At 39.3% G+C, this 71,665-nt stretch overlaps 5 protein-coding genes across 6 annotated transcripts; all 5 read right to left on the minus strand.

Annotated features, from left to right (window-relative positions):
• Positions 1 to 2,444: 2,444 nt before the first annotated feature.
• On the minus strand, positions 2,445 to 6,253 carry LOC131472745 (probable pancreatic secretory proteinase inhibitor). Its single transcript, XM_058650180.1, has 4 exons — positions 6,128 to 6,253; positions 5,813 to 5,844; positions 2,759 to 2,883; positions 2,445 to 2,640 (listed from the first exon to the last, which is right to left on the minus strand). Exons 1-4 carry the CDS (start codon positions 6,177 to 6,179, stop codon positions 2,568 to 2,570), a joined length of 282 nt encoding a protein of 93 aa, XP_058506163.1. The 5' UTR covers positions 6,180 to 6,253; the 3' UTR covers positions 2,445 to 2,567.
• Positions 6,254 to 23,729: 17,476 nt separating this feature from the next.
• LOC131472868 (probable pancreatic secretory proteinase inhibitor) lies at positions 23,730 to 25,994 on the minus strand. The gene is made up of 4 exons (XM_058650342.1): positions 25,858 to 25,994; positions 25,543 to 25,574; positions 24,055 to 24,167; positions 23,730 to 23,937 (listed from the first exon to the last, which is right to left on the minus strand). Exons 1-4 carry the CDS (start codon positions 25,907 to 25,909, stop codon positions 23,865 to 23,867), a joined length of 270 nt encoding a protein of 89 aa, XP_058506325.1. The 5' UTR covers positions 25,910 to 25,994; the 3' UTR covers positions 23,730 to 23,864.
• Positions 25,995 to 26,778: 784 nt separating this feature from the next.
• LOC131472791 (probable pancreatic secretory proteinase inhibitor) lies at positions 26,779 to 29,044 on the minus strand. The gene is made up of 4 exons (XM_058650243.1): positions 28,907 to 29,044; positions 28,592 to 28,623; positions 27,101 to 27,213; positions 26,779 to 26,982 (listed from the first exon to the last, which is right to left on the minus strand). Exons 1-4 carry the CDS (start codon positions 28,956 to 28,958, stop codon positions 26,910 to 26,912), a joined length of 270 nt encoding a protein of 89 aa, XP_058506226.1. The 5' UTR covers positions 28,959 to 29,044; the 3' UTR covers positions 26,779 to 26,909.
• A 4,189-nt stretch (positions 29,045 to 33,233) lies between these two features.
• Positions 33,234 to 39,584, minus strand: LOC131472747 (probable pancreatic secretory proteinase inhibitor). 2 transcript variants are annotated; one of them, XM_058650183.1, is made up of 4 exons: positions 39,439 to 39,584; positions 39,128 to 39,159; positions 33,548 to 33,672; positions 33,234 to 33,429 (listed from the first exon to the last, which is right to left on the minus strand). In XM_058650183.1, exons 1-4 carry the CDS (start codon positions 39,488 to 39,490, stop codon positions 33,387 to 33,389), a joined length of 252 nt encoding a protein of 83 aa, XP_058506166.1. In that variant the 5' UTR covers positions 39,491 to 39,584; the 3' UTR covers positions 33,234 to 33,386. The 2 variants fall into 2 exon arrangements, with proteins under 2 accessions (XP_058506166.1, XP_058506165.1); XM_058650182.1 differs by lacking the exons at positions 33,234 to 33,429; positions 33,548 to 33,672 and adding exons at positions 37,322 to 37,525; positions 37,644 to 37,756.
• Positions 35,205 to 36,650, minus strand: LOC131472748 (probable pancreatic secretory proteinase inhibitor). The gene is made up of 4 exons (XM_058650185.1): positions 36,499 to 36,650; positions 36,184 to 36,215; positions 35,527 to 35,639; positions 35,205 to 35,408 (listed from the first exon to the last, which is right to left on the minus strand). Exons 1-4 carry the CDS (start codon positions 36,548 to 36,550, stop codon positions 35,336 to 35,338), a joined length of 270 nt encoding a protein of 89 aa, XP_058506168.1. The 5' UTR covers positions 36,551 to 36,650; the 3' UTR covers positions 35,205 to 35,335.
• Positions 39,585 to 71,665: the final 32,081 nt, after the last annotated feature.

Consider the following 71,665-nt stretch of genomic DNA (forward strand, 5'->3'; position numbering starts at 1 on the left):
CGTCTCCTCTCCAGGAGAGACTGACTTCGACTATGGGCCGCCGGCCAATTCGGCACTAGAGTATGAAAGTGATGAAACACACACGGGAGTTCATTTTCTCTAATCTTTTTTCCTGAGTTCCAGTTGGCTGATGTGATCCGTCAAGGGAGACACACACACACACACACACACAATTTCTAAACTCATAACAAAGCTGTACTTATTCTAAGCAGTGATAGATTTCTGCAAGAACACACAGCAGACGACCATAATTTTAGTCATGACAGTAAAAAAGACAACTCCTAATTCTCATACATCCTCTGTTGTCTTTGTGTGACTCGATAATGGCTGACGGAGGAGACTGCAATTTATGAATCTACTCCAAGAGAAAATGCTAAACATGGATTTTCATATTGATCTATTTTTCACGTACATACTTCGGCAAAAAAAGGAAATGTCTTGATGTCCATTTTTGAGCTCCTGCTCTTCTGTTAGACAAATGAAAGTGTTTTTTTTTTTTTTCGTTTGCGGTGCAATTTGGATTTCTTATCACATTCAATTATATGAGCGCCTGCGTCCCTGTGATGTATGCTTGCAGAGAGACTATGGGGGTAAGAAAGTGAGGTGAGAATAAGTGAGGGACGAACGAGGGGGAGAAACCAACAAGAATGGGCTCTGTATCCTTACGACGAGGCTACTTATTATTAAAGTCAATTTATAAGCTTTCATGAATCGGCTCTTCAGTGGGGAATTACTCTGGCATGAAGGGTGATTTCTGTGATGAATTCCACGGCTCTGCAGAATGACCGTCGCTAATACACAGTTCACCTATTTTCGCAGTCTGGGTAAATAATGTGTGCGGGGGAAAAGTCTCTAAAGTAAACACATCCACTTTCACAATACACTGACAAATAATAACCACAGCAGCCTAATATGAAATGAGTTTGCGAAAATGGCCGCAAAAGCAGGCAATTGCCCAGAGCCCCAGACCTAAAACTACTCGGCTTTACTGAATGTTCAGTGGTTGATGGCAGGTGAGAAGTCCCACTGAAGCCATAAACACTGGAAAAAACCCTTCATTAGCCTGTGTGCTGTTCTGGAAAAGTTAGTAAACTTAGGGCAGTGTTACTCTTTTGCACCAAATTACATAGAGAAAATCAGCATTTTTAGCTCACAGGCACGTGGAGCTGCTGGTGTACTGCTGCCTCGTATCCATTTACTACATTTACTAATACTTACACACTGGAACCTTTAAATAGAATATTGTGCCCAGTAGTCTTTAAAAAAAAAAAATTGGGCTAATGGGGGAGATATCAGAGCTGAGCGCTTCTCCTTCTGAGCTGAAACTAGAATACTAAAGAGGCAGTTGGTTCCCACAGGGTCTAACTCACCAACACCAACAACAAAATAATGACTGAACAAACTGGTAGATGAAGGAAAACATTTATTAATGAGGTGTTTCTAAATGTCCTTACAAAGATATGACAATACAGATTACAATTATGTGTAACGATGCTGCATATTCTGGAGACCAAGACCAGGCTACCATAACTCACTTGTAGTCTTTACCCTAATGTCACCAGGCGAGATGAAATCTAAACAGCAGTGGCAGATGTTACATCACTAATACGTGGCTCAGACAAGGAGCTGAACGCACATTTTTTTTTAGATGTTTCTATTTGTTCTTACAGATATATGACAGCATGTTTAATACGTGTAACAGTGCTACTAAAACATGATTCCAACACTTTTTATGATGAGATTTTATGATCGTGTATGACAGGGGTGTCCAACATTTTTTAACGAGGGCCGTCTTTGATAATGTGAAGATTTCTGGGGGCCAATAGTCCTTTTTTTGAACAGTAACAAAATAATAATTCATTTTTAAATGGGATTGTAGATGAGATGAGTGCATATAGCTGTACGTCAAATGTGGGTTTTGAAACCAGGACTCCAGTTTTTATACATGGCACCTTTTAAGCAGCTGTTCTGATCCAGTCTTACTTGCACAGATGAAAGTAGCCATACACAGTATAAGCAGCAGAATCCTGCAAAGCATTGTGGGTTAAAAAAAAAATCATATATGGCAATTTATCTCAGAGGAGCTCGACTGCTGATGAGTCTGTGCAGGTTCTGTGTTGTAGACATATGTCTTAGACAATCTTAAAGGGACAGTTGTTGTTTTTTTGGTTTGTTTTTTGGTTGGGACCAAAGTGTCCACTGACTGTCATTATGATGAGGCCACAAATTGTTATTTAAAAGTAATCTGCTTTGAATCGTAAGACTGACGTCCACCTTAAAGTCGTAGTGTGTAACTAACCCACCTTTTTTTTGATGTCGATTTTTCTGCCTTTGTTCGGTTTTGATGAACATAAACCATTAAACATTATTCTTATGCTACACCCTTCATCTGAAAACATGACTGACATTTGTCTGTATACAAAATAATGATACTGAACAAGAGGGATGAAGGAAACATTTATTCATGAGATGTTTTTAAATGTCCTTACAAACATATGACACTATGGACTACTAATTATTATGTGTAACAGTGCTACATGCTAAAAGCTAAGTCAAGATGACACATTTTATCTCAACAGGAAGGACATGTTAGGATTGTAGTCTGTCTCACCAACAATGGTAATGTCAGCATTGTTCACCCTAAAGAGAAACAATTAATGATCAGAGAAATATGGAAACAATTGTATTTCAAGTATAAGGATTGAGAGATTGTGATGGGTAATGGGTATTAATGTGTGTGTAACGCTTATTGACTCACAGTCTGCTTACACACAGCATACATTCGTTCAAGTAGACGAGGCCGTCACTGCCCCACACGGGAAAAAGTAACAGAGGACAATGCTTTCTTGTTTCTTGATTTCTTGTTATCCCGTCGCAGGAGGGCTGCAGGGACAAAAAAAAGAATAAGTAAATATATATATAAAAAAACAGCATAACACAAACTGTTAAGAACACTTGTTACACCTGCATAAAACTATAATATATTTTTATTGGATTATTCAATTATTTCAACGGCCTTAAAGCTGCAGTTGAAGCTTTACAAACTTCAGTTTCTAGTCAAAGGTTGTTTAACCACACTGTTCACGTAGTGATGACGGCGTAATATTATTACAAAGAGGAAAAACCATAACACAATTAAACTCACATGTCCACTTCAAAGTCAACAGTTTTATGTTAATTTGAAATTTCAAAAATAAAAGTTAAAATAAAAAGTGAAGTAAATTTCAGTTCAACGACATCTAAGTCTCGACTCATTCTTTATGACAAAAGGCTGCTGTGTTTGTGTGTATGTGCTGGTCTGGACCACATAATGAACAGTTAAGTCTCTCTTTAAAGGGGACATATTACGCAAAATCAACTTTTTAACCATTTTAATACTTATATTTGGGACTCTGGGGGCCCTACCAGTCACCAAAGTGTGGAAAAAGAATACTCCGTCATGTTTTCGTGGTTCCCCTAAGTGTAAGTATAGGCGATAAAACACTCGATGTTGAATTCCCTGCGCTTATGACGTCAGCATGCGCATTTCACCGCGAATGTTACCGCCCCACCAGTAAGTTTACTTCGAGAGCTCCACCTTAGCTCCACCTTGTCCCTGCGAGAGTGCAGGCGAGGGAGGAAGAGCGGTATTATGTCAACGCGGAGGGACAAGTGTGCTGTTCGTGGCTGCACAGTGGAGCACAGTGTTTTACACAAACTTCCACAGAGGATTTGATATATGAAGCTAATGTGCCGGATAAAGTCAGCAAACGTGTGTTCGTGTGTTCGCACTAGACTGCGGCCAGCGGTCGCCGTATTTAGTCAGGGGACGTATTTCACCGACGTACAAACACACACACATTGTTAAAATATTTGTTCAGTACGTCCTCCATGACCGGAGCACAGACTCTGTCTGATACAATCACATATACAGTGGCGAGCGGCAGTTTATGCCGCTCGCCACTGGCGATCAGCGGTGCTGCACTCTCTGTGCAGAGGTGCTGCACTCTCTGTGAAAATCAGCTGATCGCCACCGCTGATCGCCAGCGGCGAGCCGCCAAAACGGCCGCTGTATGCGACTGATCGCCAGCTCCGGTGCAGACCGGTGACTATGCTCCGGAGACCTCGCCACCGCGGCACCGCTGATCGCCAGCGGCGAGCCGCCTAAACGGCCACTGTATGCGTTTAGGCAGCTCGCCGCTCGCCGCTGGCGATCAGCGGTGCCGCGGTGGCGATCAGCGGTGCCGCGGTGGCGATCAGCGGTGCCGCGGTGACGAGGTCCCCGGAGCATAGTCACCGGTCTGATACAGTAACATACAGCGCCAGCTTATGCAGCTCGCCGCACGCCGCTGGCGATCAGTGGTGCTGTTCCTAAGTGTTTTTAACTGATTAACAGTTCGGCACTGTTCGGCTCGATCCTTATGTAGAACGTCTCTTCCTGTGACGGCACTCTGGCTGTTTTCTGCGCACGCTGCCATGTTGATATTGTCAGAGAACTAGTGGAGGGAGGGGGAGACGAATAGAGCTGTAAAGCGCTGTAACGAGGACAAATCAGAAACCCCCTGGAAGAAGTGGGTGTGTGTTTGCCTGTGTCTCATTTGCATGTAAAGGGACCAAGCACGAAAACCGAGCGTTCTGAAAGGGGCGGGCTTAGCAGGGTTATTGAACTGCTATGATGCTTCATCCTTATGGTATTTTGACCAAGGCATGTCACTGACATGTTCATTAGGACACCAGGGAACTATTTTAATGGGGGAAATAGGGTATAATATGTCCCCTTTAATCTATTATAAAGTCTGGATGTGCACCATCATATCTTCGATTTAATTCACAATTAAACGATTATTAAGAAAAACAATTTGTTAATTAGTTAATTGGTCAAGTGCTGTTGTGAGGTTATTGCACACAATGCCCTTTTGTCAAAGTGTGTGGTCATTTCAGCACCACTGACATTAAACAGCTCCTGACCTGATCTCAAGTGCTGGTGCACTTTGACTGAGCACTGCGCTGTCCGTGGTTCTGATCGCTTCTTCTTTGCTTCCTTTCCAATACAATTCAAATAGTTGGTTGAATATATACTGTATGCTGTGTGTGTGTGTGTGTTGGACAACATGCTCTGTCTCCCTGTATTCCCGCTTTACGAAATTACATCTTTAGTCAATTTTAATCTGGACGTGTCGAGATTTAAGTCTATATATTATTCCGAAACATTGACTGTCAAGTGTTTATCAGAAAACTTGACAACAAGATCAAATTAACACTGAATTTTCTTCTATTTTTAATTTTACTCGTATGAAAAGTGATGTTGAATTCAAGTCAAGAACACAGACTGTTTCATAGAATAAAGAGGCACCAGGTGATAATCTCACTGGTCATTTTTATTTCTTGACACTTTAATTTATCATCGGAAATTGAGGCTTGTCAAATTTTGATATAATAACTCTCTAAAAAAACAGTGGAGTTTTACGTGATACTCTAGCTCTTTCAAATACATCATAATTTACTTACTTTTTACTTTAAGTATTGATTTTGTAAGATAATTACACTTTATGAATGATGATTAATAAAGATAAAAAAGTACAGACAAGAAACTTGAAATAAATTATATTTCATTTCACAGGACATTTGATTAGACCAAATAAAATTAGTGAATGCTTGTTGACACATAATTAGACTGTAAGAAGTTCCCATAATACCATTATCATCTAATTAAGCAGAAACAGGTTTTTATGTTAGTTCACTCTCAGGTTTAGATATTTATTACAAAGTTCAAAGAGAAGTTCAGGCTGTAAAAGAGATTGAAGGGTGTTTGTGTTTTTTTTCTTTGTCTTACCGCTCTGTTGAGTCCTGAATTGTGTTCAGCATCTAAAAGATTATATAATACAATAACAAAATATGAGATACATACTGTTCATACAGACATGCGACACAAATGAAGAATTTAAATATAGTTTACATAAATCTTCGGGCCTTTCGCTCTGTTAAAATGTCCAACACTGGCTTTTTAAGTGGTTTCCAGTGACATGGAGTGATGGTCAATGCAGAGTCCTTTCACTCACACATACACACAAAGACTGAGACATGGTCCCAATATAAAAATCTCTTTATTTATGATGCTTTTTAAGCAGGTGTTCAGGTCAATTCTTACCTGCACAGATGAAAACAGCCATACAGATGAGCAACAGGTTCTTGCAAAGCATTCTTGGTAAAAAACTCACAAAATTCAAATGAAATGTTGTGAATTTATCTGAGAGGAGCTCGACTGCTGAGGAGTCTGTGCAGGTTCTCTGTGGTTGTGATGTTTGGTGCTGACGTGTTATAGTCATATAAAAGGCAGATGAGGCTCCGCAGGGCAGGTGTTAATCTTAAAGGGATAGTTAACATTTTCTTGTTTTGTGGTTGTATGAGGTACTTATACATAGTCAGGGCTGACTGCGCTGTCTGAACCACCTGCACAGAGAACCAGCTTGAGACAAGGATGGTGTCTCGCACTTAGCAACATGGCTGCCAGTGAAGGACACAAGGAAAATTGTATTTTAGACCCATAACAAAAGGCTCACCTTAGAAAACTCTTGCCAAAGTCTGAAATATCTCTTTCTATAACAGAGTCAGCATCTTAGTTTATTATGTTTTATCAAATTTTGGATGCTATACTAAACTATGACATTTTTGTACATAGTTAGACAAGAGCTACTAACCACTAGGCCACCATACCACTCAGGTCTGTCATAGTATGTCATCCAAAATGTGACAAAAATGTCTTAGTTTATAATGTTGTCCAAAATTTGAGAAAAATGTCATAGTTGAGTATGTTGTCGAAAATGTGACAAAAATGTCAGAAATTTGTATATCGTCCAAAATGTGACAAAAATGTCTCAGTTTAGTATGTCTTCCAGAATTACACACATATATGGATTACACAGCGCTGTCATGAACTATGGCTGAGCAGAACAAGGGACTCAAAGGCAGGACTCAGAACACAAATCAGTCAGTAACAGAGTTTAATACCAGGCAGAGGTTCGGTACACAGGAGGTCAAAGAGATCAGGCAGAGGTACAAAAACGTCAGGCAAAACGGCATGGTCAAAAATAGCAGGCAAGGTTCAAAAACACGAGAAAACAAGACTGTGGCTGTGAAAGAGAGTGCTGGGGCGTGAGCTATGAACTACAACAAACTGGCGACGAGACAAGACACAGAGGGGAATATAAGCAGTGCTTGATTAGGGAGTGATAGGAGGTGTGGTAGACACAATCAGGGATCAGGTGCACGCCAACAAGGAAGGGGGCGGGGTAGACAGGAACCTGAAACAGAGACAAGGGTGAGTGATTTCCAAAATAAAACAGGAAGACAAGACATGGAACATGAAGGGAGAAACAAAACAAGATACTTATCGGAGGTGACAGATCATGACAAGCGCACCCGTTCCAACCTGGGCTTGAATTCAGGTCTTTATTTTTAAAGGTGAGAGTGCTAACCACTGCACTAACCTTGGAGTCCCTTATTTGGCAGGTTGTCCCAAAAGACCTAAAATGTATGTCATTCAAAATCACTCAAAAAAGTTACAGTATGTCATCAAACAAGAAAGTCATAGTATAGTATGACGTCCAAATTCACCCAAACAAAGTAACAGTATAGTATGTTGTCCAAAATAAGTAAAAAATGTCATAGTATAAAATATGTTGTCCAAAATAAGTCACAAAAGTCCTAGTTTAGTATGTCTTTCAAAATCTACACAAATAAATGGATTACAAAGGGCACCTGTTACAACCAGGATGTGAACCCAGGTCTTTTTTCTTAAAGGTAAGACTCCGAACCACTACACTAATGTATGTCAGCCACAGGCAGTCAAAAAAGTCATAGTATAGTATGTCATCAAAAATCAGTCAAAAAAGTCATAGGTTAGTATGTACTCCAAAATAGTCAAACAAGTCATAGTATAACCTGTCGTCCAAAATCAGTCAGAAAAGTCATAGTATAGTATGTCCTCCAAAATCAGTCAAAAAAGTCATAGTATAGTATGTCGTCCAAAATCAGTCAAAAAAGTCATAGTATAGTATGTCGTCTAAAATCAGTCAATAAGTCATAGTATAGTGTGTCATCCAAAATCAGTCGGAAATGTAATTGGTTAGTACGTCGTCCAAAATCAGTCAAAATAGTAAGTCGGCCGAAATCAGTCGAAAAAGTCATAGTTATAGTATGTCGTCCAAAATCAGTCAAAAAAGTATGTCGTCCGAAATCAGTCAAAAAAGTCATAGGTTAGTATGTCGTCCATAATCAGTCAGAAATGTTATTGGTTAGTATGTCGTCCAAAATCAGTCAAAAAAGTCACAGATTAGAATGTACTTCAAAATAGTCAAAAAAGTCATGGTTAGTATGTTGTCCAAAATCAGCCAAAAAAGTCACAGATTAGAATGTACTTCAAAATAGTAAAAAAATTCATAGGCTAGTATGTTGTCCAAAATCAGCCAAAAAAGTCATAGGTTAGTATGTCGTCCAAAATCAGTCAAAAAAGTCATAGTATAGTATGTCGTACGAAATCAGTCAAAAAAAGTCACAAGTTAGGGCAGGAGACTAAATTTGTGTTACTCTTTTGCACCAAATTACATAGAGAAACGAGCCGACCCACGCGGGTCGCCGTGTGCCACGGCTCCCCGCGTGCCTCGCGCTCTCACCCGTTCATTCACCGCGCGCGGTACTAGTTATTTTCAGTACTAGTTATTTTCAGCGGCGTCCCCACGCATGTCGATCCAAATTTCGGGGGGGATCGGGCAACGTATGGCAAAGTTATAGGGCACTTCCTGTTTAAAATGGCAGACTTCCTGTTCGGTCAAGTGCGTGTCCGTAAACGTGTTCAGGGAACTTCCCTTGTCTTACATATCAAGTTTTGTGCAGATCGGATAATCTTAGAGTTTACTTCCTGTTTCGGACATTCCACTTCCTGTTAGGAGGTCATCTCTTGCAGACATGCTCAGGACAGGTCCCTGGTGTCACATAAAAGGTTTCGTGCAAATTGGACAACGTACGGCAAAGTTAGAGGGCACTTCCTGTTTAAAATGGCCGACTTCCTGTTTGTCTCCGGAAACATGTTCAGGGAAGGTCCCGTAACTCACATATCTAGTTCCGTGTCAATCGGACAATGTAAGACTTTACTTCCTGTTTCGGGCGTTCCACTTCCTGTAGGGAGGTGACCTTTTACGGACATGCTCAGGACAGGTCCCTGGTGTCACATATAAGGTTTTGTGCAGATCGGACAACGTACGGCAAAGTTAGAAGGCACTTCCTGTTTAAAATGGCCGACTTCCTGTTCGGTCAACGGCGTCTCCGTAAACATGTTCAGGGAAGGTCCGGTAACTCACATATCTAGTTTCGTGTCAATCGGACAATGTAAGACTTTACTTCCTGTTTCGGGCGTTCCACTTCCTGTAGGGAGGTGACCTTTTACGGACATGTTGAGGAAGGGTCTGGGGTCCCACATACTAAGTTTCAAGTGGATACAACAATCCCTGTTGGAGCAGCATCAAAAACTATAAATGTAATTCTGTCTGCTGTCACCAGGGGGCGCTGTATTTGAAAATGAATATTTTCATATAGACGTGTTCAGGGCCGGACTGTCATCAATCCTTGCAAGTTTGGTTCAGATCGGACCAGGATTGGCAAAGTTGTAACAGTTTGTTTTTTTAGAATTTTCTACCACCACCAGGAGGCGCTGTTTTCAAAATGTACCGTTTCAGCAACATAGTCGTCTTCAGCAACTAACCATCATCAACAATAGCAAGTTTGGTTGGGATCAGACCTTCCATCGCGAAGTTATAAGAGTTTCATTGTCTGTTATGAAAAATTATTATTATCTCCAATTTTGGCGCCCCCTATCTCGTACGCCATACAATATTTTAAAAAGCTTTTGATAACTTTTGATGCTCAACTCGTCCACATTGATCTCCCCAAGTTTGAAGGTGATCGCACAAAAGCTCTAGGAGGAGATAATTGAAATACAAGCTGTCATATTGTATACTGTCACCAGGGGGCGCTGTTTTCGAAATTGAATATTTTCATATAGACGTCTTTAGGGCCGGACTATCATCAATCCTAGCAAGTTTGGTTCAGATCGGACCAGGATTCACGAAGTTGTAGCAGTTTGATTTTTTGTCCCAAAAATCCGACTTTGCGTCGTTGCCATGGCAACACCGTTAAACGATTTGTCGTCATATTGATCACGCATCATCTACCATGTGTTTTGACTGTTGTCACCAATTTTGAGTGCGGTACGATTATCTGTGTAAAAGTTATTCCCGAAATCGTAAAAAAACTTTTTTTTGGTGTATTTTCTTTCACCACAAGGAGGCGCTGTTTTCAAACTTCACCGTTTTTTCATAGACGTCTTCAGCCATGGCCCATCATCAATGGTAGCAAGTTTGGTTCGGATCGGACCTTCCATCGCAAAGTTATAAGAGTTTTGTTTTTCTGATGCGAAACATCAGAAACATCACGAACTTTGCTGCCCCCTATCTCGTGCGCCGTGCGACATTTGAAAAAACTTTTGATACGGTGAGCTCCTCAACTGGTCCACAGGGACCTCACCAAGTTTGAAGGTGATCGCACGAAAACTCTAGGAGGAGTTAGTTCAAATACCATTGCTGCGAATTCGCCAAAATCGCCCAAAAATCGCCAATCAACCCAAGATGGCGGATTTCCTGTAGGTTTCACGGGAAAGTCGTCATCGACTTTTTTGACCGTCCCCACCTAATGAACGTGTGTACCAAGTTTCGTTCACATACGTTAAACCCGACATGAGTTGACCTAATAGAAGTTTTTTGCGTGACTTTTTAGCCCCTCCCACTTCCAATTTTCCACGCATTTTCCCCGAACGACTTTCAGACGTAAATTTACACCAGGATTGATGCGGTCACAAAAATCTGTGAGTTTTGGGGTATGGGAAAGGCCTCAAAAATGCGATTTACTTTTAGGAATAATAATAATAATAATAATAATAATAAAAATAACTAGTACCGCGCGCGGTTCTGAACGGGTTCGAGCCGACCCACGCGGGTCGCCGTGTGCCACGGCTCCCCGCGTGCCTCGCGCTCTCACCCGTTCATTCACCGCGCGCGGTACTAGTTATTTTCAGTACTAGTTATTTTCAGTACTAGTTATTTTCAGCGGCGTCCCTGCGCATGTCGTTCCAAATTTCGAGGGGAATCGGGCAACGTATGACAAAGTTATAGGGCACTTCCTGTTTAAAATGGCAGACTTCCTGTTCGGTCAAGTGCGTGTCCGTAAACGTGTTCAGTGAACTTCCCTTGTCTTACATATCAAGTTTTGTGCAGATCGGACAATCTTAGAGTTTACTTCCTGTTTCGGGCATTCCACTTCCTGTTGGGAGGTCACCTTTTGCAGACATGCTCAGGACAGGTCCCTGGTGTCACATATAAGGTTTTGTGCAAATCGGACAATGTACTGCAAAGTTAGAGGGCACTTCCTGTTTAAAATGGCCAACTTCCTGTTCATCTCTGGAAACATGTTCAGGGAAGGTCCCGTAACTCACATATCTAGTTTTGTGTCAATCGGACAATGTAAGACTTTACTTCCTGTTTCGGGCGTTCCACTTCCGACCTTTTACGGACATGCTCAGGACAGGTCCCTGGTGTCACATATAAGATTTTGTGCAAATCGGACAACGTACGGCAAAGTTAGAGGGCACTTCCTGTTTAAAATGGCCGACTTCCTGTTCGTCTCCGGAAACATGTTCAGGGAAGGTCCAGTAACTCACATATCTAGTTTCATGTCAATCGGACAATGTAAGACTTTACTTCCTGTTTCGGGCGTTCCACTTCCTGTAGGGAGGTGACCTTTTACGGACATGCTCAGGACAGGTCCCTGGTGTCACATATAAGGTTTTGTGCAGATCGGACAACGTACGGCAAGGTTAGAGGGCACTTCCTGTTTAAAATGGCCGACTTCCTGTTCGGTCAACGGCGTCTCCGTAAACAGGTTCAGGGAAGGTCCAGTAACTCACATATCTAGTTTCGTGTCAATCGGACAATGTAAGACTTTACTTCCTGTTTCGGGCGTTCCACTTCCTGTAGGGAGGTGACCTTTTACGGACATGTTGAGGAAGGGTCTGGGGTCCCACATACTAAGTTTCAAGTGGATACAACAATCCCTGTTGGAGCAGCATCAAAAACTATAAATGTAATTCTGTCTGCTGTCACCAGGGGGCGCTGTATTTGAAAATGAATATTTTCATATAGACGTGTTCAGGGCCGGACTGTCATCAATCCTTGCAAGTTTGGTTCAGATCGGACCAGGATTGGCAAAGTTGTAACAGTTTGTTTTTTTAGAATTTTCTACCACCACCAGGAGGCGCTGTTTTCAAAATGTACCGTTTCAGCAACATGGTCGTCTTCAGCAACTAACCATCATCAACTGTAGCAAGTTTGGTTGGGATCAGACCTTCCATCGCGAAGTTATAAGAGTTTCATTGTCTGTTATGAAAAATTATTATTATCTCCAATTTTGGCGCCCCCTATCTCGTACGCCATACAATATTTTAAAAAGCTTTTGATAACTTTTGATGCTCAACTCGTCCACATTGATCTCACCAAGTTTGAAGGTGATCGCACAAAAGCTCTAGGAGGAGATAATTGAAATACAAGCTGTCATATTGTCTGCTGTCACCAGGGGGCGCTGTTTTCGAAATTAAATATTTTCATATAGACGTCTTTAGGGCCGGACTATCATCAATCCTAGCAAGTTTGGTTCAGATCGGACCAGGATTCACGAAGTTGTAGCAGTTTGATTTTTTGTCCCAAAAATCAGACTTTGCGTCGTTGCCATGGCAACACCGTTAAACGATTTGTCATCATATTGATCACGCATCGTCTACCATGTGTTTTGACTGTTGTCACCAATTTTGAGTGCGTTACGATTATCTGTGTAAAAGTTATTCCCGAAATCGTAAAAAAACTTTTTTTTTGTGTATTTTCTTTCACCACAAGGAGGCGCTGTTTTCAAACTTCACCGTTTTTTCATAGACGTCTTCAGCCATGGCCCATCATCAATCATAGCAAGTTTGGTTCGGATCGGACCTTCCATCGCAAAGTTATAAGAGTTTTGTTTTTCTGATGCGAAACATCAGAATCATCACGAACTTTGCTGCCCCCTATCTCGTGCGCCATGCGACATTTGAAAAAACTTTTGATACCGTAAGCTCCTCAACTGGTCCACAGGGACCTCACCAAGTTTGAAGGTGATCGCACGAAAACTCTAGGAGGAGTTAGTTCAAATACCATTGCTGCGAATTCGCCAAAATCGCCAAAAAATGGCCAATCAACCCAAGATGGCGGATTTCCTGTTGGGTTTGGATCATGGTCATAATGTAATTTTTTCTTCATCCTGACCCACTACACATGTGTACCGAATTTCGGGCATGTGCGATAATTGTGTTGGTCATGGTGAATTTGGACAGGTGGCGCCGCACTTATTGGCCCCTCCCACATTCAATTTTCGACGCACATTCCCCGAACCTTTTTCAGACGTAAATTTACACCACGATTAATGCGGTCACAAAAATCTGTGAGTTTTGGGGTATGGGAAAGGCCTCAAAAAGGCAATTTACTTTAAGGAATAATAAGAATAATAATAATAATGAAAATGAAAATAACTAGTACTGAAAATAACTAGTACCGCGCGCGGTTCTGAACGGGTTCGAGCCGACCCACGCGGGTCGCCGTGTGCCACGGCTCCCCGCGTGCCTCGCGCTCTCACCCGTTCATTCACCGCGCGCGGTACTAGTTATTTTCAGTACTAGTTATTTTCAGCGGCGTCCCCGCACATGTCGATCCAAATTTCGGGGGGGATCGGCAACGTATGGCAAAGTCATAGGGCACTTCCTGTTTAAAATGGCCAACTTCCTGTTCGTCTCTGGAAACATGTTCAGGGAAGGTCCCGTAACTCACATATCTAGTTTTGTGTCAATCGGACAATGTAAGACTTTACTTCCTGTTTCGGGTGTTACACTTCCTGTAGGGAGGTGACCTTTTACGGACATGCTCAGGACAGGTCCCTGGTGTCACATATAAGGTTTTGTGCAAATCGGACAACGTACGGCAAAGTTAGAGGGCACTTCCTGTTTAAAATGGCCGACTTCCTGTTCGTCTCCGTAAACATGTTCAGGGAAGGTCCCGTAGCTCACATATCTAGTTTCGTGTCAATCGGACAACGTAAGACTTTACTTCCTGTTACGGGCGTTCCACTTCCTGTAGGGAGGTGACCTTTTACGGACATGTTGAGGAAGGGTCTGGGGTCCCACATACTAAGTTTCAAGTGGATACAACAATCCCTGTTGGAGCAGCATCAAAAACTATAAATGTAATTCTGTCTGCTGTCACCAGGGGGCGCTGTATTTGAAAATGAATATTTTCATATAGACGTGTTCAGGGCCGGACTGTCAGCAATCCTTGCAAGTTTGGTTCAGATCGGACCAGGATTGGCAAAGTTGTAACAGTTTGTTTTTTTAGAATTTTAGAATTTTCTAGCACCACCAGGGCCCCTATCTCGTGCGCCGTGCGACATTTGAAAAAACTTTTGATACCGTGAGCTCCTCAACTGGTCCACAGGGACCTCACCAAGTTTGAAGGTGATCGCACGAAAACTCTAGGAGGAGTTAGTTCAAATACCATTGCTGCGAATTCGCCAAAATCGCCCAAAAATGGCCAATCAACCCAAGATGGCGGATTTCCTGTTGGGTTTGGATCATGGTCATAATGTAATTTTTTCTTCATCCTGACCCACTACACATGTGTACCGAATTTCGTGCATGTGCGATAATTGTGTTGGTCATGGTGAATTTGGACAGGTGGCGCCGCACTTATTGGCCCCTCCCACATTCAATTTTCGACGCACATTCCCCGAACCTTTTTCAGACGTAAATTTACACCAGGATTGATGCGGTCACAAATCTGTGAGTTTTGGGGTATGGGAAAGGCCTCAAAAAGGCAATTTACTTTAAGGAATAATAAGAATAATAATAAAAATAACTAGTACCGCGCGCGGTTCTGAACGGGTTCGAGCCGACCCACGCGGGTCGCCGTGTGCCACGGCTCCCCGCGTGCCTCGCGCTCTCACCCGTTCATTCACCGCGCGCGGTACTAGTTATTTTCAGTACTAGTTATTTTCAGCGGCGTCCCCACGCATGTCGATCCAAATTTCTGGGGGAGATCGGGCAACGTATGGCAAAGTTATAGGGCACTTCCTGTTTAAAATGGCAGACTTCCTGTTCAGTCAAGTGCGTGTCCGTAAAGGTGTTCAGGGAACTTCCCTTGTCTTACATATCAAGTTTTGTGCAGATCGGATAATCTTAGAGTTTACTTCCTGTTTCGGACATTCCACTTCCTGTTAGGAGGTCATCTCTTGCAGACATGCTCAGGACAGGTCCCTGGTTTCACATAAAAGGTTTCGTGCAAATCGGACAACGTACGGCAAAGTTAGAGGGCACTTCCTGTTTAAAATGGCCGACTTCCTGTTTGTCTCCGGAAACATGTTCAGGGAAGGTCCCGTAACTCACATATCTAGTTTCGTGTCAATCGGACAATGTAAGACTTTACTTCCTGTTTCGGGCGTTCCACTTCCTGTAGGGAGGTGACCTTTTACGGAAATGCTCAGGACAGGTCCCTGGTGTCACATATAAGGTTTTGTGCAGATCGGACAACGTACGGCAAAGTTAGAAGGCACTTCCTGTTTAAAATGGCCGACTTCCTGTTCGGTCAACGGCGTCTCCGTAAACATATTCAGGGAAGGTCCCGTAACTCACATATAAGGTTTTGTGCAAATCGGACAATGTACGGAAAAGTTAGAGGGCACTTCCTGTTTAAAATGGCCGACTTCCTGTTCGTCTCCGGAAACATGTTCAGGGAAGGTCCCGTAACTCACATATCCAGTTTCGTGTCAATCGGACAATGTAAGACTTTACTTCCTGTTTCGGGCGTTCCACTTCCTGTAGGGAGGTGACCTTTTACGGACATGTTGAGGAAGGGTCTGGGGTCCCACATACAAAGTTTCAAGTGGATACAACAATCCCTGTTGGAGCAGCATCAAAAACTATAAATGTAATTATGTCTGCTGTCACCAGGGGGCGCTGTATTTGAAAATGAATATTTTCATATAGACGTGTTCAGGGCAGGACTATCATTATTCCCAGCAAGTTTGGTTCAGATCGGACCAGGATTGGCAAAGTTGTAACAGTTTGTTTTTTTAGAATTTTCTACCACCACCAGGAGGCGCTGTTTTCAAAATGTACCGTTTCAGCAACATAGTCGTCTTCAGCAACTAACCATCAACAACTATAGCAAGTTTGGTTGGGATCAGATCTTCCATCGCGAAGTTATAAGAGTTTCATTGTCTGTTATGAAAAATTATTATTATCTCCAATTTTGGCGCCCCCTATCTCGTACGCCATACAATATTTTAAAAAGCTTTTGATAACTTTTGATGCTCAACTCGTCCACATTGATCTCACCAAGTTTGAAGGTGATCGCACAAAAGCTCTAGGAGGAGATAATTGAAATACAAGCTGTCATATTGTCTGCTGTCACCAGGGGGCGCTGTTTTCGAAATTTAATATTTTCATATAGACGTCTTTAGGGCCGGACTATCATCAATCCTAGCAAGTTTGGTTCAGATCGGACCAGGATTCGCGAAGTTGTAGCAGTTTGATTTTTTGTCCCAAAAATCCGACTTTGCGTCGTTGCCATGGCAACACCGTTAAACGATTTGTCGTCATATTGATCACGCATCATCTACCATGTGTTTTGACTGTTGTCACCAATTTTGAGTGCGGTACGATTATCTGTGTAAAAGTTATTCCCGAAATCGTAAAAAAACTTTTTTTTTGTGTATTTTCTTTCACCACAAGGAGGCGCTGTTTTCAAACTTCACCGTTTTTTCATAGACGTCTTCAGCCATGGCCCATCATCAATCATAGCAAGTTTGGTTCGGATCGGACCTTCCATCGCAAAGTTATAAGAGGTTTTTTTTTCTGATGCGAAACATCAGAATCATCACGAACTTTGCCGCCCCCTATCTCGTGCGCCGTGCGACATTTGAAAAAACTTTTGATACCGTGAGCTCCTCAACTGGTCCACAGGGACCTCACCAAGTTTGAAGGTGATCGCACGAAAACTCTAGGAGGAGTTAGTTCAAATACCATTGCTGCGAATTCGCCAAAATCGCCCAAAAATGGCCAATCAACCCAAGATGGCGGATTTCCTGTTGGGTTTGGATCATGGTCATAATGTAATTTTTTCTTCATCCTGACCCACTACACATGTGTACCGAATTTCGTGCATGTGCGATATTTGTGTTGGTCATGGTGAATTTGGACAGGTGGCGCCGCACTTATTGGCCCCTCCCACATTCAATTTTCGACGCACATTCCCCGAACCTTTTTCAGACGTAAATTTACACCAGGATTGATGCGGTCACAAAAATTGGTGAGTTTTGGGGTATGGGAAAGGCCTCAAAAAGGCAATTCATTTGGGGGAATAATAAGAACGAGCCGACCCACGCGGGTCGCCGTGTGCCACGGCTCCCCGCGTGCCTCGCGCTCTCACCCGTTCATTCACCGCGCGCGGTACTAGTTATTTTCAGTACTAGTTATTTTCAGTACTAGTTATTTTCAGTACTAGTTATTTTCAGTACTAGTTATTTTCAGCGGCGTCCCTGCGCATATCGTTCCAAATTTCGAGGGGGATCGGGCAAAGTATGACAAAGTTATAGGGCACTTCCTGTTTAAAATGGCAGACTTCCTGTTCGGTCAAGTGCGTGTACGTAAACGTGTTCAGGGAACTTCCCTTGTCTTACATATCAAGTTTTGTGCAGATCGGATAATCTTAGAGTTTACTTCCTGTTTCGGGCATTCCACTTCCTGTTGGGAGGTCATCTCTTGCAGACATGCTCAGGACAGGTCCCTGGTGTCACATAAAAGGTTTCGTGCAAATCGGACAACGTACAGCAAAGTTAGAGGGCACTTCCTGTTTAAAATTGCCAACTTCCTGTTCGTCTCCGTAAACGTGTTCAGGGAAGTTCCCTTGTCTTACATATCAAGTTTTGTTCAAATCGGACAATGTAAGACTTTACTTCCTGTTTCGGGCGTTCCACTTCCTGTAGGGAGGTGACCTTTTACGGACATGCTCAGGACAGGTCCCTGGTGTCACATATAAGGTTTTGTGCAGATCGGACAACGTACGGCAAAGTTAGAGGGCACTTCCTGTTTAAAATGGCCGACTTCCTGTTCGGTCAACGGCGTCTCCGTAAACATGTTCAGGGAAGGTCCCGTAACTCACATATCTAGTTTCGTGTCAATCGGACAATGTAAGACTTTACTTCCTGTTTCGGCCGTTCCACTTCCTGTAGGGAGGTGACCTTTTACGGACATGTTGAGGAAGGGTCTGGGGTCCCACATACTAAGTTTCAAGTGGATACAACAATCCCTGTTGGAGCAGCATCAAAAACTATAAATGTAATTCTGTCTGCTGTCACCAGGGGGCGCTGTATTTGAAAATGAATATTTTCATATAGACGTGTTCAGGGCCGGACTGTCATCAATCCTCGCAAGTTTGGTTCAGATCGGACCAGGATTGGCAAAGTTGTAACAGTTTGTTTTTTTAGAATTTTCTACCACCACCAGGAGGCGCTGTTTTCAAAATGTACCGTTTCAGCAACATAGTCGTCTTCAGCAACTAACCATCCTCAACTATAGCAAGTTTGGTTGGGATCAGACCTTCCATCGCGAAGTTATAAGAGTTTCATTGTCTGTTATGAAAAATTATTATTATCTCCAATTTTGGCGCCCCCTATCTCGTACGCCATACAATATTTTAAAAAGCTTTTGATAACTTTTGATGCGCAACTCGTCCACATTGATCTCACCAAGTTTGAAGGTGATCGCACAAAAGCTCTAGGAGGAGATAATTGAAATACAAGCTGTCATATTGTCTACTGTCACCAGGGGGCGCTGTTTTCGAAATTGAATATTTTCATATAGACGTCTTTAGGGCCGGACTATCATCAATCCTAGCAAGTTTGGTTCAGATCGGACCAGGATTCACGAAGTTGTAGCAGTTTGATTTTTTGTCCCAAAAATCCGACTTTGCGTCGTTGCCATGGCAACACCGTTAAACGATTTGTCGTCATATTGATCACGCATCATCTACCATGTGTTTTGACTGTTGTCACCAATTTTGAGTGCGGTACCATTATCTGTGTAAAAGTTATTCCCGAAATTGTAAAAAAACTTTTTTTTTGTGTATTTTCTTTCACCACAAGGAGGCGCTGTTTTCAAACTTCACCGTTTTTTCATAGACGTCTTCAGCCATGGCCCATCATCAATCATAGCAAGTTTGGTTCGGATCGGACCTTCCATCGCAAAGTTATAAGAGTTTTTTTTTTCTGATGCGAAACATCAGAATCATCACGAACTTTGCCGCCCCCTATCTCGTGCGCCGTGCGACATTTGAAAAAACTTTTGATACTGTAAGCTCCTCAACTGGTCCACAGGGACCTCACCAAGTTTGAAGGTGATCGCACGAAAACTCTAGGAGGAGTTAGTTCAAATACCATTGCTGCGAATTCGCCAAAATCGCCAAAAAATGGCCAATCAACCCAAGATGGCGGATTTCCTGTTGGGTTTGGATCATGGTCATAATGTAATTTTTTCTTCATCCTGACCCACTACACATGTGTACCGAATTTCGTGCATGTGCGATATTTGTGTTGGTCATGGTGAATTTGGACAGGTGGCGCCGCACTTATTGGCCCCTCCCACATTCAATTTTCGACGCACATTCCCCGAACCTTTTTCAGACGTAAATTTACACCAGGATTGATGCGGTCACAAAAATTGGTGAGTTTTGGGGTATGGGAAAGGCCTCAAAAAGGCAATTCATTTGGGGGAATAATAAGAATAATAATAATAATAATAATAATAATAATCCTTCCAGTTTCAATAGGGTTCTTGCAACCTTGTTGCTCGAACCCTAATAATAATAATAATAATAACTAGTACCGCGCGCGGTTCTGAACGGGTTCGAGCCGACCCACGCGGGTCGCCGTGTGCCACGGCTCCCCGCGTGCCTCGCGCTCTCACCCGTTCATTCACCGCGCGCGGTACTAGTTATTTTCAGTACTAGTTATTTTCAGCGGCGTCCCCGCGCATGTCGATCCAAATTTCGGGGGGATCGGGCAACGTATGGCAAAGTTATAGGGCACTTCCTGTTTAAAATGGCTGACTTCCTGTTCGGTCAAATGCGCGTCCGTTAACGAGTTCAGGGAAGTTCCCTTGTCTTACATATCAAGTTTTGTTCAGATCGGACAATCTTAGAGTTTACTTCCTGTTTCAGGCATTCCACTTCCTGTTGGGAGGTCATCTTTTGCAGACATGCTCAGGACAGGTCCCTGGTGTCACATATAAGCTTTCGTGCAAATCGGACAACGTACGGCAAAGTTAGAGGGCACTTCCTGTATAAAATGGCCAACTTCCTGTTTGTCTCTGGAAACATGTTCAGGGACGGTCCCGTAATTCACATATCTAGTTTCGTGTCAATCGGACAATGTAAGACTTTACTTCCTGTTTCGGGCGTTCCACTTCCTGTAGGGAGGTGACCTTTTACGGACATGTTGAGGAAGGGTCTGGGGTCCCACATACTAAGTTTCAAGTGGATACAACAATCCCTGTTGGAGCAGCATCAAAAACTATAAATGTAATTCTGTCTGCTGTCACCAGGGGGCGCTGTATTTGAAAATGAATATTTTCATATAGACGTGTTCAGGGCCGGACTGTCATCAATCCCTGCAAGTTTGGTTCAGATCGGACCAGGATTGGCAAAGTTGTAACAGTTTGTTTTTTTAGAATTTTCTACCACCACCAGGAGGCGCTGTTTTCAAAATGTACCGTTTCAGCAACATAGTCGTCTTCAGCAACTAACCATCATCAACTATAGCAAGTTTGGTTGGGATCAGACCTTCCATCGCGAAGTTATAAGAGTTTCATTGTCTGTTATGAAAAATTATTATTATCTCCAATTTTGGCGCCCCCTATCTCGTACGCCATACAATATTTTAAAAAGCTTTTGATAACTTTTGATGCTCAACTCGTCCACATTGATCTCACCAAGTTTGAAGGTGATCGCACAAAAGCTCTAGGAGGAGATAATTGAAATACAAGCTGTCATATTGTCTGCTGTCACCAGGGGGCGCTGTTTTCGAAATTTAATATTTTCATATAGACGTCTTTAGGGCCGGACTATCATCAATCCTAGCAAGTTTGGTTCAGATCGGACCAGGATTCACGAAGTTGTAGCAGTTTGATTTTTTGTCCCAAAAATCCGACTTTGCGTCGTTGCCATGGCAACACCGTTAAACGATTTGTCGTCATATTGATCACGCATCATCTACCATGTGTTTTGACTGTTGTCACCAATTTTCAGTGCGATACGATTATCTGTGTAAAAGTTATTCCCGAAATCGTAAAAAAACTTTTTTTTTGTGTATTTTCTTTCACCACAAGAAGGCGCTGTTTTCAAACTTCACCGTTTTTTCATAAACGTCTTCAGCCATGGCCCATCATCAATGGTAGCAAGTTTGGTTCGGATCGGACCTTCCATCGCAAAGTTATAAGAGTTTTGTTTTTCTGATGCGAAACATCAGAATCATCACGAACTTTGCTGCCCCCTATCTCGTGCGCCGTGCGACATTTGAAAAAACTTTTGATACCGTGAGCTCCTCAACTGGTCCACAGGGACCTCACCAAGTTTGAAGGTGATCGCACAAAAACTTTAGGAGGAGTTAGTTCAAATACCATTGCTGCGAATTCGCCAAAATCGCCCAAAAATGGCCAATCAACCCAAGATGGCGGATTTCCTGTTGGGTTTGGATCATGGTCATAATGTAATTTTTTCTTCATCCTGACCCACTACACATGTGTACCGAATTTCGGGCATGTGCGATAATTGTGTTGGTCATGGTGAATTTGGACAGGTGGCGCCGCACTTATTGGCCCCTCCCACATTCAATTTTTGACGCACATTCCCCGAACCTTTTTCAGACGTAAATTTACACCAGGATTGATGCGGTCACAAAAATTGGTGAGTTTTGGGGTATGGGAAAGGCCTCAAAAATGCGATTCATTTGGGGGAATAATAAGAATAATAATAATAATAATAATAATAATAATAATCCTTCCAGTTTCAATAGGGTTCTTGCAACCTTGTTGCTCGAACCCTAATAATAATAATCCTTCCAGTTTCAATAGGTTTCTTGCAACCTTGTTGCTCGAACCCTAATAATCCTTCCAGTTTCAATAGGTTTCTTGCAACCTTGTTGCTCGAACCCTAATAATCTTTTGCATTTCAATAGGGTTCTTGCAACCTTGTTGCTCGAACCCTAATTAGCATTTTTAGCTCACAGGCATGTGGGGCTGCTGGTGTACTGCTGCCTCGTATCCACTTACTACATTTACTAATACTAATACACTGGAACCTTTAAATAGAATATTGTGCCCAGTAGTCTTTAAACAAAAATATTTGGGCTAATGGGTGAGATATCAGAGCTGAGCGCTTCTCCTTCTGAGCTGAAACTAGAATACTAAAGAGGCAGTTGGTTCCCACAGGGTCTAACTCACCAACACCAACAACAAAATAATGACTGAACAAACTGGTAGATGAAGGAAAACATTTATTAATGAGGTGTTTCTAAATGTCCTTACAAAGATATGACAATACAGATTACAATTATGTGTAACGATGCTGCATATTCTGGAGACCAAGACCAGGGTACCATAACTCACTTGTAGTCTTTACCCTAATGTCACCAGGCGAGATGAAATCTAAACAGCAGTGGCAGATGTTACATCACTAATACGTGGCTCAGACAAGGAGCTGAACGCACATTTTTTTTTAGATGTTTCTATTTGTTCTTACAGATATATGACAGCATGTTTAATACGTGTAACAGTGCTACTAAAACATGATTCCAACACTTTTTATGATGAGATTTTATGATCGTGTATGACAGGGGTGTCCAACATTCTTTAACGAGGGCCGTCTTCGATAATGTGAAGATTTCTGGGGGCCAGTGGTCCTTTTTTTTTAACAGTAACAAAATAATAATTCATTTTTAAATGGGATTGTAGATGAGATGAGTGCATATAGCTGTACGTCAAATGTGGGTTTTGAAACCAGGACTCCAGTTTTTATACATGGCACCTTTTAAGCAGCTGTTCTGATCCAGTCTTACGTGCAAAGATGAAAATAGCCATACACACAGTATAAGCAGCAGAATCCTGCAAAGCATTGTGGGTAAAAATCATATATGGCAATTTATCTGAGAGGAGCTCGACTGCTGATGAGTCTGTGCAGGTTCTGTGTTGTAGACATATGTAAGGCAGGTGAGGACAGGTGTTAATCTTAAAGGGGCAGTTGTTGTTTTTTTTGGTTTGTTTTTTTGGTTGGGACCAAAGTGTCCACTGACTGTCATTACGATGAGGCCACAAATTGTTATTTAAAAGTAATCTGCTTTGAATCGTAAGAATGACGTCCACCTTAAAGTCGTAGTGTGTAACTAACCCACTTTTATGTTGATTTTTCTGCCTTTGTTCGGTTTTCATGAACATAAAGCATTAAACATTATTCTTATGCTACATCCTTCATCTGAAAACATGACTGACATTTGTCTGTATACGAAATAATGATACTGAACAAGAGGGATGAAGGAAACATTTATTCATGAGATGTTTTTAAATGTCCTTACAAACATATAACACAATGGACTACTAATTATTATGTGTAACAGTGCTACATGCTAAAAGCTAAGCAACGGAGTCAAGATGACACATTTTATCTCAACAGGAAGGACATGTTAGGATTGTAGTCTGTCTCACCAACAATGGTAATGTCAGCATTGTTCACCCTAAAGAGAAACAATTAATGATCAGAGAAATATGGAAAAATTGTATTTCAAGTATAAGGATTGAGTGATTGTGATGGGTAATGGGTTTTAATGTGTGTGTAACGCTTATTGACTCACAGTCTGCTTACACAAAGCAAACATTCGTTCAAGTAGACGAGGCCGTCACTGCCCCACACGGGAAAAAGTAACAGAGGACAATGCTGATTTCTTGTTATCCCGTCGCAGGAGGGCTGCAGGGAAAAAAAAAAAGAATAAGTAAATATATTAAAAAAAAAACAGCATAAAAAAAAACTGTTAAGAACACTTGTTACACCTGCATAAAACTATAATATATTTTTATTGGATTATTCAATTATTTCAACGGCCTTAAAGCTACAGTTGAAGCTTTACAAACTTCAGTTTCTAGTCAAAGGTTGTTTAACCACACTGTTCACGTAGTGATGACGGCGTAATATTATTACAAAGAGGAAAAACCATAACACAATTAAACTCACATGTCCACTTCAAAGTCAACAGTTTTATGCTAATTCGAAATTTCGAAAATAAAAGCTAAAATAAAAAGTGAAGTAAACTTCAGTTAAACGACATCTAAGTCTCGACTAATTCTTCATATGACAAAAGGCTGCTGTGTTTGTGTGTATGTGCTGGTCTGGACCACATAATGAACAGTTTAGTCTCTCTTTAATCTATTATAAAGTCTGGATGTGCGCCATCATATCTTCGATTAAATTCACAATTAAACGATTATTAAGGAAAATAATTTGTTAATTAGTTAATTGGTCAAGTGCTGTTGTGAGGTTATTGCACACAATGCCCTTTTGTCTGGTCATTTCAGCACCACTGACTTTAAACAGCTCCTGACCTGATCTCAAGTGCTGGTGCACTTTGACTGAGCACTGCGCTGTCCGTGGTTCTGATCGCTTCTTCTTTGCTTCCTTTCCAATAAAAAGTCAAATAGTTGGTTGAATATATACTGTATGCTGTGTGTGTGTGTCTGTCGGACAACATGCTCTCTCTCCCTGTATTCTCTCTTTACGAAATTACAGCTATAATCAATTTTAATCTGGATGTGTCGAGATTTAAGTCTATGTGATATTCTGAAACATTGACTGTCAAGTGTTTATCAGAAAACTTGACAACAAGATCAAATTAACACTGAATTTTCTTCTATTTTTACTTTTACTTGTATGAAAACTGATGTTTAATTCAAGTCTATGAACACACTACATAGAGTTTTACGTGATACTCTTGCTCTTTCAAATACATCATAATTTATTTACTTTTTACTTTAAGTATTGATTTTGTACGATAATTACACTTTATGAATGATGATTAATAAAGATAAAAAGTGGAGACAAGAAACTTGAAATAAATTATATTTCATTTCACAGGACATTTGATTAGACCAAATAAAATTAGTGAATGCTTGTTGACACAATATTAGACTGTAAGAAGTTACCATAATACCATTATCATCTAATTAAGCAGAAACAGGTTTTTATGTTTGTTCACTCTCAGGTTTAGATATTTATTACAAAGTGCAAAGAGAAGTTCAGGCTGTAGAAAAGAGATTGAAGGGTGTTTGTGGTTTTTTCTTTGCCTTACCGCTCTGTTGAGTCCTGAATTGTCTTCAGCATCTAAAAGATTATATAATACAATAACAAAATATGAGATACATACTGTTCATACAGACATGCGACACAAATGAAGAATTTAAATTTAGTTTACAGAAATCTTCCTGCCTTTCGCTCTGTTAAAATGTCCAACACTGGCTTTTTAAGTGGTTTCCAGTGACATGGAGTGATGGTCAATGCAGAGTCCTTTCACTCACACATACACACAAAGACTGAGACATGGTCCCAATATAAAAATCTCTTTATTTATGATGCTTTTTAAGCAGGTGTTCAGGTCAATTCTTACCTGCACAGATGAAAACAGCCATACAGATGAGCAACAGGTTCTTGCAAAGCATTCTGGGTAAAAAAACTCACAAAATTCAAATGAAATGTTGTGAATTTATCTGAGAGGAGCTCGACTGCTGAGGAGTTTGTGCAGGTTCTCTGTGGTTGTGATGTTTGGTGCTGACGTGTTATAGTCATATAAAAGGCAGATGAGGCTCCACAGGGCAGGTGTTAATCTTAAAGGGATAGTTAACAAACTTAAAACTTGATCAGGGCGTGAAACAGTGATGAAAGAGTAAATAATTCAGTGATTTAAATTCATCTGCTGATTTGCACAGTGTCTAACTCACCATCCTCCTACACAAACACTCCAACCAAATAATGACACTGAACAAACTGAGAGATGAAGTAAAACATTTTCGCTTCTAAAAGTCCTAACAAATATCTGATGCTCGCTCTCACTTAAAAATGTGGCTACCTTTGAAGGATTTAAACCGATTTTAGCCATTTAACAAAGAAAAGCCTCAAAAAAGTCTACTATATCTCTTGCTGTAACATGTTCCTTTATTCCTTCAAATGTATGATCTGATCCCAGTGTTTTACCTCAACTTGACTTTTATGTGGATTAAGTAAAATAATTTAACAAGTCAAGATATTTCAGCTGCTGAATTGTCCACTGACTGTCATTATGATAAGGTCACACATTGTACACACATTGTTATTTAAAAGTAATCTGGTTTGAATCGTAAGACTGAGGTCCACTTTAAAGTTGTAGTGTGTAACTTTTGGTGCTTTTTGTTTTTTTGAAGTTGATTTTTCTGCCTTTGTTCGGTTTTCATGAACATAAACCATTAAACATTATTCTTATGCTACACTCTTCATCTGAAAACATGACTTACATTTGTCTGTATACGAAATAATGATACTGAACAAACAGAGGGATGAAGGAAAGATTTATTCATGAGATGTTTTTGAATGTCATTACAAACATATGACACTATGGACTACTATTTATTATGTGTAACAGTGCTACATGCTAAAAGCTAAGCAACGGAGTCAAGATGACACATTTTATCCCACCAGGAAGTAAGGGTTAGGATTGCAGTCTGTCAAACCAAGAATGGTAATGTCAGCATTCCTCACCCTAAAGAGAAACAATTAATGATCAGAGAAACATGGAAACAATTGTATTTCAAGTATAAGGATTGAGTGATTGTGATGACTAATGGGTATTAATGTCTGTGTAACGCTTATTGACTCACAGTCTGCTTACACACAGCATACATTCATTTTTGTAGAGGAGGCCGTCACTGCCACACAGGAGATCCACAGTATTAGGACAAACCTGCTTTCTTGTTATCCCTTCGCAGGAGGGCTGCAGGGAAAAAAAAAAAGAATAAGTAAATATAATAAAAAAACACAGCATGACACAAACTGTTAAGAACACTTGTTACACCTGCATAAAACTATGATATATTTTTATTGGATTATTCAATTATTTCAACGGCCTTAAAGCTGCAGTTGAAGCTTTACAAACTTCAGTTTCTAGTCAAAGGTTGTTTAGCCACACTGCTCACGTAGTGATGACGGCGTAATATTATTACAAAGAGGAAAAACCATAACACAATTAAACTCACATGTCCACTTCAAAGTCAACAGTTTTATGTTAATTCGAAATTTCAAAAATAAAAGTTAAAATAAAAAGTGAAGTAAACTTCAGTTCAACGACATCTAAGTCTCGACTCATTCTTTATGACAAAAGGCTGCTGTGTTTGTGTGTATGTGCTGGTCTGGACCACATAATGAACAGTTAGGTCTCTCTTTAATCTATTATAAAGTCTGGATGTGCGCCATCATATCTTCGATTAAATTCACAATTAAACGATTATTAAGGAAAACAATTTGTTAATTAGTTAATTGGTCAAGTGCTGTTGTGAGGTTATTGCACACAATGCCCTTTTGTCAAAGTGTGTGGTCATTTCAGCACCACTGACAGTAAACGTTGTCAGAACCACTGCGCTGTCCGTGGTTCTGATCGCTTCTTCTTTGCTCTCTCCTTTCCAATAAAATTCACATAGTTGGTTGAATATATACTGTATGCTGTGTGTGTGTGTGTTGGACAACATGCTCTGTGTCCCTGTATTCTCTCTTTACGAAATTACAGCTTTAGTCGATTTTAATCTGGACGTGTCGAGATTTAAGTCAATATACTATTCTGAAACATTGAGTGTCAAGTGTTTATCAGAAAACTTGACAACAAGATCAAATTAACACTGAATTTTCTTCTAATTTTACACAGACTGTTTCATAGAATAAAGAGGCACCAGGTGAAAATCTCACTGGTCATTTTTATATAACAACTCTCTATAAAAAAAATTGATTTTTACGTGATACTCTTGCTCTTTCAAATACATCATAATTTACTTACTTTTTACTTTAAGTATTGATTTTGTAAGATAATTACACTATGAATGATGATTAATAAAGATAAAAAGTACAGACACGAAACTTGAAATAAATTATATTACATTGCTGGGGGACATTTGATTAGACCACATAAAATTAGTGAATGCTTGTTGACACAATATTAGACTGTAAGAAGTTCCCATAATACCATTATCATCTAATTAAGCAGAAACAGGTTTTTATGTTTGTTCACTCTCAGGTTTAGATATTTATTACAAAATGCAAAGAGAAGTTCAGGCTGTAGAAAAGAGATTGAAGGGTGTTTGTGGTTTTTTTCTTTGTCTTACCGCTCTGTTGAGTCCTGAATTGTGTTGAGCATCTAAAAGATTATATAATACAATAACAAAATATGAGATACATACTTTTCATACAGACATGCGACACAATGAAGCATTGAAATTTAGTTTACAGAAATCTTCCTGCCTTTCACTCTGTTAAAATCTCCAACACTGGCTTTTTAAATGATTTCCAGTGACATGGAGTGATGGTCAATGCAGAGTCCTTTCACTCACACATACACACAAAGACTGAGACATGGTCCCAATATAAAAATCTCTTTTTTTTATGATACTTTTGAAGCAGGTGTTCAGGTCAATTCTTACCTGCACAGATGAAAACAGCCATACAGATTAGCAACAGGTTCTTGCAAAGCATTCTGGGTATAAAAACTCACACAATTCAAATGCAATGTTGTGACTTTATCTGAGAGGAGTTCGACTGCTGAGGAGTCTGTGCAGGTTCTCTGTGGTTGTGATCTTTGGTGCTGACGTGTTATAGTCATATACAAGGCAGATGAGGCTCCGCAGGGCAGGTGTTAATCTTAAAGGGATAGTTAACATTTTCTTGTTTTGTGGTTGTATGAGGTACTTACACGTAGTCAGGGCTCACTGCGCTGTCTGAACCACCTGCACAGAGAACCAGCTTGAGACGAGACAAGGATGGTGGCTCGCACTTAGCAACATGGCTGCCAGTGAAGGACACAAGGAAAATCGTATTTTAGACCCATAACAAAAGGCTCACCTTAGAAAACTCTTGCCAAAGTCTGAAATATCTCTTTCTATAACAGAGTCAACATCTTAGTTTATTAGGTTTTATCAAATTTTGGACGCTAGACTAAACTATGACATTTTTGTACATCGTTAGTCAAGACCTACTAACCACTACGCCACCATAACACTCAGGTCTGTCATAGTTTAGTATGTCATCCAAAAAGTAACAAAAATGTCTTGGTTTATTATGTTGTCTAAAATTTGAGAAAAATGTCATAGTTGAGCCTGTTATCGGAAATGTGACAAAAATGTCAACTTTAAGTATGTTGTCGAAAATGTGACAAAAATGTCACAGTTTAGTATGTCTTTCAGAATTACACACATTACACAGCGCACCCGTTCCAACCTGGGCTTGAATTCAGGTCTTTATTTTTAAAGGTGAGAGTGCTAACCACTGCACTAACCTTGGAGTCCCTTATTTGGCAGGTTGTCCCAAAAGACCTAAAACGTATGTCGTCCAAAATCACACAAAAAAGTCATAGTATAGCATGACGTCCAAATTCACCCAAACAAAGTAACAGTATAGTATGTCGTCCAAAATAAGTAAAACATGTCATAGTATATAGTATGTCTTCCAAAATCAGTCAAAAAAGTCCTAGTTTAGTATGTCTTTCAAAATCTACACAAAAAAATGGATTACAAAGGGCACCTGTTACAACCAGGACTTGAACCCAGGTCTTTTTTCTTAAAGGTAAGACTCCGAACCACTACACTAATGTATGTCATCCCAAGGCAGTCAAAAAAGTCATAGTATAGTATGTCATCAAAAATCAGTCAAAAAAGTCATAGTATAGTATGTCGTCCAAAATTAGTCAAAAAAGTCATAGTATAGTATGTCGTCCAAAATCAGTCAAAAAAGTCATAGTATAGTATGTCGTCCAAAATCAGTCAAAAAAGTCATAGTAAAGTATGTCGTCCAAATGCAGTCAAAAAAGTCATAGTATAGTTTGTCGTCCAAAATCAGTCAAAAAAGTCATAGTATAGTCTGTCGTCCAAAATCAGTCAAAAAAGTCATAGTATAGTATGTCTTCCGAAATCAGTCAAAAAAGTCATAGGTTAGTATGTCGTCCAAAGTCAGCCAAAAAAGTCATAGGTTTAGTACGTCGTCCAAGTTCAGTCAAAAAAGTCATAGGTTAGGGCAGGAGACTAAATTTGTGTTACTCTTTTGCACCAAATTACATAGAGAAATTAGCATTTTTAGCTCACAGGCATGTGGGGCTGCTGGTGTACTGCTGCCTCGTATCCATTTACTACATTTACAAATACTTATAAACTGGAACCTTTAAATAGAATATTGTGCCCAGTAGTCTTTAAAAAAAAAACATTTGGGCTAATGGGGGAGATATCAGAGCTGAGCGCTTCTCCTTCTGAGCTGAAACTAGAATACTAAAGAGGCAGTGGTTCCCACAGGGTCTAACTCACCAACACCAACAACAAAATAATGACAACAAACTGGTAGATGAAGGAAAACATTTATTAATGAGGTGTTTTTAAATGTCCTTACAAAGATATGACAATACAGATTACAATTATGTGTAACGATGCTGCATATTCTGGAGACCAAGACCAGGGTACCATAACTCACTTGTAGTCTTTACCCTAATGTCACCAGGCGAGATGAAATCTAAACAGCAGTGGCAGATGTTACATCACTAATACGTGGCTCAGACAAGGAGCTGAACGCACATTTTTTTTTAGATGTTTCTAATTGTTCTTACAGATATATGACAGCATGTTTAATACGTGTAACAGTGCTACTAAAACATGTTTCCAACACTTTTTATGATGAGATTTTATGATCGTGTATGACAGGGGTGTCCAACATTTTTTAACGAGGGCCGTCTTTGATAATGTGAAGATTTCTGGGGGCCAATAGTCCTTTTTTTGAACAGTAACAAAATAATAATTCATTTTTAAATGGGATTGTAGATGAGATGAGTGCATATAGCTGTACGTCAAATGTGGGTTTTGAAACCAGGACTCCAGTTTTTATACATGGCACCTTTTAAGCAGCTGTTCTGATCCAGTCTTACTTGCACAGATGAAAGTAGCCATACACAGTATAAGCAGCAGAATCCTGCAAAGCATTGTGGGTTAAAAAAAAAATCATATATGGCAATTTATCTGAGAGGAGCTCGACTGCTGATGAGTCTGTGCAGGTTCTGTGTTGTAGACATATGTCTTAGACAATCTTAAAGGGACAGTTGTTGTTTTTTTGGTTTGTTTTTTGGTTGGGACCAAAGTGTCCACTGACTGTCATTATGATGAGGCCACAAATTGTTATTTAAAAGTAATCTGCTTTGAATCGTAAGACTGACGTCCACCTTAACCCTCCTGTGGTCCTCGGGTCAAAATGACCCGCCACTGTGTTAAAAACCAAAAAAAAATCCCCTAAACGATATTTTTTTAACTTGAAATTTTATGACTTTTCCTAGATTGGCACCAACAGTAGAAAAAGTGAAATGTTGCTTTTATTCACATTTCCATGTAAGCTTTACAAAAAAAGGTACAAAGGTGGTCTTCGGGTCAAAATGACCCGTGAGGCAAAAAGAGTTGAAATCAAGGTCACAGAGTTATTTACACACCACAGAATGTTACAATGTTTTAGTTGTTTTAGTCAATCAGTAGCTGAAGTCAGTCAGTCAGTCATCATCTACTGCTTTATCCTCTGCCAGAGGGTCGCGGGGGGTGCTGTGCCAATCTCAGCTACATCGGGCGATAGGCGGGGTACACCCTGGACAGTTCGCCAGTCCATCGCAGGGCCACACACAGATAGAGACAAACAACCATTCACTCTCACACTCACTCCTATGGTCAATTTGGAGTGTCCAATTTACCTATCCCCACATTGCATGTTTTTGGACTGTGGGAGGAAGCCGGAGTACCCGGAGAGAACCCACGCACACACGGGGAGAACATGCAAACTCCATGCAGAAAGGCCCTTGTTCCAACCGGGGCTCGAACCCGGGTCTTCTTGCTGCAAGGCAAGAGTGCTAACCACTACACCACCGTGTGGCCCAGTAGCTGAAGTAATCAAGACAAATCATGTGATCAATTGATCTCAGATCAATTAGTAGTAGACGTGAACAAGACAGTAGCAGAAGTAAACAACACAAAGGCGTTCTCGCAGACTGCAGAGCTCTTTTTCTGTGGATTTCCAGAGATTATAAAGGTGCTGCAGATGACAGGGCCCCAAATTCTGTCTGTGCTGAAGCCATGAGTGTGCGTTATAACGCTGAAGAGGCTCTAGAGCTGATTTTTTCAGATGTCCAGCAAGACAACTATGATTCAGAAGAGGAAGTGGAGGATGTATCAGAAGAAGAAGATGGGGAGGAATACAACCCAGAGCATGATGAATCATCTTCAGAAGAAGAAGAAAACCCTGAAGCTGAAAGAGAGACTTTCTTTTCAAAAAATGGCAAAATAACATGGTCTTCAGCAGCATATGACCAACACGGCAGGCATACAGAACAAAACGTCATAAAGATGACTTGCACTTTTTTTTTCTTTTCTTAAGCTATAGAAATGAAGTGAAGAGGGAAAACTCAGTTATTCACACATTTTGTGGTGAATGACAAGTTGTTTCTTCAAGCAAGATGAAATTTGGTGTTTAAATTCAATTAAGCTGCTTATATTAGGGATTTAGTGAAGACGGGTCATTTTGACCCGGAGGACACGGGGTGTATACAGAAAATGAGGACAACAGGAGGGTTAAAGTCGTAGTGTGTAACTAACCCACCTTTTTTTTGATGTCGATTTTTCTGCCTTTGTTCGGTTTTGATGAACATAAACCATTAAACATTATTCTTATGCTACACCCTTCATCTGAAAACATGACTGACATTTGTCTGTATACGAAATAATGATACTGAACAAGAGGGATGAAGGAAACATTTATTCATGAGATGTTTTTAAATGTCCTTACAAACATATGACACTATGGACTACTAATTATTATGTGTAACAGTGCTACATGCTAAAAGCTAAGTCAAGATGACACATTTTATCTCAACAGGAAGGACATGTTAGGATTTTAGTCTGTCTCACCAACAATGGTAATGTCAGCATTGTTCACCCTAAAGAGAAACAATTAATGATCAGAGAAATATGGAAACAATTGTATTTCAAGTATAAGGATTGAGTGATAGTGATGGGTAATGGGTATTAATGTGTGTGTAACGCTTATTGACTCACAGTCTGCTTACACACAGCATACATTCGTTCAAGTAGACGAGGCCGTCACTGCCCCACACGGGAAAAAGTAACAGAGGACAATGCTTTCTTGTTTCTTGATTTCTTGTTATCCCGTCGCAGGAGGGCTGCAGGGAAAAAAAAAAGAATAAGTAAAAATATAAAAAAAAAAACAGCATAACACAAACTGTTAAGAACACTTGTTACACCTGCATAAAACTATAATATATTTTTATTGGATTATTCAATTATTTCAACGGCCTTAAAGCTGCAGTTGAAGCTTTACAAACTTCAGTTTCTAGTCAAAGGTTGTTTAACCACACTGCTCACGTAGTGATGACGGCGTAATATTATTACAAAGAGGAAAAACCATAACACAATTAAACTCACACGTCCACTTCAAAGTCAACAGTTTTATGTTAATTCGAAATTTCAAAAATAAAAGTTAAAATAAAAAGTGAAGTGAACTTCAGTTCAACGACATCTAAGTCTCGACTCATTCTTTATATGACAAAAGGCTGCTGTGTTTGTGTGTATGTGCTGGTCTGGACCACATAATGAACATTAAGTCTCTCTTTAATCTATTATAAAGTCTGGATGTGCGCCATCATATCTTCGATTAAATTTACAATTAAACGATTATTAAGGAAAATAATTTGTTAATTAGTTAATTGGTTAAGTGCTGTTGTGGGGTTATTGCACACAATGCCCTTTAGTCAAAGTTAGTGGTCATTTCAGCACCACTGACATTAAACAGCTCCTGACCTGATCTCAAGTGCTGGTGCACTTTGACTGACCACTGCGCTGTCCGTGGTTCTAATCACTTCTTCTTTGCTCTCTCCTTTCCAATAAAATTCACATAGTTGGTTGAATATATACTGTATACTGTGTGTGTGTTGGACAGCATGCTCTCTCTCCCTGTATTCTCTCTTTACGAAATTACAGCTTTAGTCGATTTTAATCTGGATGTGTCGAGATTTAAGTCTATGTGTGTTCTGAAACATTGACTGTCAAGTCTTTATCAGAAAACTTGACAACAAGATCAAATTAACACTGAATTTTCTTCTATTTTTACTTTTACTTGTATGAAAACTGATGTTTAATTCAAGTCTATGAACACACTACATAGAGTTTTACGTGATACTTTTGCTCTTTCAAATACATCATAATTTATTTACTTTTTACTTTAAGTATTGATTTTGTACGATAATTACACTTTATGAATGATGATTAATAAAGATAAAAAGTGGAGACAAGAAACTTGAAATAAATTATATTTCATTTCACAGGACATTTGATTAGACCAAATAAAATTAGTGAATGCTTGTTGACACAATATTAGACTGTAAGAAGTTCCCATAATACCATTATCATCTAATTAAGCAGAAACAGGTTTTTATGTTTGTTCACTCTCAGGTTTAGATATTTATTACAAAGTGCAAAGAGAAGTTCAGGCTGTAGAAAAGAGATTGAAGGGTGTTTGTGGATTTTTCTTTGCCTTACCGCTGGGTTTTTTTGTTTTTTTGAAGTAGATTTTTCTGCCTTTGTTCGGTTTTCATGAACATAAACCATTAAACATGATTCTTATGCTACACTCTTCATCTGAAAACATGACTGACATTTGTCTGTATACGAAATAATGATACTGAACAAACAGAGGGATGAAGGAAACATTTATTCATGAGATGTTTTTAAATGTCATTACAAACATATGACACTATGGACTACTATTTATTATGTGCAACAGTGCTACATGCTAAAAGCTAGGCAACGGAGTCAAGATGACACATTTTATCCCACCAGGAAGTAAGGGTTATTATAGCAGTCTGTCTCACCAACAATGGTAATGTCAGCATTGTTCAACCTAAAGAGAAACAATTAATGATCAGAGAAATATGGAAACAATTGTATTTCAAGTATAAGGATTGAGTGATTGTGATGACTAATGGGTATTAATGTCTGTGTAACGCTTATTGACTCACAGTCTGCTTACACACAGCATACATTCATTTTTGTAGAGGAGGCCGTCACTGCCACACAGGAGATCCACAGTATTAGGACAAACCTGCTTTCTTGTTATCCCTTCGCAGGAGGGCTGCAGGGAAAAAAAAAAAGAATAAGTAAATATAATAAAAAAACACAGCATGACACAAACTGTTAAGAACACTTGTTACACCTGCATAAAACTATGATATATTTTTATTGGATTATTCAATTATTTCAACGGCCTTAAAGCTGCAGTTGAAGCTTTACAAACTTCAGTTTCTAGTCAAAGGTTGTTTAGCCACACTGCTCACGTAGTGATGACGGCGTAATATTATTACAAAGAGGAAAAACCATAACACAATTAACTCACGTGTCCACTTCAAAGTCAACAGTTTTATGTTCATTCGAAATTTCGAAAATAAAAGTAAAAAAAAAAAGTGGACTTTACATTTCGTCTTCATTCGCGACATGTCCAAACAAACTAGTTAGGAGAGAGAGCGACCACTCTGCAGAAGATGCCACTGAATCCGGACAGTCGGTCTCAGACACAGGTAATATTCTCTCAGGTTTAGATATTTATTACAAAGTTCAAAGAGAAGTTCAGGCTGTAGAAAAGAGATTGAAGGGTGTTTGTGGTTTTTTCTTTGTCTTACCGCTCTGTTGAGTCCTGAATTGTGTTGAGCATCTAAAAGATTATATAATACAATAACAAAATATGAGATACATACTGTTCATACAGACATGCCACACAAATGAAGAATTTAAATTTAGTTTGCAGAAATCTTCCTGCCTTTCACTCTGTTAAAATGTCCAACACTTGCTTTTTAAATGATTTCCAGTGACATGGAGTGATGGTCAATGCAGAGTCCTTTCACTCACACATACACACAGAGACTGAGACATGGTCCCAATATAAAAATCTCTTATTTTATGATGCTTTTTAAGCAAGTGTTCAGGTCAATTCTTACCTGCACAGATGAAAACAGCCATACAGATGAGCAACAGGTTCTTGCAAAGCATTCTGGGTATACAAACTCAGAAAATTCAAATGAAATGTTGTGAATTTATCTGAGAGGAGCTCGACTGCTGAGGAGTCTGTGCAGGTTCTCTGTGGTTGTGATGTTTGGTGCTGGCGTTTTATAGTCATATAAAAGGCAGATGAGGCTCCGCAGGGCAGGTGTTAATCTTTGAGGGATAGTTAACAAACTTAAAACTTGATCAGGGTGTGAAACAGTGATGAAAGAGTAAATAATATAGCGATTTAAATTCATCTGCTGATTTGCACAGTGTCCAAGTCACCATCCTCCTACACAAACACTCCAACAAAATAATGACACTGAACAAACTGAGAGATGAAGAAAAACATTTTCGCTTCTAAAAGTCCTAACAAATATCTGATGCTCGCTCTCACTTAAAAATGTCCTTCCTTTGAAGGATTTAAACCGATTTTAGCCATTAAACAAAGAAAAGCCTCAAAAAAGCTATGCCCACTTAAGTCTACTATATCTCTTGCTGTAACAGATTCCTTTATTCCTTCAAATGTATAATCCTGATCCCAGTGTTTTACCTGAACTTGAATTTTATGTGGTTTGAATCATAAGACTGACGTCCACTTTAAAGTTGAAGTGTGTAACTTTTGGTGGTTTTTGTTTTTTTGATGTTGATTTTTCTGCCTTTGTTCGGTTTTCATGAACATAAACCATTAAACATTACTGTTATGCTACACTCTTCATCTGAAAACATGACTGACATTTGTCTGTATACGAAATAATGATACTGAACAAACAGAGGGATGAAGGAAACATTTATTCATGAGATGTTTTTAAATTTCCTTACAAACATATGACACTATGGACTACTATTTATTATGTGCAACAGTGCTACATGCTAAAAGCTAAGCAACGTAGTCAAGATGACACATTTTCTCCCAACACAAAGTAAGGGTTATTATAGCAGTCTGTCTCACCAACAATGGCAATGTCAGCATTGTTCAACCTAAAGAGAAACAATTAATGATCAGAGAAACATGGAAACAATTGTATTTCAAGTATAAGGATTGAGTGAATGTGATGGGTAATGGGTATTAATGTGTGTGTAACGCTTATTGACTCACAGTCTGTTCACACACAGATTACATTCGTTAAGGTAGAGGAGGCCGTCACTGCCACACACGGGAAAAACTATCCGAGGACAAAGCTGATTTCTTGTTATCCCATCACAGGAGGGCTGCAGGGGAAAAAAAAGAATGAGTAAATATATTAAAAAAACACAGCATAAAAAAAAACTGTTAAGAACACTTCATTCGTGACATGTCCAAACAAACTAGTTAGGAGAGAGAGCGACCACTCTGCAGAAGATGCCACTGAATCCGGACAGTCGGTCTCAGACACAGGTAATATTCCATGTGGTGACAACGACACAGAAGTGCAGCAGTAGTAGTGCAAGTGTTTATTTGCCTGTTGCTCTGCCATGTGCATGCACTTTTGAAGTGTTCAGTAAACTTCAGTTAAACGACATCTAAGTCTCGACTCATTCTTTATATGACAAAAGGCTGCTGTGGTTGTGTGTATGTGCTGGTCTGGACCACATAATGAACAGTTAAGTCTCTTTTTAATCTATTATAAAGTCTGGATGTGCGCCATCATATCTTTGATTAAATTTACAATTAAACCATTATTATGGAAAACAATTTGTTAATTAGTTAATTGGTCAAGTGCTGTTGTGAGGTCATTGCACACAATGCCCTTTTGTCAAAGTTAGTGGTCATTTCAGCACCACTGACATTAAACAGCTCCTGACCTGATCTCAGGTGCTGGTGCAATTTGACTGAGCACTGCGCTGTCCATGGTTCTGATCGCTTCTTCTTTGCTCTCTCCTTTCCAATAAAATTCACATAGTTGGTTGAATATATACTGTATGCTGTGTGTGTGTTGGACAACATGCTCTGTCTCCCTGTATTCTCTCTTTACGAAATTACAGCTTTAGTCGATTTTAAGTCTATATACTATTCGGAAACATTGACTGTCAAGTGTTTATCAGAAAACTTGACAACAAGATCAAATTAACACTGAATTTTCTTCTAATTTTACACAGACTGTTTCATAGAATAAAGAGGCACCAGGTGAAAATCTCACTGGTCATTTTTATTTCTTGACATTTTAATTTAAGATCGGAAATTGAGGCTTGTCAAATTTTGATATAATAACTCTCTAAAAAACTGTGGATTTTTACGTGATACTCTTGCTCTTTCAAATACATCATAATTTATTTACTTTTTACTTTAAGTATTGATTTTGTACGATAATTACACTTTATGAATGATGATTACTAAAGATAAAAAGTGGAGACAAGAAACTTGAAATAAATTATATTTCATTTCACAGGACATTTGATTAGACCAAATAAAATTAGTGAATGCTTGTTGACACAATATTAGACTGTAAGAAGTTCCCATAATACCATTATCATCTAATTAAACAGAAACAGGTTTTTATGTTTGTTCACTCTCAGGTTTAGATATTTATTACAATGTGCAAAGAGAAGTTCAGGCTGTAGAAAAGAGATTGGAGGGTGTTTGTGTTTTTCTCTTTGTCTTACCGCTCTGTTGAGTCCTGAATTGTGTTCAGCATCTAAAAGATTATATAATACAATAACAAAATATGAGATACATACTGTTCATACAGACATGCCACACAATGAAGCATTTAAATTTAGTTTACAGAAATCTTCCTGCCTTTCACTCTGTTAAAATGTCCAACACTGGCTTTTTAAGTGGTTTCCAGTGACATGGAGTGATGGTCAATGCAGAGTCCTTTCACTCACACATACACACAAAGACTGAGACATGGTCCCAATATAAAAATCTTTTTTATGATGCTTTCTAAGCAAGTGTTTAGAGCAATTATTACCTGCACAGATGAAAACAGCCATACAGATGAGCAACAGGTTCTTGCAAAGCATTCTGGGTATGAAAACTCACAAAATTCAAATGAAATGTTGTGACTTTATCTGAGAGGAGTTCGACTGCTGAGGAGTCTGTGCAGGTTCTCTGTGGTTGTGATGTTTGGTGCTGGCGTGTTATAGTCATATAAAAGGCAGATGAGGCTCCGCAGGGCAGGTGTTAATCTTAAAGGGATAGTTAACATGTTCTTATTTTGTTGTTGTATGAGGTACTAACACGTAGTCAGGGCTGACTGCGCTGTCTGAACCACCTGCACAGAGAACCAGCTTGAGACAAGGATGCGGCCTCGCACTTAGCTGCCTTTCCAGTGAAGGACACAAGGAAAATCGTATTTTAGACCCATAACAAAAGGCTCACCTTAGAAAACTCTTGCCAAAGTCTGAAATATCTCTTTCTATAAGAGTCAAGATCTTAGTTTATTATGTTTTATCAAATTTCGGACTATGACATTTTTATACATAGTTAGTCAAGACCTACTAACCACTTAGCCACCATACCACCAAGGTCTCACAGTAAAATGTCACAGTTTAGTATGATGCCAAAATGTGACAAAAATGTCATAGTTTAGTATAACGTCCAAAATTTGACAAAAATGTCATCGTTTAGTATGTCGTCCAAAATGTGACACAAATATCATCGTTTAGTATGTCGTCCAAAATGTGACAAAAATGTCTTAGTTTATTATGTTGTCAAAAATTTGAGGAAAATTTCATTGTTTAGCATGTCTTCGAAAATGTGACAAAAATGTCTAAAATTTGTATGTCGTCCAAAATGTGAAAAAAATTTCACAGTTTAGTATGTCTTCCAGAATTACACAAATATATGGATTACACAGAGCACCCGTTCCAACCTGGGCTTGAATTCAGGTATTTATTTTTAAAGGTGAGTGTGCTAACCACTACACTAACCTTGGAGTCCCTTATTTGGCATGCTGTCCCAAAATACCTCAAAACGTTTGTCATTCAAAATCACTCAAAAAAGTCATAGTATAGTATGTCGTCCAAAATCACACAAAAAAGTCATAGTATAGTATGCCGTCTAAATTCACCCCAAAAAAGTCATAGGTTAGTATGTCGTCCAAAATCAGTCAAAAAAGTCATAGGTTAGTATGTCATCCCAAATCAGTAAAAAAAAACATAGGTTAGTATGTCGTCCAAAATCAGCCAGAAAATTCATAGGTAAGTATGTCGTCCGAAATCAGTCAAAAAAGTCATAGGTAAGTATGTCTTTTAAAATGTACAAAAATAAATGGATTACAAAGGGCAACTGTTTCAACCAGGACTTGAACCCAGATCTTTTTTCTTTATGGTAAGACTCCTAACCACTACACTAATGCATGTCATCCAAGGTCAGTCAAAAAAGTCATAGGTTAGTATGTCGTCCGAGATCAGTCAAAAAAGTCAGAGGTTAGTATTTTGTCCAAAATCAGCCAAAATAGTCATAGGTAAGTATGTCGTCCGAAATCAGTATAAAAGTCATAGTATAGTTTGTCGTCCGAAATCAGTCAAAAAAGTCATAGTATAGTATGTCGTCCAAAATCAGTGAAAAAGTCATAGGTTAGTATGTCGTCCAAAATCAGCCAAAAAAGTCATAGGTTAGTATGTCGTCCAAGATGAGTCAAAAAAAGACATAGGTTAGTGTGTCGTTCAAAATCAGCCAAAAAAGTCATACTTTAGTATGTCTTCCGAAATCAGTCAAAAAAGTCATAGTATAGTATGTAGTCCAAAATCAGTCAAAAAAGTCATAGTATAGTATGTCGTCGGAAATATGTCAAATAAGTCATAGTTTAGTATGTCGTCCAAAATCAGTGAAAAAGTCATAGGTTAGTATGTTGTCCAAAAACAGTCAAAAAAGTCATAGGTTAGTATGTCATCCAAAATCAGTCAAAAAAGTCATAGGTTAGTATGTCGTCCAAAAACAGTCAAAAAAGTCATAGTATAGTATGTCGTCCAAAATCAGCCAAAAAAGTCGTAGTATAGTATGTCGTCGGAAATATGTCAAATAAGTCATAGTTTAGTATGTCGTCCAAAATCAGTCAAAAAAGTCATAGGTTAGTATGTCATCCAAAATCAGTCAAAAAAGTCATAGGTTAGTATGTCGTCCAAAACAGTCAAAAAAGTCATAGTATAGTATGTAGTCCAAAATCAGTCAAAAAAGTCATAGTATAGTATGTCGTCGGAAATATGTCAAATAAGTCATAGTTTAGTATGTCGTCCAAAATCAGTCAAAAAAGTCATAGGTTAGTATGTTGTCCAAAAACAGTCAAAAAAGTCATAGGTTAGTATGTCATCCAAAATCAGTCAAAAAAGTCATAGGTTAGTATGTCGTCCAAAAACAGTCAAAAAAGTCATAGTATAGTATGTCGTCCAAAATCAGCCAAAAAAGTCGTAGTATAGTATGTCGTCCAAAAACGGTCAAAAAAGTCATAGTATAGTATGTCGTCCAAAATCAGTCAAAAAAGTCATAGTATAGTATGTCGTACGAAATCAGTCAAAAAAAGTCATAGGTTAGTATGTCGTTCAAAATCTACAAAAATAAATGGATTACAAAGGGCACCTGTTTCAACCAGGACTTGAACCCAGATCTTTTTTCTGTAACGTAGGACTCCTAACCACTACACTAATGCATATCTTCCGAAGTCTGATTTCGGACAATAATGTTGTCCGAAATCAGCCAAAAAAGTCATAGTATGTTGTCCGAAATCAGTCAAAAAAGTTATAGTATGTTTTCCGAAATCAGCCAAAAAAGTCATAGTATGTCGTCCGAAATCAGTCAAAAAAGTCATAGTATAGTATGTAGTCCAAAATCAGTGAAAAAGTCATAGTATAGTATGTCGTCCAAAATCAGTCAAAAAGTCATAGGTTAGTATGTACTCTGAAATCAGCCAAAAAAGTCATAGTATGTTGTCCGAAATCAGTCAAAAAAGTTATAGTATGTTGTCCGAAATCAGCCAAAAAAGTCATAGTATGTTGTCCGAAATCAGTCAAAAAAGTTATAGTATAGTATGTCTTCCAAAATCAGTCAAAAAATTCAAAGTTTAGTATGTCGTCCAAAATCAGTCAAAAAAGTCATAGGTTAGTATGCCGTCCAAAATCACTAAAAAAAGTCATAGTATGACGTCTAAAATCACTCAAAAAAGTCATAGTATGTTGATATGTTTAAAAATGTGGTTTCATATGTGCAACATTTTCTGCTCTGAGACTCCGGCAGGTGTCTCCAATGGAGGAGCCACGCACAAACACACAGTTCAGCTTTTGTACAGAATATTTACATAAAGGCTCTGGTATCAAATGAGAAGCAATATTTTCACCATTTTAATTGCAGTTCAATTTCATACTGTACTGTGTTTAGCTACAGTCCTCTATGTTCCCCTCTTTCTCTATCAGTGATACTGCAGCCTTATAGCAGGAATGAGGCTGCAGTGTCCCTAACCCTCTTTCTTTGATTATTGACTTCATTTCCTAATCTAAAGGAGTCTTAAGGAGTGAAAATGATTTATTTGTTGACAGACCAGAGCCAGAAAATGTGGTCAGAAAGTCCAAAGTTGGTGTATTAGCCAGTAAATAAAACAGTTATAAGAATAAATCTCATTTTTCAATTATTTTGTCAATTATTTTCTTGGTTTTGTGTCATGATTTTTTTGTGTTTATACTGCCCTTGACAAAACTGAACTTACACAGCCCATTATGCATTGTATGAATATGCAATATGGTGAATTTGGACTGTCCCACAGTGAGTGCAACACACTCATATACAATGGAAACAAAGTGTAAACAGAATGCTGGTATATGGGATACAGTGTTTGCCACTCACACATGCTAATGACCTTGCCAACCTTTATTGCAAATGATGACTTGCATCGTAGCCTATTATTCAATAAATGTCAGCACTGTATAATCTGCTCACATCATACTTGATGTCTTAGTCAGGATTATTAGATCCACGTTACATAGTGTGACTTATAATGATTTTATGGGATTGCTGAAGTGACAGAGTCTGTAGGAGGATTAAGAGCAGAGTTGATGATCTGGCAGAGATGAGATGCATCTGCTTGTTCGGCCCAGACGCCAGCACACCTGAAGTCTTTTTGTCATCGTAATATCTTTAGACTTTCAAGCATGTGTTCAACCTCTAGGTAACATTACTTTTGCAATGAGATCAATCATCAAAGTGAATAAATGTTGGACTCTGACAAGTCATCTCTTCTTCACGACCACTGTCAAATTGCCTGCCCAAAGCAATTTGTTATCATTTAATTTAGATTTATTCCCAGATAGGCATGGGATGATAAAAATCCCCCCCCCCCCCACACACACAATTTTCTTGCCCAAAGTAATTGTGAAATAATAAATAATAATAATACAGTAAAGTTGGCATAGATAAAAAATAGAAGAATAAAGGATATGGATTTTCAGTCTGAGGGCCTGGCAGTTTGTTGCCAGGTCATGTGACCGTGTGCCTCTAAATTCAACAAAATCTAATCTATTTTTCCGTGAGTTCAAGTGAATGCTTGTGCCAAATGTGTCAACTTTGAAAGGATTCCCACAAGATGTTCTTCAGATATCATCACCTTCAACCTGAAGACTTAAAGCCTCCTGTCAAGGCTGTCACTCTTGCACAAAAGCACACACAGCAATTCTCTAACGTTTCTGATGTTTGTGTTGTTCTGATTCTGGCACCAACATTATATAAAAGTGAAATTTTATCAAACTAAATGAAATCCAAGCCTATGAATGAACATCATTATTTTACATACTGTATATAAAGTCCACTTTAAGGTTGTGGTCTGAATTTGCTTTTGAAAAAAGCTTCTCATTTACCATGCATTAAGAAAAGTAAATGAATGAACATGGATTCCTTGACACATGACTTTAGAAAATCCTTTCACTGAGCTGCTTTGTTTCAGTTGTTGAACAGCAGTAATCGTCCCTTTGCAGCAAGCTTGTCAACAACCTTGGCAGATACACAGGTTCAGTGAGGCAGCTTTGTGTACACAGTGGGGGACAGGAGCAAATTACAGGGAGAGAACATGCCACAGGATGCACCTCAACACTCACAATATGAATGATGCAACAGTAACTTGCACTCTTGAATACTGAAAGGTGTGCGAGAGGCTGAGGGAATAAAAAGAAGAGTCTGAGGACATCTGGTGGCCAAGTAGAGAAAAGCAAGTCTGAGATATAGTGGCATCAGTAAACATCAGACTGTGCACTGCTATTATAAAGGAAGGTGTCCATGATGAATTGAAACATATATTGACAGTTGATTTAACATGATTTTGACCTTTTCTTCTCTTTACAATTTCAAGGGTATTGATGTGAACACTGACACCGCTGCTGTCAGGGACAGAAGGATGAATAAATGTTGGCCACACAAAATATAAGCCTGTTTAAAAGTACGATATCTGAGGATATCTTGCTGTTTGACCTTTTGCAACTTAGTGTTATTCCACTGCTGCCCCCACCAGTAAACCCAAATTGGTTATTTTGTGACTTCTCTATTTGAAAACTGTGCAAAGAGAGAATCTGTCCTGTCCATCATAATTAAACTAAATGTATTGTAACAAAGGGAAATGCAATTAGACTTGGCAAGGAGGATGCTTTAGATGTTCCCTGGATTGTCCAAGCAGCACACTGAGCCAAATTAGGAGCACAAGGCTGAAAACCCCTTTACAACAAGCAAGACACTAGATACCATTTCAAACTTTTGAGCCTCTTAGACTCTAATTTAGTAAAATGGAGACTGGGGTGATGACAAAGCTCTGCCAGCAGCATCAGAGTGAGGCAACATTGGTGTAGCAACAAATTAAGCTTATTTACATGAGTGATTACAGCTGGGGCATATACGACTACTGTGTCCTGCATGAACTAAAGCATGGCTTCATTTAACTCACACTCTCTATGGGCAAAATTTAATTCCATTAGTCTACTTGTTTTGTTGTGAGAAATGTTGACTGCTCCTGGTAACTGCTAAAAAAAAATAATAAAAAAAAATAAAGACGTTGGTTGGACAGATGCATTAGTCACTACTGACTGATCAACACAAAATATCCCCAAACCAGAATGAGCTGACAACAACACAATGTCAGGCTAAATAAATGTCATGGAAACAAACACATTAATTCACACTGCATATGGCTGGGTAATATGTTATTGTCTGTTTTCTCTTCCCTATTTCCTGCCTCTTGACTTGGACTTGTCTTCTGTTTACGACTAAATTGTCACAAACCAAAACAAGGCTAATTTCTAGTCCGTGAAAATAAGCCCGCGAGGGTCTTCTATGCTGTTGTCAATCCGATTCTGAAAAAACCTGGTGCCGACCCAAATTACCTCAATAACCTCTGTCCCATCTCAAAAATCCTTGAAAAAACAGTCGCTACTCAATGCCACACCCATCACCCAAATCACCAAGGACTTCCTCCTTGCAGCTGACTCTGTACTATCATCAATACTCATCCTGTTTGATCTGACTGTGGCCTTTGACACCATCTCACACACTATCTTTCAAGACAGACTTCACTCCATTGGCATCACCCACGCACCCCTCACCTGCTTTAAATCTAACCCTAACCCAGCCGCACTCAGTTAAAATTATTTACATCTGATCCAGTCCCCGTCACCACAGGTGTGCCCCAGGGTTCTGTCCTGGGGCCCATAATCTTTATCATTGACCTTCTCCCCCTTGGCCATATCTTACATAAGCCCCACATTCACTTCCACACCCAGCTCTACCTGTCCACCAAACCCAACTCCATTCTCCCACCTTGCTCCCTCACCAACTGTCTCCTTGAAATAAAGTCTGGTCTCCCTCAAAATACCCTCCATAAACTCCAACTGGTTTAGAACTCTTCAGGCTCATTGCCACCTCACTGTCCCTCCTGCCCATATCTTCACCATGGAGACAAACTCTCTCCCACATTTCAAATCCAAACTAAAAACTCAATTACCACACAGCACTTCTTTTTATTTTTATTGTCTTTTATTACTATATTATATTTTATTTTATTCTATTTCAATGTTTTGTGTGACCTTGAGTGTCTAGAAAGGCGCCAACAAATAAAATGTATTATTATTATTGTTCATTGTTTTGTTAAAAACAATTCACATAGCATTATTATTTTATTATTATTATTATAATATATCCATTGAATGATTTTATTCAAGACTCTTGAATGAATTTCATCATGTGAGGATGGGGAGGAGTTGAGGCAAGGACATGAGGTAAGGGAAGAATAGAAAGAAAGTTATGTTTTATTGTTCCCTATCCTTTTTATATCAACTATGTGACTACAATTATATGAAGAATAGACTGACTGAAAAACAACCAGCCACATTTAATATTGCTCAAAACAAACACAAACTCTCACTGCTGCACTGTTAAATTAATCTATACATTTCTGGCTGGCATTTCTGCAATAACACAAATATTTACACTTAAAATTAAATTATTATGATGTGACCTTTTTAAATTATGACAATTCCATGCATTCTGTTTAATCAATATATATTTGATTTAGAATATTGTATTTGTATTTCATTCATTTATTTATTTAACATAATGATTATCAATGTAACAATATCCAACAAAGAACATATGTTCTAACCCTAACCCTAAAATAGGGTAGTCTTTGAAGTAGTGGCGGCCCAGAAAAAATGTCCCCACAAAGTCAAAATGTCCTCACAAAGATAGGTATGTGTGTTTTTTTGGACCTCACAAAGGCATAAACACAAGCACACACACTCTCCATCTTGCAAGCATCAGCTCGCTCTTAAAAGCAGCAGCAGCTCCCTGTCTGACACCTCATTGATCTCCACTCATATTGTTTAATGAGGGGGTCAAGAAGTCACTGTAGTTGAATTCTCTGCATGAGTGCCAATCAATACCTTCTTTTTCTTACTTGTCTCCTTCCTCCTTACACTCAGCCCCCAAACCTCTCCCAATTGTGCCCTCCTCACCATCCAAAATCATGGACTTATCGATATGTATCTTGTCGGGGCTCCAAAATGTCTGCCAGCTGTACAGTGGCTGCTTTTTTGGCTGCCACTGATGGGACAGGGCCAGACTCCAATGTTCCAGCCAGCGCTAGACAGGTATATTTAGTATTTAGCCATTAGCAACACTCATTGATTTAAACTTGCAGGGGGAAAGGGATAAAGGTGACAATATACCTCTGAGTTTTATTTTATTTTTTATTTTTTTTACCTCACATTTCTCCTGTGTCCGTTTTTTCAATCCCTGGATGTATCATCGAATCCCCTGCAGCTGTACTAAATCCTGCCAGCCCGACTGTAATGACTGGAAAATGAAATGGAGGTCGAGGGTTGAGGCTGAGCCGAGGAACATTAAGCAGCTGATCAATAACACACTTGGGATTTTCCTGGTCACATTAAGTAGCACATCTAATATGCCCCATGCTCCGCGATGCTCTACCCCACATCATTTAATTATGCTGTGATGGGTTACAAGCAACTCCACTAATTCAGTGAGATTCACGATGAAGAGGTCACTCATGATCTCTTTCTTTCTCTACTTTTCTTCTCTACCATGTTCATTATCCTAAAATATTGGCATGTGTTGGAAACGTGGTGTTCAATTCAAAAAAAGGTTAATCCCACTATTGATAATCACAATTGATCAACAAGATGAAAAGCAGACATAGAAACACAATATGCCTCAGTGTGAGGATAGCATAGGGATTTGTGACTTACTGGCATAGAAAGTTCAATATTTTTTGCTCCTTACTTTTATGGGGTTAAGACCACAACACAGTAATGAGGTCATTATATTATATCTTGTGTGTGTGTGTGTGTGTAGTGCTATAAACCAAATTGGTGGTTCTCGCAAGACCTCCTGATTCAGTACGGGGAGTGGAGACAGCCCCCCATCTCCCCACAACAAGCTATTTAACCATCACAATGACTTCGAAGCTCTCAAATTAGGGTAAAAGAACGGCACTTTCTGCTTAAAACTGTAACAATCTGTATCGAGTGTTGGGTTAGGGTAAGGCTCATCTCAAAGGTCCTATTTAAAAAAAAACAGCCAACACATGATGTCAAGCCTTCGGTCAGCAAATTAAGTACTCATTGGTAAAGTTGTAAGTTATCCTGCAGAAATTACAATGATGTGCTCATTTCTGAAAACCTAAGTATTAAACCTTTACTAAATGTAACACAAACCACTTTATTTAAAAGCTGGGATAAACAACTTTGTGTCTTAAACTAATCATTATGTTGTTTATTATACTGTGTAGTGAAAGCCTTGCTTTCAATGTTATTCCTTCTCTCGCTCTCTCTCTTGCTCTCTCTGTAAACCCCCACTAGTTTATCACTAGTTTGTGGGATGCAATAATGTGACTCAAGCCGTATCATTACTCTGCAATGCATATTGCATTGCACTGTTCAGGGTACAAGGACATAACACAGGTTTTTGCAAAATAAACAAGATATCAGTGCAATTAAGTTCTCTGTTTTTGTACAAAGAACAAAACAATAATCATTTTTAGTGACATATTAAATGATTAGCCACCACACTAAAACACATCACTTGTTTTCCCTCAGGTTAAAAAATTTATTATTCCAATGATGAAGTATTTCAAGATTTAGTGTAATATATTGACTTTTCCTCAAGTGTAAATACTTATTTTCTTACATCACAGACTCCAGCCTTCAGAAATGTTGTTGTTGTTAGTATTGTGAACTGTCATATGTAACCACAGCAAACACATTTGTTTATCATAGTTATTGTACGTTAAGTGTTTTATTCCATTTATATTTCAGCAATGATCTATTATCACAATTACAGCACATTTTTGCATGTATTCTCTCTTGTTTGGTTTAAATCTTAATTTCAGTGATTTTACAGTATTGCACAGTCATATATATTCAATTGTTATATTGTAAATTCAGTATTTTTGACAATGTGCAAAACCACTGAACTGTGCATGTGTTTCTTCACACATTCAAAACATACAATTCAAATACACTACGATTATTTTTGCCTAAAAGTCTAACCTTGTGTTCATCACAGTTCAGCTCTGCTCATGATGATGATGATGACGAGGACGCCACAACACAAACATCCAATTCATTCTTTCATTACAGAGAGTGCCAGGCTATTGATTAACTGCTAACTAATAATTTCCACAGTCATAACAGCATCCATCTTCTTATTTGAATATATATGTATGTATATATATATATATATATATATATATATATATATGTATATATGTATATATATATATATATATATATCTATATATATATGAGCTGAATTTTACAGCAATTTGTTTTGTATGAAATGTTTTTTGTTTCTTTTTACACATCTTAGTAAAGCTAAAATTAATAAAATAAATGTGCATATGATAGATAGAGATGGGTATCATTAGATTATATTCAAACTGATACTGCTTTTCAATACCAATACATATCAACACACTTTTTTATGAAACACGCAATATTATAAAAGATAATTGGCTGACCATGATACAATGATCGAATTAGACCACAAAATAGTTTCCCCCCCGCAATCTACATACTTCTGCCTTTTGTGTTGCAGTGACTGGATGTCCTTGCTAAAGAAGCTCTCATCCCGATTGTCTTGAAAGTCCTCAATGCCTGAATGCAGAGGTAGGTGGTGGAGATAAGTGAGAGAAGGAAAAATGTCCTTCACACCTAATCACCAGAGAGCAGGTTGTTCTGTAGAAGACAATGGACTCTGTAGTGAGGGGCTGTAAATCTTGTGCAATGAACTCCCTGACAGCTCTGTAACATCATCATTTTTAGTTGTTTTCCCCCCCTGTTGTTAAGAGTAATTTGGACTAACTTCTACAGTCTACTGACCAAGCTTTGGCTGTTGCGCGACTGACTAAATTAGAGGTTCTCAATGGTAACAGAACTCATTTCAAAATTCTATGAGCATCGGAGTTGGGAGGCTACACCAAGGACGCAGTTCTGTAAGAGAAGTAGGTACTCTGCAGTCCAAAACCATGCCGATTAAATTACATGAACACTCTACATTGACTGTGAGAGTGAATGGTTGTTCGTCTCTGTGTGTTTGCCCTGCAGTGGACTGGTGACCTGTTCACGGTGTACTTTTCACCCTGTGTCAGCTAGGATTGGCTCCAGCTCCCACGTGACCCTCATATGGAGGATAAAGTGGTAGACAATGAATTAAAGAGTTTTCAACCTGGTTGGGCTAGCATGGAACAACTTGTTGTGGCCATGGGTTGTCATCATACTACATGCCATCATTCTGAACGTGCATATTCATCTTTTCGTCTCTCACCAGATTGAAAATGAAGACAACTGTCGTCTCCTGGAACCATTCAGTTCCAAGACAAATGCTCCTGGTAGGAATGCAATGTTGGAACAATACAGTGGAAACACACTTCCTGTTGGTCTGACATGTGAATACTCAGCTCACACTATTTATTTGACATTATTGAAGATTCATTTATAATTGGGCTCAATGCTATTCGGTGTCAATGCCGCAAATTGCTGGAATTGCTTCCCAGTTAGATGAAATGTTACCTCACTTTCAGATACTTGAGGGTAAGCCAATGATCAAAAGAAGTGTGAAGTTTAACTTTTCTGAGTAAACATTTATTTATTTAGTTCCGACACTGTGGATGGCGTGGCACCAGTGGAGGAACTATGATGGCACATGGTCTGTAAAACAAAGCATCACAGGTGAGGTTAGGAGGAGCATAGGATAATATCACCCCACAAAGGGGGTGATATTATCCAGCGGCTGGGTGTTACCACTCTGAGGAGAGAGAATGTTCTGGCACAGAGCGGAGGAAGGACCAGACTCAATAAGCTGTTGACAATAAGAAGATGAGACGCAGTTGTGCAGCCAGCGAGCCTCCAGCCAACATAAGCCACACCCAGCCTCAGCAAATCAGAGCAGCAAAAACATCATTAGTCCATATTGCTTCTAAATAGTGACATCTTGATTTGGCCCCCCTGGAAATGGTACATCAGTAAGTGCAAGAAATCCATTCAAATCCAATCCAATTTATTTATAAAGCACATATAAACCAACATAGTTGACCAAAGTGGTGTACAGTAATGAAGCCCACATTTTAAAAACATAAAACACTAACAAAGCACAACACACATGAGAAGCAAAAAAACATAGTACACACAGCATAAACTCACACTGAGTTGAATGCCAAAGATTAAAGATGTGTTTTAAAGACAGACTTTAAAACAGGAGGCAACGAGGTCTGCCTTATTATCAGCAGCAAACCAATTCCACAAATTGACTGCAAAGGCCCGATCCCCCCCTGTGCTTCCGCCTCGTTTTTTGGGACAATCAAGAGCAGCTGATCAGCTGATCTAGGAACCGTGAGGGAGTGTAGCTGAGGTAAATCAGAGAGGTAAGGCAGAGCGAGGCCATTAAGACACTTATAAACAAACAGTAATAACTTAAAATGGATCTTGTAGTGTACTGGGAGCAAGTGGAAAGGAAGCCTGAATGGGAGAAATATGTTAATCAAATAACATAAATATGTTAATGCCTAGTATTTGTTAAAGGGCATGCAGCAGCATTTTGAACAGGCTGGAAGCCTGGCTTACCCGGCAACATAAAGAGCCTTACAGTAATCGAGCCGAGTTGAAAGAATGCACGAGGTGAGAGCGACAACTCATGATTATTATCATAAACAGTTATGAAGTTGACTCTTCAGTTATTTCTCGAACCATAATTGTGAGTATGATTTTTTCCAATGGTAATTGTATTTGTACACTTTTAATACGTCCACATTCACTCATTCACATTCACTCCACTACAAATGATACAAAAATTGCATCTACTTGTGACTTTTGTAAGTAATTTGATTTCATGCAAAATGCGTCATAGTTGATGATATCCATCTTTTTTATCCCACTTTTAGAAAGCAAGTGCAATTTCCCAAAACAATGAACTATTCCATTAATATGACGCACACAGCTTTTCCTTTGTACCTGCTTTAACAAACACCACCGACAACATCCTCAATCAGACAATGATTACAACTCCAAGAGGCAGCTCAGATTCCAGCAACAGAAGACTTTTAATGAGTTCTAATTAATGACAGGAACAGTGCACACTGTTTCTTAAGTTACCTTAATGACTGATGCTGGTGGTCGTGTAGCTATAAAGACCTCGGGGACTTGGAGTGGAAGGACGGAAAGAGGAACTTTATTAAACTCATGAAGGAGCTTGACAGTAAATCCGATAGAGCTTCACAGCCCGGCCAGAATTATTGGTTTTCTGCTCTCTCACTGGTATTATCTGGGTGTGCTCAGCATCCAGGGAGCCATTTGGGTGGTTGTGAAAAATAAATCCTTGATATCATTAGGTATTACGTGGCATAATACTAAAACACGTCTATTTCCTCCTTTTCATTAACAGAATAATGTTCCCGCTCAGTCAAACACATTGATGTAAGATTTTCGGTAACAGAGACACCCTAGCTCTCTCCTCTCTCTCTTTAACTGTGGCAGTAAAACGCTTTAGTCGTGATTAATGAATGTATTCTGAAGTGACTGGAACTTGCCCGGAGCTAGCTGTAACTCTTTAGTTAAGCTCTTTCAGATAATGGCTCCTCCTCTCTCTCCTAGGGTCGTTCTATCACCATTCCCACCCCATCCACTACCATGGGATGAGATGTTACTCCTAAATAGCCAAGCTGTTATTGTTATGTCTTTGGAATAGCAAAAAATTTAAGGGTGCAGGTGGGAGCTGGCATTTACCTCAACGTGGCTGCTCGTTTAAAACACAATGAAAGAGGGAAAGTGCTGAGTAAAGTGTTAAGTGGTTGGGGGAACATCTGTGATGCAATTTTTCTACATTTAGTAGCATTAGGGTTTATGTGTGTCACATGATGTCTGTACTATTTCTACCGTCTGTTCGCCCTTTAACATGGAAGTAGTTGCTTGGGAATCTTTTGCTCAGCACTATAATTCATGGAGTCGACAGTTTTAGGCTCCGTTCAGACACAGTACCATCAGTGAACCAATGCGTCTCCTGTGACCACCGCTCTTTTAGCAATATCTGTAGGACAGATGTATGAACATAGAGGGTTTGTATGACGTATAAAAGCTAGTGTAAGCTTGACTATTCATACATTCTCAAAACAATACACAAATGGAAAACACAAAATAATTAATTAAACAAAAGGATTCAACGCAACTTGGTTTTAAAATTTTTGTCAGCAAGATTTCTGAGTAAATAAGACAAATACCCAAGTTCAGTAAGTCAATTTCAATGTCAAATCTAATTCCATTGTACAATACACAACTGTATTTTTGGAATCCTCAGTCAGGGACATAAAAACTAAAATAGAAATAAAAAAAAATTTAATAAAATGAAAAAGCATACCACAAAAACCAAAGGTCCTTATTGGGAAATTAGGCTTGAGGCCTGTATTCAATGAGAGGGTGCATTTTTTCATCTCTCTTCTCAGTTCTTCCTCACCATCTAATTGGGCTGTGTAAAAGAAACATGACCCACTTAATGCCAGGCATGATTCATTTCAATACTTTTCCATAATTAAAAGTTCACATGCAATTGCTCATGCTGATGTTCCACTGCACGTCGATCCAGTTAATAGATTCAAATCCGCAGTCGTCGAGTGGATTCAGTGGTACGACTGTGAAGTTGATTTGGAAGAATTGATAATTAGGATCAGGGCAGCAAATAGCAACAGGCTTGCTCGCATAGCTGATTAGCCTTAGTGATGCTGAAGCAGAGCCAGTCGCAATGCAGGCGAGTTTGTTTGGTTTAAAAAGATTCTTGGAGTCCTTCGCAGTGTTCAGCTCCAGAAGCACATGCCATGAAAGAGGTTTGGCTCTCTTTAAAGTTGATTGGGTCATTTCTACTGCATTTCTACCAATATCTCATGAATTCCTTATCCTAACAACCTCTCCTTAATAGTCATTTGCCAAGTTTGCAGCCTGTCAAGGGAACCGTTCAACAGTTAATCGGCTACCACATGGACAGACAGATCTTGAGCGTTGGCTGAAGTTGTAAAAATGAACTTTTACTGAAAACATTCAGGGATGACGCAGTGGTAATGGATGAAATATCATTGTGTGTCTCAGCAATGCACTGGAAATTATGCTGGAATTAGCATCACTTTGAAAAAGTGGAGCAGACAAAGACAAAAAATTGCATGTCCCCATTTGTGTACCAAGTTATACACTGATGAGTCATTTGACCTGGGAGTAAATGCAGATTAAACCGATTCTCACTGATTAAAAACTGTGTAAACCACATGTTTTTTCACCAGTGGAACTGGGTATCACTCGTTGAATTTCCATGGAAGCTTCAACCAAACACTGCTCAACTGCTCATTGGAATAAAACATTTTGTACAAAACACTCTTCCTCTTTACCTCAACAAAGAAAAACAATTTTGAGTCAGGGGAATAAACTTAAGCAATGTTCACACAATTCCCTGAACTGTAACAAGGCCCCATCTATTAAAACACACCTGACTTGCCGACAGGACATTACACATCGTTATCGATAAAAATCTCACCCAGTGGTGGTAATAGTTTGTAGTACTTTGAACATTAATAAATAAAGTGACAGTGGCACTGACTGTGCATTATCAATAGTGTTATTGAACATGTCTATGATATAGACATGATATAATAGTATTAATTCAGGCAAGGATTAGGTGAAGGTTAAAACTGTGTAAGACAGTTCAACTATAACCCAGATCTCATCACATTACTGAGGAATGGGTTGTGAAAAACAGCACCATGTGAAAAGCTGAAAAAAAAATATTTCACATCACCCATGTCTTTCTCAGGAGAAGAAAAAAAAAAAACACGTCTCCTTCGTCTCCTTCAGTCTATTGGAGCTGCTGGCGGAAAGACTGACAGTCATTCTGCTGCTGTTTTTCTCCACAAGTGAAGAAGTTCATTACAGCTCCAAAGCAGCCATCCATCAGGCAGGGGACGGCGGCTCGGGGATTAACTGTTTTGCTGAGGTCCCACCTTCCCCTTGCAGGAATATTTCAACATCTGGAATACATCAGTCTAACACAAAGGGCTCATTTTGTTTATGGTACTCCCTTGCTCTTCAGCACTGGGGGGCAAGAGATCAGTTTTAGCAGACAAATGGGAGTGAGACAGATTATCACATTTGCTTTCAGCCTTTTATTGCAAAAGTCAAACAGTCTCAGTCAATTAAGGTGAAGGGCTGTTAAGATTTGATCAGTCCACCTGTTAAGATTTGATCAGTCCACCTGTTTTAATGGAATTATTATCATCTCATTGTAAATGTGAGAGAAGGACTGCCAGAAATAGCTGAAATATTGCATATAACTAACAAGAAAGCTGCTTTTGATTCTTAAAAAAAACAAAAAACATCCACACCACTAGAGCAACACAGTAATTTAATACAACCAGGGTTTTCACAATGGTTTCCGTTTGATTTGACAGTGTGGTCTACTTAGAGACATGATTTAACACTTGCCAATGATAATATCATTTAGTTGAATAATTATTACCAGATTATCAGCCAGACAGATATGCCTTGCATTTATATACCTACTTTTATAATATAAATTGGTTGAGCTGAAATCACACCCATTAATTTAAGTGAAGTAATATATATATTATATGAGTGGATTTATATATCTTCCATTATTGCTGTGTTAAACTTTTATTCATGATTAACTTTTCATTTACTCTAAACTCATTGTATGTGCATATTTCTTCTCAGCAGAATTAAGATCAATGTTTCAAGAACTTGTAACTCCAGTAATGAGATTGGTAAATATTGAATTGATTAACTGTCAGTAGGTAAACAAGTGTTTACTTTGAACACAGTTTAGAGGAATTGCTCATTCCTCATATTAATTATATTAAATATAGAAATATAAATATTAAATTAAAGTGGTGCCCCATTAATAATTAAATGAGAGCAATTGTTCAATCCAATGTGGTGTCAATCACACTACTTTCTACTCAAGTGCAGTGTTTTATGATCTAATTATAATTTACAAAATGGGCCTACTACGCTATGAAATTTGCGATGAAACCAAGATGATGTGATGACTGATGTTACAAATCATCTTCCCATAGACTTTCTTTGAAACAGAGTTCTCTTTGCAAAGCGGTTGCCCCCTGATGGCTAACTGCTACCCCTTTTCTTCCCAGGCTTCAGTTTTCCAACCGGAAATTAAATAAACCAATGAATAAAAGGGAGGAAATGGTAGATAATGTGGAAGAGTTGTGGACACAAGGGCCACTGTAGTTTCATTTTGAATTTATTTATTTATTTTTTTTTTTAAACAAAATAGAAAGTGGAAATGATCTTTCACCACAGTGCACATGTTTTTATATCTGTCAAATTATGTGATGATAATCGAGAATTACTGAAGAATGGTCTGTGGGATCAAACACTGGTCAACCATGAGTTGAAACTGCACAGCTTTATTAGGTAATTTCCTCCAAGGTGCTGATCTTGAGCCATTATGGGTATGAATTTGATTTCCTTCTCAGGAGTGTTATTTGATCACAACGTTTTGCTTTTACCATATGTCATTAACACAGTTCTGGATTAAGACAAGCAAAATAAACATGTGAATTGAGAGCTTGTTGATCCAAAGTCCTGATGAAACGAACCAGTACTTTGAGATTATAGGTCCAGTATGTACTGTATATGATGTACTGTTTATGTGAAAAATCAAATTGGAACTGACAAACCAGCCAGAACATGTGTTAGAATTTAGAATGTTGTTTTTTTGCACACACACACAACAATTAATGATAGAGAATTTGAGCTCTGTATCCCATCCTTTTTTCACACCAGTAATGAACACACTTAAACTGGGTGCAGGAGTAGTGGGCAGCACTTTTCTGGACCCGAGCAATGGGGATTTGGTACCTTGGTCAGGGGAACTTCAAGCCCAATTCCATTCCTGTTGGCCATGGGCTTCATAAGCATTATGAAGGAAATGCCATCTTGTCTGGTATGGGAAGGCTACTATGCATAGTTCACTGACATGCTTATAAAAAGGATAAGTCAGCAGAGCAATGCTCCATTTGATACAATTGTTGTCTATCTGTTCCTGGTCTCTTTCTTATGTCTCTGCCTCATTACCCTCTTGCAAGGATGGATTACTGATTACCATCACAAGCCCAAGCCTCTGCATTACTCTCCCCCTATCTTCACTACTTCATTATTCATCCCAATATTTTAAAGGGGCTCTGAAGATAAATAATTGGCTATTATGTGAGCTCAGCTCCCTTGACTCAACTCATCTCACATTCCATTCTCCTGGCCCCCGTCTGCTGACTCTGCTTTTCTTCAGTTAAAAATCAGGCCCCATCCTGTCTCACCTGAACCCATCATGTCAATTTATTGTGGAGGTGGATGCTTCCAAAACCAGTCTCAGGGCAGTGCTGTCCCAACGCACCTCCTCCGACCAGAAGCTTCACCCCTGCATGCAGAAATGAACTACGACATGGGAAACAGAGAGCTGTTGGCAATGGTTTCAGAACTTACCCTACAGGAAGCACTGGTTGGCGGGTTCCTCCCAACCTTTCATCGTGTGGATTGACCATAAGAACTTCAAGTTCCTTAGCTCCACCAAGCAACTGGGCCAGGTGGGTCAGTTCAATTTCACCCTCACCTACCGACCTGGCTCATGCAACATCAAGCCGGACACCCTGTCCCACCAGACTGACCAAGAGAGGTCGGATATGGACCCTGAACCCATCCTCCCTCCTTCTCTCATCCTGCGGGCTGCTTCTTGGCTAATTGAGACCATGTTCAAACATGCTCAACAGGATCAGCCTGACCCAGGTAACAGTCCACCTAACCGTTTGTTTGTGCCTGACCAGTTAGATCTCAAATTCTCCAGTATCCTGGTACCCATCACACTATGGAGTTCCTCAGGCAGCGTTTCTGGTGGCCTTCCATGGCAGCTGACACACAAGCCTTCATTTCTGCCTGCTCCATCCGATCCCGCAGCAAAGCTATGCACCAGCCTCCCTCTGGTCTCCTCCTCCTTGCATACCTAACTCAGGGCTAAATTAGGGAGGACGATGTCCAGCGGCTGTAACAGAAGGTAACAATACTATTCTAACCATCACAGACCGATTCTCCAAGGCCATGCATTTTGTTGCTCTCCCTAATCTTCCCTCTGCCCTAGAGACTGCAGATATCCTCATAAAACACACTTTCAGACATTGTCTCTGATCTGATGCCCGCTATTCACCTCCCAAGTGTAGAAAGCCTTCTTCTGGGCTTTCCACACTTCTTACCTCCTACCACCCTCACCGCCAGAAGGTGCCTGTTGAGGGGGGCTCTGTCATGCTCGTCTCCACCTGCATCAGGAGCACACCTGCTCTCCATCTCCTCATCAGCACAGCCTTCCTATGCTCTGGGTCTGCATTTAATCGTTGCCAGGTGGTTACAATCTTCTCTGTGGTAACATCACGGTCCTCCTGAGTTTTACTCTCTCTGGTGTCTTATTGTTGTTTGTATTTTTGGAACCCCCCTGGGAGAGTGGCTCCAACAGATTCCAAGAACCACATCTGAGACCTCTGTCCAGTAAAGTGCAGTCCTATGAACAGCTAGGATACTGCTCAGAACCCTCAGGCTCCCAATCCTCCAGTAAATATTGGTCTGTACTGATGTGATAAATCTCAACTGTGAACTGAGCTGTGAAAACACTTTAAGATTTGATGCCAGTATAACAAAAGACATTGGTGTTTAAAAAAACTACAAGACAACAGACATAAAATGCAGGGTTTACAGATCATAATTTGACACAAGAGTGTGTTCACATTCACACCCCAAGCTTCCAGTTATGCTAATTAAACTCGAGACACTTTGTATTTTAATGTATTCATTGTTGTACAACAAAAACCCATTATGAAGAAGTTTCTGATGCAAAATTGTATCAAACATTCTCACTTTACTGCCAGACCTCAACAGAATTCCTTTTGTAACCCAAATAAACATATTGAACATTGGTGTTCCAATATATAAATATATCATATATATATCATATGTAAATGAAATCCACTCAGACCTGCACTTCAGCTCAAGAATGCATTTGCATCAATCTCACTATGGTACATAATTCCATTAGCCTTGCAGTTGAGAGCACATTTAATTGCCTTGTAGATTTTGTTTTTAATTAATAAAATTACAATTTTATAAACATTTTTTGTGCCAAGGTTGACTCTTACTGAAGTTGTACATCAAATGAAAATTTGAATCAAAACTTATTTTCCAATAGACTTCCATTTAAACAGAGTCCTTTTGTTAAATTTTTTAGACAATAGCACGTTTTTGGGTGAAAGAAAGAAAAAAATGGGGGACAGCAGTGAATAGGGTTGCCAGCTGTCCCGTATTAGCCTGGACGTCTCATATATTGGGCCTAATTTATTTGTCCCGTACATGCCCTCTCCTGTCCCGTTTATTGACTGCTACACTGGTCTAACCACTGAATGATACAACAACGATAGCACGACACTTGAGAATCATCGACGACCTCAGACTAGGTGGGACTATGAGTCCCGCATCAGTCAAATTAAACTACAATGGATAAACCTGCAAAAAAGAAGAGCCTGTGCAGCTACAACAAATTATGGGAAGTTAAAAAGACGTGGGGTAAGCCCGTCAGTGGTGATTCAACGAAAGCCTTCTGCACTTTATGTCGGAGGGAATTTTCAGTTGGCCACACACAGATGGTGCACATTCTGAGTCACTTCGTATTTTATTCCTCTGCAAAACTGCTATCATTATAACAAATGCTTTAAAACAATACACTGTGTAACCAGGATAAGGGCGTCTATACTGGGTACTTAAATAAACAATTGAAGGACATGAATGGCTGTCAACTTAGCCTTTTGGTAAATCTATACTGAATAACCACCATGGGGTAACTACTGGTTTGCAAAAGGTATTCCCTCTGAAAGGAAGTTTATGGGAAAATGAGCTTTAAATTCTCACTTGATTTTCAAAATGAGTGAAGATTTAAATTATGTAGATTGTAATATGTTTCTATTTACAGGGAAATTGACAATAAATATATGAGTAAACACCAGTGTGATTACAAGCTTGTATTGTCCAATAGGAGTCTAGTGGTAACTCTGAAATTACAGTTGCACATTGGGCTGGCCAAATCGTGATTCTGGAGACGTCAAAAGAGTTCAATTTCATATTGTTGAGGTCATGACCAGTTGCTACTTGACTGCACTGAGGGAAAAAATACATTCATGTGAAACAGTTCACTTCCAGCTTTGTATGAAGGTGCTAAAGGTCAAAGCTACAGTATATGTAACCTCACCATGTTGGAGTCACAGTCGTGCACAGGCAAGTTCCTGTGTCTTTTCACTGCAAATGAAGCAGAAACACGAGCTTGTCGTCATTGTTATTTCAGTCACAGCCACTGACAAACAGCCATCTCCAAAAAAGCCCCCAACACATAATGAGATGTGAAATATAATAAGCAGAGTTGGCACGAGGCAATTTCGAAATCTGTCGTCTGATGTGCGTTTTTTCCCCCGGTCTCTCCTCTTTCTCTCACTGTTTGTCATCATGTTTTTTGTTTTATCCATTTTACCCCCCTCCATCTGCCCGTTTCTCCCTCTCTGTGTGCCAGACATTATCTCCATGAGATGCGAATCCCTCGACTCTTCGGGGACTGAGGCATTAATGAGATGCTCTCGCCTCAGATTATTTCTCACACTACAAGTGAAGAATGTCTGAAAGTGAAGATGGCATTTTTTGTTCTTTCATTGTCTTTTAAGATAACCGATCACACCTAATTTGAGGCAACAGTTATTTACTTGTTGAGTTCTCTTGAAAATGTAAAAATACCAAGGCAGACGATCTGTGTAACCTTTCACTCCTACACCACAAATTCAAAGGATTGTTCGGATTTTTTAGGATTGATTGTCTTGGGTTATTATATACCACCACCATACCATGGTAAGTGTATTACACAGAAAAGGCTGCTCTCTGTGCAAGTTGGCATACCATTTCAAAGGCCAATGTTACCAGTGTTGAGTGATTTTTTTATTGTTTCTCTTGTTCTTAATCAATGTTTGTCTGCTGACACGGGAGTCAGCAATTATTGTATGTTTCAGCCTGTTTCATATATCCTGTAGACTTTAAAGGGTAACTAAATCCCCCTTGCCTGAAGCTAATTCTGCCCAATGCCTAATTTTGAACAAAAAAATGCCAAGAAGTAGGCTGAGAGCTGAGTAAGGGAGAGGAAGAGTAATGGAGAGCGGGGAGCAGTGCAGGGGATGTGGTCTGGTAGTGAAATCTCAGTGGTCAGTAGGTTGAGCCTCTCAGTCGCTGACACCGCACTCTCAGCGATGGAGAAATAAAGGTGACAGCGCCGGGGTTTATAAAATGGGAGGAGCCTGAAACAATGAGCCTTGAGCTGGTTGGGCAAGAGGGTGACAGGCGAGTGTACCAGTGACACAAGCATGGACTAAGAAGGCAAATGGCAAAACTTGAATGCAGTAAAAGGTGTTTGATCCAAGAGGCAGTAGAAGGCAATTTTTATCACAGCATGTGTAATTTTAATACTTTCTGTGAAGATTTGCACCTGGATCAGCAAATAGCATACTGACCGGAAAAAAGTGTTCTGGAGTTCAGTTACATTTAAATCAATACATTTTGATCTCGAACCATGAGAAACATTTGACCATTTAATTAAATATGCTGCATTCAAATGAAGTTATTTCCCTTGTCTGGGAGACATACAATACTTTCCCATAACTTTCATGACATGTTAAGTCTAATTTTGTGAAATTGCTTGAGTTCATGACATGCTAGACACAACTTCCCATGTGGCAGTTTTGATTTCCAATTAAACACAGCTATGCAAGTGCATATATTTATATGGCAAAATCCTTGTTTCCTCTGAGCTCACACCCTCCCACCTCCAGTTCCTTCTCTTTGTCACCTGTTTATAATATACTGACTATGTAGAAGTACCTCATAAAAACACACTTCAAAGATCTTGAACTATACCTTTAAGGGTTAAATGTTTTTTCTTCTATTAGGGGCAAATAGTTTATGAAATATAAGAACACTGTGGAACATTTAGAAGTTAAAAAGTTAGTCGTATATTTCAGTCATAATTATCTTCTAATTGTTCATAGGCGGGTGTTAAATGATGTGCCAAGACTTCAGTCTTGACTTTGAGAGGTGTAGCTTCACGATCAAAGTTAATTTATTCCTGGTAGTGTTGACTCATTTCACACGTCAAAACACAATGTCAACAAAAATATTCACTGCAAAGAAAACAACCTAACCAGGTTGGGGTGTGAGGTGTGTGAGCGTCAGCAACATCTTGGTATCACAAGGAATGTGTTTTAACAAAGTAATGAGGTTTTTTTTGTGTAGAAACAAAATAGACAGAGAGATGTTTTCTTATCGGTTTTCCTTACTTTATTCTATGTTTATTCTATGTTTGAAATAAATTAATTAATTCACTCATCAGGTTATGCATCAGCCAGTATATATATGGCAACCAACCACACACTAACCTCCAGCCGGCTTCTATATCGTCCATCTTGTTAATTTCTTTATTTTCACAACTGGATGGATTTGATGGCGTTGAAAAGGGACTTTTGAGTTGACTTTCAGAGGGCATAGGGGGATGGAGGTGGTCATTGCTGTGGTTGAAACATCAAGAGAGCAACAGAAGACATTTTGGTCTAACAGCCGAGGAAGAAACATCCTAAAAAAACAGCGAAATGTACAACATGCAGTCATATCACGGTTTTTGGGTCAGTTTTTTTGGTTCTTTTTTAATATACATATACTATATACTATAAACAGAGATCAATGCTGGAGTCAGTCCACAGTCACATGGTTTTCTGTTTATTATATATTTACAGAATTTAAACCTAATAATCAAATAGTCAGTTTCCTTATTGCTATTATCATGTATTAGTAATTCATTTTCCAATATATACATTACATTTGGAGGTGTTTGCCAATATTTCTTAATCTTGTTTACCCATTTCATTTATTTATTTCTGGCATACTTTTATTTTGGTCCATATGTATGGATGCAAAGTGTATCAATGTTTGATGGAGATGTAATATGAAACTATGACTATTATGAGAGCCTCTTGAATCACTTGTTTACAAATACTTCAACTACCTTTATCCAACTGAATCAAATACAAATTTTCTTTTGCACTGAATTCCGCAGAGAAAATTAAACTGGGCTCTTCATTGATGGTTAAGTGGCATAAATCTCCTCCAAGTGCTTCATCCAATGAGATCCACTGAGAGATTGTTTGGCTTGAGCCGACTCGTTTTAAAACATACAGAAGCAAAAGAAAATACATGCGGATAATGATGTCGACATGTAGAGACTCTCGTCTCTGACAACTTGTGATAAAAGCACAAGGACGTGAGCTCAGCAGATACTCATAAGTGTTTATTAATGGAGTGTCTGTTTTGATAGTTTAAGGGAAAAAAATACTGGATTTATTCCCAGTCAGAGAATCTAATCTGTGTGTCAGTAAAACAGAATTAAGCTCTTCTCGCCTGTCCAAGAGCAAAATGTATTATAAACTGAATAACAATTTACATTATTATTCTTGTTGTCCTTGCTCCTGCCTTTGGGTAAAAGCTAGTTTTTAGACAACTTGTCCTTGTTTTAATTGCCCTGTATCTTCTCCCTCAAGGCAGCAGTTCAAGCAGGTATGTGTCCTGGGTGAGATGGGTCCTTGAGAATGTTGTGTGAGCTTTTTTTTTAGGCAGCAGGAACTTTTCTGAGAAGTGGAGACGACCCTCTGGGGCTCTTTTCTCTCGGCTGCTGTGCAACTGGCATATACCACACACATATATACAGCATGTCAGGTGTGGCAGTTTAAAAAAAATCATTGCGTCTATGCTTGCGCCACCATCTGGCCATCAGTAACATCAAAAAAAGGACGAGAGGAGGAATATGTGGCCTGTGTAAAAAAGGACATGGAGTTTAAATTTTGCACAACATTTTGCTTATCTCACCAAATTAACACTCAATATTAATTAAACAACATTGAAAGGAACTCATAAATTAGCTTTTTCTTTTACTAAACCCAGCAACAAGGGGCAAAAACGAGACGTACATAACAAACAATAGGTCAAGACCAGGTCAAGACCAAATGTCGGTGTGTTTTCAACACTTTTGCATGGAAGGGTTGTTGAAACTATGAGGGAAGTTAGCGCTAACCAGGTGTTTTTGTGCTTAAACCTCACATCAACATTTAGAACCACAAAATAATCATCATGTTTTCTAATTTCTGCCACAAGCACCACGTGGTTCAAACACTGACATGTACAAGTCTGCAGACGTGTAAATAAGTAAGATAGTTTTGGTTCAGGGACATTAAGCCACACATACCTTATCTTTGGTTCGCAGAAATGCACAATGGCATCATTAATGAAAACCTGCTTCCATTATGAGTGTGTATGGGTGATTGCAAACATGATTACTCACAGCAGAGGGATAAAATCCATTGCCAAGAGTCAGAGCTCCATAAAAAGAAATTATAAGCTGTTTTTGTCTCCTCGGCTACTCTCTCTCTCTTTGTCTCTCTGCTAATGACACACACTCACACTGTCAGTCCACCCAGAGGGCCATTCCTCTGAGGGAGAATGACCAGTCCTTTAAATCTGAACTGGACACAAGGGCTACAGTCTTTGCCACCCATGCAACAAATCAGAGATGCTTACTTACACAGATGCTGCTTAATGATGGGACTGTGCCCCAGAGCCAGACACAAAGCTGCAGTGTTTGCTTCACCAAATCCACCCAGAGCTTCTCTCAAGTGAAAAACAAACAATATTTCTCCCAACAACTGGTACCATACATATATAGGTCCGCCACATGGCAGAGTAGCGAGAAGTGGTTGGCACTGTTGCCTTGCTGCAGAAAGATTCTGATTCATGACCCAGTTGGAACAAGGTAATTTCTGCATGTTCTCCCCATGTCTATGTGGGTTTTCTCAGGGTTCTCTGGTTTCCTCCCAAATTCCACAGTGACCTGCGACTCTTATGTGGAAGATAAAGCGGTAGACAATGAATTGATGGACAGCCTTTTCCCACAGACCAACAAGCAATCCCTTATTGTTTGATACAGGCTACATGCAATTTGTGTGGAGAGGAGGGGCAGATGAATCAGCTGTCAGTCCATGTGTGTGCATGCATCTCTTTGAGTGTTTGAAATAGAGAAAGCTGTCCGAGCAGGTAGATGAACGTACCGAATGGTGCGTTGCATTTATAAAGGCGCTGAAAAAAGACGATTTCTGATTCTTTGGTGTCCCTGTAGTAAATTATGATCCATTTAAAGCCAAATAGATGAGAAAGCAGTTGATAGCTAAAAGAAAGTCCAATCTATATTATCAGATGTTGGTGGATTTCACAGAAAACGATTAGTCTATTATTCTGCATTCCTAAATGCACCCCTTACGTGATCATTTACATGTCTAGGTTGGGTTTGTTTCAACCTAACAACCAAACAAGCTGAAAGAAAGAGTGAGTAAGACAGAACCCATTTTGCCGTTTTCAAATGACACCCAAGTTTGATTAAGATGGAAATTGTCTCGCTCTGTGACCTTCCAAGCAGAGGATGCATCCCAACAATATCTCACCCCCAACCTCTAATGATCGTAGGGCTCATCATGACTGCTGGCTCCCAGCTGCAAGGCTATTATCTTTCATACGAACTGATGTCCCTTCAAATGACATCGAGCAGCACACGCGTGTGTGTGTGTCTGTGCGTGTTCGTGTGTGTGAGCTGAAACAAATGTATGTGTAAGAGAGTTTGCGGGGGTGACAGAATCACGTTACCGCCCTGCTATCGACCGCTACAGGGCTTGTCTTCCCGTGGTAGATGCATCATTAATCAAGCATCCCAAAGATTGGGATCTGGAGGGAAAGAGCAAAAGAAGACAGGAGGAGGGCTTTCCTGGCTTTTTGCTCTTAACCATTGTATCCATTTTAAGTATGTGGCATAAGTTTGCTTGTACTTGCATATTTTACTGGACTAGCATTAAACCAGCTTAAGTCGTAAAGCATGCTGATAATTGGCCAGATTTCGGACCCGATAATTGAGAGTGGCTTTCAATTTTAGGCTGATTTAAAGAAATTATCCTGTAGTGTGAGGGGTTACAAGACTCAATTTTAATGTCATCGTGAGTGGAACCCCACAAAAACCAATGAGAGTTGACCAGGAAATGTTGTATGTGTACTTTTGTTTAGAGTTTCAGTGAGATCCAAAATACATGGAATCTCCTCCCTGAAATTGTTTGATTAAACACTTGGATTAACATTGTGTGGTCCAGCATCTTGACTGGATCATCTAGTCTATGCTTTCTCAGGATTAAAACAGTGCAAATCAGATACATAGTTTGTTGTGTCTGTGGTCTCCCATGTTTTTAAAATCAAGTCAGATGTGAAAATCCTCTAACATGCTGGGTGGATGTTTGTTTTAAGAATAAGAACATGCTCTTCAGACTGCATGATCCCACTCCTCTCTGTGTGCATGTCCACCTTGTGTTAAATGCAATTTTCCCAATCCAGTTAAGGGTGTGCTATTGTTTGAACTGTGTTGATTCCAGTTATGACCATCAGATCTGCTTCTCATTTGATTGTACTTATCGAACACTTAATAATACAGGATGATTAATTGTGACTTTGGCGGTTGCAGGAGGAGAGCGTCACAGGGATGAAATTTATCATTTGTGACATATTGTAGATTAAAAGTAAGAGGGAGAGGCTGCACACTTACGCCATGCCACAGAAAACTTTCTTGGGTCGACCTTTTTGATCCGGTGTTGATTTTCCCCAGGCCAAAATGATTAATGCTTCTGATTATCATTCTTGATAAACAGATATGCTCTATTGTGAAAACAAACTTTTGTAAAGTGAATGCTGAGCTCCTTGTGTGAAATTTTGATAGGGTTATTCATGCTTTTATCACCTCTCAATTGGACTAAAACTCTGTACATTGGGTCGTCAGAAATGCTGCTGATGTCCTGGCCTCATTCCACTGGCTCTCTGTCTATTTTATGATTTATTTTAAAGTTTTACTCTGTTTTTATGTCTTCGCGGTTTGGCACCCCATTACCTGACGGTGACCAGCTACATGTGCCAAGCTCACAACTGAGACTGTAGCCACAGAAATACACCAAAACCAGAGAAGGAGACGTTCATCATGCCCATACACTGCACAGTAACATTTTCTTTTATGAGACGACAACATTGGACATCCAGCAGATCTTTTTTTCCTGCTCAGTTTGTGGCTGTTTGTTTCAACAAAACATCAAGCTCTATATGAGAAGAGACCGCAGGTTTTGAAGAAACACCGATCACAAAGCAGGCACTAACTCCATTATGCTCCAACAACTGTGCTCTTTAACTCGCTGAGATGCTTCAAGGTGAGATAGAAACTGCCATTGAGTCAATAACACTTGTTAGAGAGCTCCAGGTTGTTAACAGTGAACATTAGAGTGTTAGAGTTACATGGAATCCCTGTGGTCACAAGAAGCTAAATTAGATTTCTTGTCATTGTACGTGGGACATAGTTGGTGTCCTCCTCTGCTGAGAGATAGTGTTTCAAATGTATTGTTATTCTTATTATTAGTGAGATGAATAAATTATTATGAGCATGTGAGAAAGATTTAAACTGACAATTTGTGCTGCCAATGCAGAGAGAATGTGTAACGTGTGCTACACTGATGGAATAAGAGTCCAAACATCAATCACTTTTTGGGGGAGGAATACTGTTTCATTCAAAATTACCTTTGGCACTGATTATGTATTTAGTTAGTGTAATAAACTACCCCTCTCCTTGTTAGAAGAGTAGACATGGAAAGTTTTGAATGGTAAAAAAGGTCTGTCTAGTACAGCAAAATGATTGGTTATTGTCTTGTTGTCTCTTTTGACCAAAATTAGAAAGCTCCACCAACTAGACTGGAAGGTGTTGTGCTAAAGGGAGCATGTACAGTAGGTGTTTCTGCCTTGGACATGGACGGATAACAAAATGTTATTCTCTTGGATCCCAGTGGACCTCTGTTGAAAGTATGACCCAGGCCTTTCCACTTGAAAGTGCAGGGCCAAAGGTGAACCACAAGAAATCCTCTATATTCCCTAAGGTCTTTTTGTTTTTGTTTTTACACAACAAATCCACTGATGGATGTTGCCCCTGAATCTGAACAAAATTAATATAACAAAGACAAAATTTACATTTACAAAAACGAAACTTGAATGATATAAAACATTATTTAACTGAATACAATTTTCAAAATACACATTACAAAGTAGTCCTATTTGTTACTTTGGAAAAGGTAGACAACTGACAGGAAGGCACATGCATAAATCCATAATTGACACGTTCTGTTGAAAAAAGGCAGTCCCTGCAAAGCAATTGTAACCATCTTCAGTACCAAGTCCAAAACCTAGCAAAGATCACACACACTGAAGATAAGGAGACAACTGGGAGGGCTGTGGAGCTTTTGTACTCTGAGCTGAGGGGATATGAACAGGTGAAAACAATCACGGAGTGGCAAGCGCTCACTGTGGCAGTATAGAAGTTGGGACCAGAAGTGAAACTAATGGAACAGAGATGATAATTAGTCTTAATCATGGTGTTTCCTCTTTGTCTAATTGGAATAAAACACAAACATGGATACAAAAAAAAAACAAAAAAACAAAACAAAACAAAACAGGAAGCAAAGGGAGAACAGACCACAACACAATTGATGCAAAAACACACTGCAAGACAAAAAACCGTGATCATCATGTAGGGGTCAGAGTTCATTCCACTGGCCAGTCAATATTATCTACACTATAATAATATTGTTGGAATATACTGAACAAAACACATTTATCATCATAGCGAAGTTAAGACATTTGGTCCAAAAATGTTAGTTTCCATCTTTCCTGTTATCCTTGAATGGAGAGGCATGAAGTTCCATGGGGAAATGGTAGTAAAAATGGTATAGAAGTGTTAAAGTGTGAAAGAAGACATTTAGAATAACACAATTTGTGTATTTAAATGAACAACCAAATTAGGGCTTTTACAGCCAAATGTTCTTTTGGCTAACTAATCCATGTGCTTGTGGAAATTGTTGCAAAAAGGACAAAGCAATGCTGTGAGATATAAATAACTTGCAGAAGCATTTTCAAAACAACGATCATAGCCCTGCTTCTCAAACCCCCTGCCTGTCTCCAATTCACTCACTCACTCATGCTAGCAAATGTGCATACAAACACCTCTCTGCTCTGGCAGCAGGTAATCTGCTAAATGTAGTCTGCAGTTAATAAACATTAGAAAATAAAATACAAAAATAAGAGTTGAGGACTACACAAGTAGTGAGATATACTGTGTGTGTATATATATATATATATATATATACATATATATGTATATATATATGTTATATAATTTACAACTTTATAGACAGTAACAGGCTGACCAAAACAACCATAACAATAATAACCACAGCAACAACAATGACAGCAATAACCTACAGCAATTGCACCAATATGAAGTGATTTACCAGAAGTGTGTATGTGTGTGTATCATTGGGAAGTCAATGCCTGGTCAACTCCCAGTGGTAGGTCTATCAGGACTCAAATGCACAGCAGTCCCAAGTCACCAATCTCAGGAACAGCTGTGCGCCCAACCTGGGAAAGACCACCCAGTGCCAGCTCCTAGAGGACAAGGACAAGAGATGACACAACAATGGACAGGGGCCGAGAGCCGGCCTCACTTTGGCATTAGGTCCACCATTGGAGAGAAACAAGTCCCCTAAAGCCTGCCACAACCACACTTGCCACAATGAGTTTTGAAAGAAAAGTACAACATCAGCATGAAGGCTTATCTTCTAAGTTTGTAACATGAAACCCTTTAATGGTTTTATATGGCTGCCATGTCTCCACAGCAGGCTGAATGGACAAACTGCCTAGAGTGTGGATTTTGCGCTTCAAATTTGAGAAACACCAGTATCAGTTACAGAAGGTTCCAGAGCCTGTTTCAATCACAGCCTTTGTCCTGTTTCCCTGAGTAAACAAAAACATAAGCCTGGTTCCCTCCCTAAACATTTATTACATGCCGTCTGTTTATGACAAACTTCAACATGCGTGGCTGCATAAGCTAATGGGATTGCACCATATGGGACTACATATTGCATGCATTTATCTTGCATGAAGGTGGGTTTTTTTCCTGGCTGTGCTGAGATGCATTGACATTTCCATTTAGCAAAACTCCCCCCTAGGCTCGCTAACCCTTCCTACCCACCAGACAAACAAGAAAGAAATAAAAAAAAAAAAAGAAATGCATTTGTTTTATTTCCAAGCCCTGGAGGCTGGCCTGTGTTTGAGGGGAAGCAGTCTCAGACCTTTCTGGAGAAAAGCTAATGCCAAAGATAGTGTTATCGGCCCCCGAAGGCTCCAAACAGACAACTGAATCTGAAGCTTAACTAAAACACTGATATCTAATAGAAGCTGTTTCACTGGTTGTAAACATCGATCATCCCACTTGTTTCGACACTTTGAGAGCCGGACGAGCTCCCTGCTGCAGGCTACAGTGGTTTGATGCAAGGGAAAAAAGGCAGTTCAAAGGTAAGAAAATTTGAGTGATTCTCTGATTCCACAGGGAGATAGAGAGAAATATAGAGACATGCAGAGAGCGAGAAAGGCGACCTTGTTCTCTGTGTATCCGTTTTCACCTTTTAACATGAAGTGGGAGATTGTGATGAAATGGAAAAAGAAGATGAGAGAATTTCAGTGAAGAACTTGCCTGGTTTTCAAATGCTCCATTGTTCCTATGCGTTTAGAAGATAGGGTCATGTCCATGGGTCCAGAGATGTGGGCCTGATCCTAAAAAGATCTGTGAAATAAGCCCCCTAAGAAATGGTGAGCTCAACTTATGTTCCACAAATGAAAGGTCCACCGGGTCCGGTCTGACCTCGTGTCCAATAAACCCACTCAAAGCCATTTGCATTGATTTCAGCCATGGTCTGAAATGTGTTATCAATTTATGTCGTAGTAAGCAGAGTCTCTTGAAAAATGAGTCTCATCTTCAGGTTGTTAAAGGTCCAGTGTGTAACATTTAGGAGGCTTTACTGCCAGAAATTGAATATACTACCCACAAGTACATTCGTTTAAGTGTATAAAGGCTCTGCTATGAAA

The sequence above is a fragment of the Solea solea genome, chromosome 14 (genome assembly GCF_958295425.1).
Source record: "Solea solea chromosome 14, fSolSol10.1, whole genome shotgun sequence".
Classification (NCBI taxonomy): Eukaryota; Metazoa; Chordata; class Actinopteri; order Pleuronectiformes; family Soleidae; genus Solea; species Solea solea.

Coding starts and splice junctions, on each gene's coding strand:
- LOC131472745 (XM_058650180.1), bottom strand. CDS start 6,179: ATGCTTTGCAAGAACCTGTTGCTCATCTGTATGGCTGTTTTCATCTGT. Junction 5,845..6,127: donor GGCTGTTTTCATCTGTGCAG/GTAAGAATTGAC, acceptor ATAATCTTTTAG/ATGCTGAACACAATTCAGGA. Junction 2,884..5,812: donor ATTCAGGACTCAACAGAGCG/GTAAGACAAAGA, acceptor TTGTCCCTGCAG/CCCTCCTGCGACGGGATAAC.
- LOC131472868 (XM_058650342.1), bottom strand. CDS start 25,909: ATGCTTTGCAAGAACCTGTTGCTCATCTGTATGGCTGTTTTCATCTGT. Junction 25,575..25,857: donor GGCTGTTTTCATCTGTGCAG/GTAAGAATTGAC, acceptor ATAATCTTTTAG/ATGCTGAAGACAATTCAGGA. Junction 23,938..24,054: donor TTGCTTTGTGTAAGCAGACT/GTGAGTCAATAA, acceptor GTTTCTCTTTAG/GGTGAACAATGCTGACATTA.
- LOC131472791 (XM_058650243.1), bottom strand. CDS start 28,958: ATGCTTTGCAAGAACCTGTTGCTAATCTGTATGGCTGTTTTCATCTGT. Junction 28,624..28,906: donor GGCTGTTTTCATCTGTGCAG/GTAAGAATTGAC, acceptor ATAATCTTTTAG/ATGCTCAACACAATTCAGGA. Junction 27,214..28,591: donor ATTCAGGACTCAACAGAGCG/GTAAGACAAAGA, acceptor TTTTCCCTGCAG/CCCTCCTGCGAAGGGATAAC.
- LOC131472748 (XM_058650185.1), bottom strand. CDS start 36,550: ATGCTTTGCAAGAACCTGTTGCTCATCTGTATGGCTGTTTTCATCTGT. Junction 36,216..36,498: donor GGCTGTTTTCATCTGTGCAG/GTAAGAATTGAC, acceptor ATAATCTTTTAG/ATGCTCAACACAATTCAGGA. Junction 35,409..35,526: donor ATGCTGTGTGTAAGCAGACT/GTGAGTCAATAA, acceptor GTTTCTCTTTAG/GTTGAACAATGCTGACATTA.
- LOC131472747 (XM_058650182.1), bottom strand. CDS start 39,490: ATGCTTTGCAAGAACCTGTTGCTCATCTGTATGGCTGTTTTCATCTGT. Junction 39,160..39,438: donor GGCTGTTTTCATCTGTGCAG/GTAATAATTGCT, acceptor ATAATCTTTTAG/ATGCTGAACACAATTCAGGA. Junction 37,757..39,127: donor ATTCAGGACTCAACAGAGCG/GTAAGACAAAGA, acceptor TTTCCCCTGCAG/CCCTCCTGTGATGGGATAAC.